We start from the raw sequence: 71,912 nt of genomic DNA, 5'->3' as shown, positions 1-71,912 counted from the left end.
ATCCAGGGCTTGAGTCGATGATCTGCTAAATAAAATCAAAGCAAATCGTGTTAAATAAGGAATCGGAGGGCATAAGAAAGCAAATGATGGAGGCAGTGGGGGACAATATGCAGGAAAGGAGCAATGTTGAGGAGAGGAAGTCAAGAAAAGCAAGTAAGTTTAAATAGCCTGCCTGCCTGAAACCCGCTTGCGGGTTTCCCCCTTATGTAAAATGACTAAAAGCTGCGTTTCTGTTCTATTTATATCAAACACATACTCTCAAACCCTCACTTGAAGGGTGAGGATGAGAGGGGAGGTTTGCTGGGCATCCTAGGGCCCTCCGATGGGCATGTGCAACTCAACGCAGCTTGCATGTAAAAAAAATTTTTATTGTACTTTAAAATGAAGTAAATACAATTGAGTTTTCATCTATGTTTGACTCTGTTTTGCTTCTGGATTTGTTATTACTCTGTTTTGCATCTGGATTGCTCATGTAAGTTTCTGTGACAAGTTCAATGTTATGCTGACAATGTTGACTGAAGTGGAAGAATTGCAGAAGTGATGGCCATTAAAAAATTGGGTAAACAACAAAAAAGCCCCCTGTGGTTAGGCAATCATACATAAAAATCCCTTGTGGTTTCATATCATACCAGTCGATACCCCGTGGTTTGAATTAACCTGAAAAGTGGACGGAAATCGTCAAATATTCGGCGTGTGTCTTAAACGAACTGCAAAGGCGCGTGCATATGCGAAAAACAGATTTCCACCACAAACTTTCACCTGATATGCCTATTTTAGCCTTCACTCTTTAATAATAAGAGACCAGCTTCCGTTTCTTCTGAGTCTTCATTCAATCTGTTTCCAAATTATTCATTAACTACTGTAGACACCAAATTTTTAGTGTATTTTTATTTACTGTTATTTTTATTTTTCATGCTAGTTTTTATTTACTTTTAGTCTTTTATTTTTGTTTTAAGTCATTTTAGCATAGAATTTATTTTTTTAAAAAAAAAAAAAAAGAGGGAAACCCGCAAGCGGGTTTCAGGCTATTTAACAAATTACTTAAAAAAAAAAAATTTTTTTTACATGCAAGCTGCGTTGAGTTGCACATGCCCATCGGAGGGCCCTAGGATGCCCAGCAAACCTCCCCTCTCATCCTCACCCTTCAGGTGAGGGTTTGAGAGTATGTGTTTGATATAAATAGAACAGAAACGCAGCTTTTAGTCATTTTACATAAGGGGGAAACCCGCAAGCGGGTTTCAGGCAGGCAGGCTATTTAAACTTACTTGCTTTTCTTGACTTCCTCTCCTCAACATTGCTCCTTTCCTGCATATTGTCCCCCACTGCCTCCATCATTTGCTTTCTTATGCCCTCCGATTCCTTATTTAACACGATTTGCTTTGATTTTATTTAGCAGATCATCGACTCAAGCCCTGGATTTTGTCCAAGACATTTTTTGTTTTCATTTTGGATTTTTGGGTGTGTATTTATCGCAGACTTGTTTCGTTTACTTTTTAATTGGAAAAGGCGCCAGAATGGAATTCCCTAAAATGCCCCTTTTGTATTGCACGATTATGAACCTAATGGAAATTATACGGTGGCGCCGCTGCAAAGATCCTTGATTGGAACCGATATATAGGTTTAGGGATCCAATTGGCTAGAAATAATATATAGGGACTAAATTGACGGAAAAAAAAAGTTTAGGGACTAAATTGGCGATTTTCCCAAAAAAAAAATAAAAAGACTGGAATTTGCTTTGGGTTGATCAATGACAGCAAACCTTTAGTCCAAATTCAAGAAATTCATTCCTTAAGAGGGGCAAACAGTCCCCCCACTATCTCCGCGTTGAAAACTCAAATGTGAACGCTCAAGTAAAATCCCCTGAAAGAAATTCCAAAATTAAATTTAAAAAATTAAAAAGACAACAAAAAGTTAAATAATTCAAATAATATAAAGACAAATTCAGCCGTTGCAGTTTTGCATAATAATCAACTCACAGGAAGAAGAGAGAGAAAAGTAAGACAGAACAGCTATGGAGTCAAGAGCTGAACCTTTCCATTAGCCCTCAGATTCTTCCCAAATTACTGAACTGCCCTTCACTCTCTCTTCCTCCCTGCTGTAAGTTTCCATCTCTGCTCAGCATAAAATAAAGCAAGAATCTTTCTTTCTGGATTGTAATTTATTTGTTTATTTATTTTCAGCTTGTTTAATTGAACTGTGATGATGAAAGAGAAAGAGAATTCAAGTGAGTCAGAGAACAAGAACCAGAATAAGAATATTATTAGTGAGGAAAAGGGAAAAAATAATGAGAACCCAGATGTGAAAAATGGATTTTTAGAAAAGGGTATTGATTTTTTGAGAGAATCATCTGAGAAAATTATGAGAAATTTTGAGGGTTCTGGTTCTGTATCGGGTGTTCCTTGTGAGTCTAGAAAGAGTGGAAATTCTGGTGCTCAAGAGCTTACTCTAAGCTATCTTTGTGAGAATGCTAAAGATGGTGGTGCTTCTGGTAAAAATTTGTTTGACAAGATAGGGTGTAATGGAGCTGGTGGAAGTAGTTATAAAGGGAAAGAGATAGTTGTTTCTGAGGATCAAAATGAGGAAAATAATAGGTGGGTTGAGAGGGATTTTCTTCATTTGAATGAGAATAGGGGGATTTCTTGTAAGAGAGAAGTTGAAGAAAATGGGGAAAACGAGGTAGAGATTAGGGAAAAGAAGCCTAGGATGGAAACATTGAATCTGTCTTTAGCTCTGCCTGATGTTTCGCTGTCTTTAGCTGGGTCGAATAGAGTTCAAAACGGGGATCACACCGTTCAGAATGGCTATTTCCCTTCTCGCTTGAGGTCTAGTAGGAGTGTGCAGTCGCTTGAACCAGCGAATAACATTACAAGGACTGCAACAACTTATTCAAATGATTTTTCAGCAGCCTCGATGTCTTACTCTTACTCCCATCCTTATTCCCACAATCCAAGCTGCTCACTCACGAGGAATTCAACAGAGTATTATGAATACTCCACAGGGAGTCATAGGAGGGACTGTGATCAGATTTGGAATGCTGGAGAGGGGACTAATGGGTCGGTCCATAGCCGGTTTAGGCCTATTGGTGATGGAACTGTGGCATTGTCTAATCCTGGTCCTGGAGGTGTTACACTGGGGAATTGTGTGGTGAATAAGGATACAGGTAATAATAGCATACATAGGGCTACAAGTTCTGATAATATTTCATTTTTTCCATCTGAGCTGCCTGCAAGGCCGAGGTTGGATGCTCAATCAGGTGATTCTAGGGGAAGAGGCTCTGAGAATTTTAGAGGTTTGGAGAGTTTGGATGGAGGAAGAGCTCGTAAGCCCTCTAGGCCTGAGAGGATACTTCGAGAAATTGTCTCGGAGTCTATTTCTGTCATGTCTCAGATAGTTCAGGAGCTCCCTGAGGAAACTATTGAATCTACAAAAGAGTACTTGAAGAATCTCATAGCAAAACCTGAGAGGAAAGATGAATTGATGGGCCTCCAGAGCAGGCTTGATAGGCGGTCTGATCTGACCAGTGAAACTCTTTCCAAGGCTCACAAAATCCAACTTGACATTTTGGTTGCAATCAAAATGGGTCTTGCAGCCTATTTATCAAGCAAGATTTGCCTTCCTACTTCCGAACTGATTGATATATTCTTGCTTGAGCGGTGTCGAAATATAAATTGCAAGAGGCTATTACCTGTTGATGACTGTGACTGCAAGATTTGCTCAACAAAGAAAGGATTCTGCAGTGAATGCATGTGTCCTGTTTGTCTCAAATTTGACTGTGCTGCCAACACCTGCAGTTGGGTTGGCTGTGATGTCTGCTCGCATTGGTGTCACGCTACTTGTGGCATTGAGAAAAATCTGATAAGGCCAGGTCCTAGCTTGAAGGGACCATCTGGGACAACTGAGATGCAGTTTAACTGTCTTGGTTGTGGTCATGCTTCAGAGATGTTTGGGTTTGTTAAGGATGTATATATGAATTGTGCAAGGGAATGGGGCCTAGAGACCCTTATAAAAGAGCTTGACTGTGTTAGGAAAATCTTTCGTGGTAGTGAGGATCGAAAAGGCAAGGAGCTCCATCTTAAGGCTGATGAGATGCTTTCCAAGTTACAGAGCAAGGTGCTGTCGCCTTTAGATGCATGCGGTTTCATCTTTCAGTTCTTCAATTGTAAGCCTCCTGACCATCTCCTTTGTGCTTCTCGCCTTTATTTGCTATGATTTAATTTGTACTTGTACATAGTTTCTGTTCAGTAGTTGTGTGTGTTCCAAAGGTGTGCACTGGTATGTTAAGTCTACATGTTTTTTGTCTATTCTGTTTCTAAATTTTTTTTTTTTTTTGCGCCAATGCGTGGATATTTGTTTAAGTGAGTCATTAACATTGGTCTAACTGCATTTATAGTAATCCAAAACTTGAATAGCTGCTTCATAGGTAAGGCTACTGGACAAGTGTACTGAATCATATGTCCAACAGGTCTAAGCTTGGAAGTTTGGAATGATTTATAAACATATTTCCTTTAAATATGATTGATGTATAGGCGAGATGAGATTAACTGCCATATGTGCATCAGTTGCAGTTTATCAATGTACCAAAGTACATTGCTTGTTCGATAACCATTTTTCAGAGTGAGAATTGGTCTGGAAAAATGTTCCATGAGGTTTTCTCAAAGAGAGACAGCAATTTGGTCCAATTTTTGAGATGGCTTGGCATAACTAGCTCATTGAATATTTCGATTGCTTATTTCGTGGAACTGGATTTTTGAGCTTCAACTTTAGAGTGCTTTACACCAAATGCTTCTGTAGAAGGAAGATCGATATTGTAATTTTAAAAAAAAGGCTAATTCGAATTAGCCACAGGTACATAGAGGATGGAGCTTTCAGAATCTGTGCAGTGTATTGCTGCTTGTTATATTAGGTAGAGGTGTTCCACCTTTTTTCTTTTTGCTTATGTCTTGCCTGGTTAACCAACGTTATCGTAAGCCAGATATTATTTGGATTCTGAGGTTGTAAAGCTTCTTGTCATTTTTCTGAAGGTAGAACAGCAAACTTATTTGGTGAAAGATGAGATTACCTAACTGGTTTAAATGATGCATAACTTCTGTTCAGGAGATCAAATACTTATGCCAAAACAAATCATGTTAAAGGCTTCGAATTTTTAAAATTCATCAACAAACTAAAATCTCCTAGCTACTTGCTAGGAGCTTCAGGGTTTCTATATCTGTTCTCCACTGGTGAGACGTAATAAAAGGGTTCCTTTTCATGCTGAAAAATAGCTGGAAACAAGAATTGAATATTCGAAATTTGGGAGTGAATACTGTGTATGTTTCTTGTATATATTGTGCTTTTGTTTGCAAATACTTCTTGAGAGTCCAAAGATGTTTAACTATTATTCAGGCATGCCATTCATTTCCTGAGCCTCTCGCACGTGTTGTATCTTAATTAATCTGGTGTAGTGTCTCAGGTTTCATGGTTTCTTCTCCTTTTCGGGAACTAAATTGAAATTAATAGTATTTGGGTGAACATCTGTAGTGTAGGTTTATTAACAGTATTTGTGATCTCAAAGGATGTTTTTACAAGCTTCCAGGCTTGTGAAACTTGCTAAGCTCACTTTGTGTGATGCATATATTTTGGCCTGTCCTCTGTGACTTCTTAATCTGTGTGTTCATTTTCCTCAGTGCCCCTAGTGTTTCTCTAATCTTGACTGAGTAAACTTTTAATTGGGAATCAAATTGGTCACATTTCTAATTCAAACAGTTGAACCACCATATTTGATTTTTGAATCAAGTGCACACTGGTTTTCTTCAGTTCATATTTTTCCTGGAACTCTAGTCTAGAGAGATTCTGTGTCAATTTTCAACCAGTTATTAAGGTTTACAGTATCTAATATCATCAAGAATCTCAAATTCTAAACTTCATACAGTTTGCAATAATATTACTTATTTGAGCTAGCTGACAATTGAGCTTTTGTTTTATAATTTTGCACTATCAGACCTGTGCTTACAATGGTTCAAATTACATTGGACAGATCTGGTGATTACTCTACTCCATATAATTCTTCAAATTACTCAGTTAAATCCCTTTCCTTCTTCCTGAAGATTTTTTTTCTTATTCTGTCGAAGCTATGCAAACTATTTTTCATTAAGTCAAATTAGTCTTCTTGTACTTATTTTTTGGCATTTTTGCTGCATTTTGTGAATTGGTAGAGAATATTGTGGTTGCATCTTTTAAGCTATAAATGGGAGTAGCAGCTCAAAAAATACAAGATATTCTTTCATCTTTCTTGGTACGTAGTATAGAAGCGTTTTAAGTCTAATGTATGATTTTGTTTTATCTTTGCTTGTTATTTTTTCAGATGCAGATGCATTCCCAGACCTTACCACTTCGACTATTCCTTCAAAGGATGTGCCTAGTCAGGTTAGCCTTAGGAATGATGTGTCTGCTTTTCCAGCATCAAACATTCTTTTTGGAAAATCTTCCTTCTCTTGTTTGGGCTCTTCAAGCGGAAGAAAAGATATGTTACCTGTTGATCTTCATCAAAATGATGTGAAAACTCCTCTCGTAGTTGAGAATAAGATGATTGAGGATGAATGGTCTGTGAAGCCATTGAAGAAAGATGGTTTTGACAGTTTGGAAAGCATTGTGCTGGTAAAAGAAGCAGAAGCCAGGATGTTCCAGGGCCGAGCAGATGAGGCACGGAGTGAGGCAGAGGGTTTCAGACGAATGATTAGGATGAAATTTGAAAAATTAGAAGAGGAGTATGCTGAGAAGCTTGCTAAACTCTGCTTGCAGGAAACTGAGGACAGGCGGAGGAAAAAGTTTGAGGAGCTCAAAATTTTAGAAGGCTCGCATTGTGATTACTACCAAATGAAGATGAGGATGCATGCCGAGATTGGTGGCTTGTTGAAGAGAATGGAGGCAACGAAACAACAATGGGTCTAATGATTCTCTTTATTTATCATTTGTTTTTCTCTAGTGACATTGGTTGCAATTAGATGACATTAACTTTAGCTTTTCTTCTGTTGCCCACTACTGGGTCTTGTTTGCTTTTTCCAACTGCAGATTAAATGGTTGTATTTCTATTTTAAAATTTTCAATCTTCCTTTTCATTGTCCTCTTGGCAGCATAGTGTTGATATTAATGATCGTCGATATGTAAGATGAGGAATATGTGATGATGTTGAACAATGCAAAAAGCATTGCATTTGTAGTATGCCTGATCAAGAAGTAAAGCTTTTCTGCAGTCTATTGTGCTAATGTGAATTTGCGTATCATACTTCATTTTACAAACTGTTTTCTTTCTGGAAGAATCACGTTTTCAGGTTACAAAAAGGGGTGTCTTGATTTATTGCCTGCTTTACATGGCTGATACATTTGATTGATGACAAGAACCCATTGCCTACTGCCCTGTCCTTTTCTTGTCTGCAGCTGGTTGGAAGTATTCCATGCTAGGCTGCTAGGAGGTGATGAGGACTGAAATCCTGGATGCCTCAGATTTTAAACCTAGTGAGCTAATATATATATAATTGTGGAGTGCTCAAGGAATTGGGAGGCTCCATGATATTAGTGTGGTTTGACTTTTCAATAATTCGTTTGCTTCAATGATGAATCACGTATACTAGAAGCATTTAAAAAGATTCTTCTGGTTTGGAAGTCATTTTCTGGAATTTATTCCAGAGGACTAATGCCTCCAGAACCACTGTCCCATTTAAATATGGTAGAGAATAGAATAAGTTAAAAGGATCAAAACATCAAACAATTGGTGGCTATAAAAATGCTACTTTTTGGGGTGAAAAAACAAATTAACCTTCCGTGCCAAATGGATTTGCATATCAATGATTGCCGCATGAGGGTTTTTTTTAGTGAAAAAAAAAAATGGTTAAAATTCATACATTTCAGATGCTAATTGCCAACTGGCTTCACTGTACATTGACCAAGGAGCATTTGAAGGGGTTCTTGTGTACTAACTTCATAAAATAATGGATTAAAAAGATTCTTTTTGATTACATGCTGATTTTTTTCCTGAATTCTAATAGGATTAGGATTTATGAAGATTCTCTAAAGGCCGACATACAGTTCTATTTATAAAAACTATTTTACGTTTTCGTTATTACTATTTTTTCACTCAACATTTAAAAAAAATGTTATGCGAAACAAACTCAAATTTTGCCGATAAACTCAGCACTTTAACATTTATCATAATCTGATCTTTAACCAAAAAAGTAAACAAGAATCAAAGAATAACTTATATAAATCATTGTTTGTGATACATTTATCATCATGGTTTCGTCCCCAATAAAACTGCAATGGCAAGTTAAAACTTATATGTAACATCGCGTAAACTATTCATTTGTGAGTTATAATGACTCTTCGTACTTTTCCATTAAAAGAACTTTCAATTTCTTCTAATGCATCAATGGTTGGATTAAGAGTTGGTTTAGCATTTAATTTTATGTGAAGTGTAATAGTAATTGGAATGGGGACATACCATTGCATTTGGTATCATGTTGACTTTTGGTATAAAAGAGGAGGAGGAAGAAGAAAACCTCATCAATTTAGTTTTCAGAAATATTGCATTAGAAATTCCCTCTCTAATTTTATTCATATAAGAAATGGTAAGAGATGAAGGTAACGTTATCCCACCAACATTTTTTACTTTGTTTCGTTGTTCACAAAACAGATAAAAATCAAATCTGAATGGCGTAAAATTAAGCTGCCATAATTAGGCAGATTAAACAAATTTAATAGTAGCAGATAACTTCGTTGGACAAGCTTAGGAGTCCTAATTTACACATTTTTGTCAGATTCCTATTGATGCTTGTCGCTTTCTTTAGCAAAGAATACAAATGCATTTTGAGTTTATATTTTTTCCCCCTTGTTTTTTTTTATTCAAGGGAAACCCTTTTTTTTTTTTTTTTTTTGTGGAAGAAATTCAAGGGAATCATTTTGAGTGGAAACGAGAGGGTTAGGATGAGTTGGGCTTTAGTTTAAAACCTGTAGTCCATTAAAAATTAGAGACAGCTTCATAAAAATTAGAGAGTGTTGGGGATTGGTATCAACCCATAAGAGTTTAAGTATTGTATCAATACCCAGCCCACCAAATATTCTTGAATTGGGATCACTTTGAATGACTAGTCAGCCCATCAATGTTTGATAAATATATTAGTTGAAATAAGGGATAATTTCAGAAACCTCCCTTGAGGTTTCTAACAATTTCACTAGCCTCCTCTGAAGTTTGCAATATTACACAAACCTCCCTTGAGGGTAAGGTTTGATAACAAAACTAGTCCGATTAGAAAAAGTAACATTTAAAAAGTACTTTGAGGAGAGAGATGAAACTCTTATTCCATAAATACCCCTTATGTATATATATATATAAGTTGTATTAGTAAAAATTAAAAACAATTAAAAGTTAGAAACAATTAATACTCACATTTCAGTACTCAAAAAGTTCACATTTAATAAATTAGATAACACAAATAAGGAACAAAACTACACTAATAATCACAAGATTCAATAAAACAGAATAGTCATCTCTTTCGAATGTTTGCTATGATTCTTTTAACAGAAAAAAATTTTGAATTTTTTTTTTCTTTTCCCTCCTTCCTCCACTGGATATATCAATTGATGTTATTTCATAAATACAAGTCATCATTCATCATTAAAAGAAATTTTCAACAATTATTTTCATTAATTAGTTATTAATAGTTAATTAGTCCTCTAATTAATTAATCGTTAGATATTAGTGAAGGAGAATGGAGGGAAAAGAAAGGCAAATTTTGAAAATTTTTTCTATTCAAAATCACAAGAATCATAGTAAATATCATATCAAAAGAGATGACTAGTTTGTTTTGTTAAATCTTGTGATCATTAGTATAGTTTTGCTGCTTATTTGTGTTGTTTAATTTATTAAATATAAACTTTTTGAGTGGTGAATATGTGCATTAATTGTTTTTAATTTTTAATTGTTTTTATTTTTTAACTAATACAACTTATATAGAGTAGTTAGTTGAATTTTGTAAGAGTAGTTAGTTGCAGTAGTAAGAAGCAATTAAGCCTCTTTCAGTATAATGGTTACAAAATTGTATGAATGGGGATTGGCAAGAATCAAATTCTATTTTCTTGTTTTCCTCATTTCTGCTCTCTTTCTTCTCTCTCTAACTCTTTCTTTGGTATAATCATTCTCTCTTAACTCAGGATTAGTCATTACTGTAATTTTCATTCTTTTGAAGATTGAATCCTGACATAGAGTAAGCCAAGTCTTGCTATATCAAATAATAAGTGAGGCTGCAGTTGTGGTTCCATGGGAATATCTCCTGAGTGAGCAAGTTGGATTCTCAAGAGACCTAAAAACGGAAGTGCAAAAAGAGGACAAAATAGCACACAAAAAATGTGCTTCTAGAAAAAAAAAATTGGTATTACTATTGCCTCAAGAGGGACAGCTTAGCAATCAAAGAACAAAATCTGTGTACAAGATTACTGCCAAGTCCTTGCACTCACAAAGTGAGAGACAATGGGGAACCCTACCACAACTATGGTGCAGTCGGCCAATATCATATCCATTGTTAATGCGCTGATTCTACTGAGCAATGCTAAATCTCTTTTGGACCTTTGCTTTTAAATATATTGGGATTTTAAACTAAAAAACTTGGTTGCAAATGCAAAGTTGAGACGAGTCTTTTGAGCATTTTTAACCCTACTCCTATGAGCACACCATTTTTTTAATAAAATTATCATATGGGTTAGTTAGTGCCGAATTCATGTCAAATTGTTATGTTTGAACAAAGTCCCTTAGTAGGCTAGATAATGTTTCATCCCTCACACATGTTGAAGGGTGGGACCAATTATTGTTATTTGATACAGCCTACTCTACATGTTTTGAGTGGGAGTATTCATCAATTTTTCCTCGTATTCTGTGACATAGAGGTATTCATTGTCCAAGGTGACTTGTCTATGATCCAAAAAGGATGACTTGTCATGTTTGGCACTAGAGACATACAGTTTTTTCACTCCACTTGTGTTGATGCAATCCATCACACAGCCGGTCCCAAGTTCGGATGAAGGAGGAGGGATGTTTTATGCTTTAGTAGTAAGAGACAAAAAAATGCACAGATAGCACAAAAAGATTTTGGTATAATTTTTTATCTTTTATTTACTAGTAAGTAATTCGGGTGGAAAGAGCCAAAAAAAAAGACAAAAAATAAAAAAGAAAAAAACAACAAAATATGTTGGTTTCTTATTTTCATTTACATTTTTTTGATTAGTAGTAAAGAATTTTGGAAAAAAAATAAAAAAAAAGTGGAAAAAAAGACGTTGGACAATTTTTTTTTTGTTTTCCCAAAATGAAAAGATTCAATTTTTATTTTTACACTATACTTTTGCCAATTTGGTTTCACAAATCGATTTTCAAATCTCCAACCATTCTGAACCTAACTTAGTTTTTCCAAATGTTGTAAACTCAACACTTCTGTTTATCATTTTGCTTTATCTAACACATACACATATTTTATATACAACTATGTATGTGCTTATTAAGCTTCAAAATTTTTTAGTTAATTCATTGAACTAGATTAAACTCGTTCAGTTGATATGAATATTATGCTTTCTTCAAACAAAGTGTTGCTCATTTTAACAAGAAAGAAAAAGAAAAAAGGGTAATCATACATACTCAATAAAATCAATACTTAATTTCTCTTTAATGTCTCATACATAATCTATAAGATCAATACTTAATTTCTCTCCTTAGTTTAAAGCACTCAGATTCTTTTTTGCCTAATTTAGCATGCCTAAAAAAGCTATTTTTCTTAACTCTATCTGTTTTTGAACATTTTAATAGCTACTAATCACTTGAGTTCCCTATTATTATTAGTATGTCTAAATGAGTCCTATTAATATGCCCAAATACCAGGTTAAATAATGGCCGCGTCCACTTTCAGGCATCGAAGTTAGCTATATTTTTGGGAATCTGTCTAAAGCTAGTTTACACACGAGTTAGGATCCTCTCCATTGGTCTCTATATTTATCTATATTTAAATTTAGATAATGTTACAAATTATACTATTGTGAGGATCCTCTCCATTGATCTCTATATATTTAAATTCAGATAATGTCATAAAATTATACTATTATTGTTCCGTTACTTTTCTTTTGATATCCAGATCAACATATTAAAAAATAATAATATATTTTGACATTCAATTTACAAGAAATATTTGAACAGCAAAAAATGAGTCAAAATTGTGACAAAATTTGCAATGATTGATTAGACGATAAAACTTGGTCAATTTCATACAAAATTTTATGACTTGTCTATGATCGAAAAGAGCTGGCTTGTCATGCTTGGCACTAGATACATAAAAATTTTTAACTCCACTTATGTTGATGCAATCCATCAGATAGCCAGTCCCCATTCCAGATAAAGGAGGAGGGATGTTTTATGCTTCAGTAGTAAAAGGCTGGTAAATGCGAGTTTTTTTTTTTCATATTTCCTGGTAGTGCTGAATTTCTGGTCTTCATGTCATAGGTGATCTCGATTTGAGCATCTGTCCCGGCTTATGATCCAATCACATTTCTTTCATTCTTTTACTTTACTTTGTTTTACTAGTGCACTTTCCTTTTTTAGAGTTCGCAAACTTTTTCACATAAAACTGTTATGCGTTATAGCTGCCAATGAACTGTTTTTGCTGTAAGTAATCAACATTCACCTGGTCCGTTTTGCATTGGAAATTGACAGGAACTTTTAAGCTGGTTCTCTTCTCTTCATTGAATCACCTGCAATGTGTTGGAATATGTAATGAACTTTGCTTTATCTTAGGTTTATCTCATGCTGGTCTTTCATACGTGTTTAGGTTATCGGCAAATATGATATGAAAAAGGTCACACTGATAGTTCAGACACAAGTGGTATATTTGGTGTGGCCAAAATTTGACTGTAGAATGGCTTTCATATCTTGAATTGCTTTCCTCAATTCGTGCCCTATAGGTAGCTCTGCAGCACCATTTTAGTTAGAATAGTATGCTTAGAGCAAAGTAATGCTGATTATTTTTAAATTTTGCAATTCTTTGTAGGGATAATTCTGTAGGAGTCTAGTGCAGTTTTGTACTGCAACAGCTTAATTAAATGAAGAAGATCTTATAGAACTCGTGGGCTCATGTATTGATTTGAGGTCCTGTGTAGATTAGAAACTCTGTGAGTGGAAAGTATGTCTTTCAGGCAATGTTATTGATTTTGGAATTTGTGGCACGGTCTCCTGTTGGCGATAGCCTGCAGAAGTGGTTACATCTGCATCTTTGGTGAAAATCTCCATATAGTTCTTTGCTTTTCAATCAACAGTTCAAATTTTCCTCAATTATGATGGTTTTATGTGATTAAAGTTGATAATGCAAACAGGGTATGTGATGCAAGATCAAAACTCTCATTCAACTACTTGCAGAAGATTATATATTTCTAGGCATTGTTTTGGTGCTGGACATGACCCACGGACTACAGTATACTAGGCCGAATTCGAAGAGAAGAATGTGATTTCTTAGAACTCCAACCAGATTCAGGAAAAGAAAATATTGTAAATCAAGTCCTAATGCTCATTGGTCTCAAGTATTGAAAAATGTTCACAGATAAACAGGCGCAAGATTTTGGTTTGGGCCATTCCTTGACCAGTACATAAACTGATCATTGTATACCAGTATTTTTATAGAACTTTAAGAAATTTTCAGAATTAACCCGACAGTTTACTGATTTGACATAGCCAAATTGCAGATTGGAGGGGGCAAGATTTTGTCGTTCAAATCATCAACTTGATCTAGTAGATAGTAGCTTATTTTCAAACCTGCACTTGGTTTTCATCACTCCAAGAAAATACTTCACCAAGCCCAAATCTTACAAGCCACTGGGCCTTTGGCCCGGTGGTCACGCACGGGAGGTCAAGGGTTCGACCCTTACCTCCCACCAAAAAATTGTCACAATATGTGACAGTCTTAATTGGTTATTTTGGATGGATTTTTACTCACATCGAGTCCCCCTCTCTCTCCTCCCTTAGATTAGGCTAGATTATGTTATAGGAATTCTATCGTTGCGACAAAAAAAAAAAAAAAAAGCCCAAATCTTACAAACTAGGTCCCTTTTTAGTAGAGTACACAAATGATGGCCATTTTCCAGCTCCAATAGTCCCAAAAAGTTCACATGCCAATGTCACAGATCTCATGCATAAAATGCAGGTTTCAAAAGAACTATTTGACCAAATAAACTATTCAAATACTCAAGAACACTTGTAACAAACATGGGAATCATTACTCTAGCTAGAGCGATCCAAGTGAACAAATAAAAGATTAAACATGTTTTCGTCTAACTGCAATATTGGGCCAAACTATATATATATAACCAAAGACAAGAACATTTTCCAATGACTACCATCTTTAATAACTTCTTGGAAGAAGAACAGTGCAGCCAACAGATACTCCAAAAAGGAAGATGAGGAGGCCAGTGAAGTTGACAATCAATGCTTCTTGCCCCCTTCTTAAGCTCATGAAGGTGAATTTCTCAATCAAGCCGGTCACAGCACTCAATATTGCCATGGAAAATATAACCATGCCAAGCAGGACATGCCATGGTGCTAAATTTCCTCTAGTTGTGGAGTCTCTGGCTCGGACCCAAAAGGTAAAGAAGCCAAACAGCCACTGACAAAAAAAAGTTCAGAATCTCCCATTAGAAAATTGAACTGGTAAGAAACACCTATTCAACAATCAACACAATACAGCCAATGCCGACTTGGAATATTTGTTCTTCAATTATATATTTTTCATTGGGCTAATCACAATCTATTGGCACATAATACAAGAAAAATGTTGACAAAGTCAAACATTCTTTTGTTTTTTTTTTAATATGATTTTATTACCAGTAGCCCATAATGGTGGAATCAATACATACAACTGATTATTACTCAATAACAACTATAACTAATAATCCACATTTAGTAAGATGAACACTACTTACATGTATCTCGAACGAATTCACTACAGTAGAAATATGCTGGAGTATTAAGCATCCATGAGTTAGCAGTTATTATATACTACTAAAAATTGATTAGAAGTTTTAATTACCTGCAAAAAAAATAAGCTGGCAGTAGAAATGCCAAACCAAGAGTGCAAGGTATACACATGCGGGATTCCAAGGTCATGATGGTACTGAAAAACTGCGTACAATCCCACGATGGCAGCAAGAAGAGCAATGAAATTCAAAGTCATGTGAATCAATTTCTGTCTCTTTCTCGTTGCTGGGAAAGTCTTGTATGTCATGATAGCTGTGACAAAAATACCAATGACAAGTTATTAATAAATTCAAGAACTCGAGTTTGTATATTATAGTAATACTTTACTACTAGTCAAAGATGGGAATTCAATATCAAGGTTGAAATCATTTTGAAAATCAATTTGGAACAGAAACTCGAACAAGCCTTTTTGATGCTCTAGCTAGACCATTAGACAAACTTTGGAACGTCAAACATAAAGAAAGAATATTAGGAGAAAAATTGGAAGAAAAAAAACTGAAGCATGAGTTATGATGTAAAATAAAACACATAATAAAATATAATGCACAGCCTTTCAATATTTTTTTATCGTTTTAATTGTGAACTGTTATATTAGAAACTTGAAATAAAAACGGTATTATATCAGAAACTACTTCTAAACTTTTTTGTTTTAGTATAAAAGATGTCATAGAATGTGTCAACTCCTACTTTTTTTCCTTTTACCCCAGTGACGAAAAACATGAACAAGCAGAAAGAGTGAGAAATCAAAGTTTCATAGTGCCAATACAAAGAAGATTAGAATTGCATTGGACAAGAAAAAAGACAAACAAATGCACCATGTGATGTCTTCAAGTCCACCAAAACGTCAATAGCGTATAATGTCACACGACACCATTGAGTATTGACTAATTGTACTGTGTACTTTGACAAGGGAAAAAAATAAATAAATAACAGACCAGAGTGCGTAGTGCACCCGTCTAATTGCACCAATCTGGTTCGGTGATGGTACAATCACAATCAGTTAACAATGGTGTCGTGTTATTAAACAAAGGTTCGAACCTTGCCTCCCATCAATTGCCACATTATGTGATTTTTCAAAAAATCCAGACAAGTGATCCGATGGTGGTTCTATCTCCACCGGTCCCCCATAGGTCCAGTTGAGCTTCCTTGTAGTTAGATTAGGATAGAATAGGAATTTTAACCACTCAATCAAAACTTTCTCGACTATTTTTAGTGCACGTTATTTGTCTATGAAAACTACAAATTTAGACTAAGCAGTATTATAGATTTCTTCTTTCTCGTTTAATGGGCTTTAAGCGATTGTAGAGAAATTAGTGCTCGTTTGGTCTTTTTGCCCGGACTCAACGGCCAGTGAAGGATAATCAGGGCTGTCGGTGAGAAAATGTCCATGAAAGATGTTATTCGAACAAACAAGGCCGTCCCCCTAGTTTTAAGAATTTGTACTTTTGACCCATAAAAGTTGAAAGTTTATTAAAATGTCCCTTATAAATTAAAACTTTGTCCCTGTGAAAACCTTAAGTAACTTTTACACCCGGCTAACATGGAAAAAGCAACAATTTGGTCAACAAGCAAGAAGATGGGAAATTTTGCTCTTTGTTTCCTACTCAATTCTCATATTTTATTTTAGCTTTCTAAACTTTTGAACAGAGAAAAGGACAACTATTTTGTCAAGGAAACAAAAGTTATCAAACTTTGAACGACTAAATTAAGTCCAACTCTTTGACCTTCTTCCAAAGCTAGAAGAAATCAGTTAATACAAGCTCTTTAATTAGAAAATCTAGAATTTAAGCAATAATAACCGGGAGAATCAGCAAAATCAGAAGCCCTTCTTTGTGTTTGTAAGGTGAGAGTGGACTCAATTAGAAAAATGAAGAAAAGATTAGAAGTAGAATTGAAGCAGAACAAACTGAAAAGGGGCTTGCCCAACTTATATCATCATCCTTAATTTCTTACCTTGTCCTGAGATTAAGACAAAGCCAATGACCATAAACAAGGGGTGCAGCTGCATGGAAAAAGGAAAATCATAAGCCTAAATTGAATAGAACTCGAGCAAAACAGATGAATAGAAAAACATCAATTTTCATGCAGCAAGAAAAGTATATTACATTGAAAAGCTTCGGCTTGTTATCTGATGTGAAGGAAAGCCCTTCCCTGAATTTGAGAAGCCAAACCAGCACAAGAACGAAGATTGCTATGAAGACCAAGTGAGCAAACAATGAAATTGGCGTTGCAGAAGTTTGGTAGGAACTGCTTTTGAGTGCCATTCCACTGTGTCACTATAAGAGGAAAATAACTGCTAATTAAACACACACACACACACACTTAAACTAACTACTTGCTCTGATATATATACACACACACACACAGAGGAAATGAGGATCTTCTGTATTCGTGTTGTTGGATGAAGAAGAATAACAACAGGGATCGTTTCAAATTGTGGGATGCACCCAGGACACCAGTTAGTGTAGAAACGGATACCAGAGGAGAAATATTTAATTGAAAAGATTGAATCGTTTAGTGGCAGGCCAAAGAAGGATTTAGAAAGATAGAAGAGACAGATGTGACTTTATTATATTAGAATCATTAGTGTAAAAAGAGGTTCAAAGAGAATATGGTGGTGAGATATGATACAGTGTACACAGAAGCAATCAAAAAGCTACGGCAAAGGGATATGGAATCTAAGGAGGCTTTTCTTGCTACCACGAAATTGATAGTAAATGACAACCAAGAAGCTGAGGAAAACCATCTTGCCGGCTAACCTATTACTGTATTATATAATCCGGCCATAATAGATTGAAGAAATTAGGTACGCTCTGTCTTGTGTGTACATTTGCATTATAATCAAGAATAATATGTTGGCTTTACGGGTGGACCAAGATTATTCCAATTACTACAATTTTATGCTCATTGCTAATAAACTTCTGCAGATTTGTACAATTACCCTTTTTATTACTTTGTCCCTTCACTGAATTCCACCATAATTTATACGTGTACGTGGACACCTTTCCTTCCACGTCCATGTTTTGACCATTGCTAGGACCAACCAGACCATGTGGTGTGCCAAGTGTACAGCAACAACAATTTTTTTTTTTTTTTTTTTGTTTTCGATGCGATAGAATTCCTATAATCTAAGTTAACCTATTTTAAGGGGGGAGGGGATTCGATGTGAGTAGAAATTTCATCGAAACTGGTCAATGAAGACCAACAACAACAATGTAGTAGAGTTTTTAGAATATATTTTGAAATATTTAAAAGTACCAGAGTTTTTAAAATATTTTTTAAACATTAAAAAAAATTAGACCATTTTTTAGAGTACATTTTAGAATATTTTTTAAAAATTTTTATAATATTTAAAAAATAAATTTTTAAAAAACTGATATGAACATAATCTGCAATATTGTTTTTCCTCGTATTTGAGATATTTTGGTGTTGTTAAACAGTTGATGCCAATAGGCAAACAACACTCACACAAAATATGGCACATACATTACATTACCCTTATTGTGCACCATCTTTTCTGAAGACGTGTTTAGATGTATTTCAAGAGATGTCCAATTTTATTTCATTCATCTGGATCAGAATTTACCAGAAACATGAATACAGATTAGCTGATGGGTGAAAGATTAAAACGTAACCGTTTCCAAATGCTACTATATATTGTCTTCTAGTACCACTCATTAACTTCCTTATCAAACAGGTTCAACCTGGGTGACACGAATGTTTTGCCATAGTCACCACGGCAAATTGAAATTTGACAGGTGAATGAAACTAAGCCAAGTTTTAAAGCTTTTTTACTTGGAAAACAACTCAGTTTGGGCACCACATATTTGTATCATGTCATAATCATATGTCTTGTGGCGCTGTCACTTTGTCATCACAATGATGTCCTGCTGCCGTAAATCTTGTACAAGATGATAACAAATTCTTTGGTACATTTGTTTTAGGGATAATTTCAGAAACCTCCCCTGAAGTTCCTGACAATTTCACTTAACTCCTCCCTTGAGGTTTGAAAAATTACCCATACCTCCTTTGTCATTTAAAATGACAATTAAATATTTTAATGAAATTCCCTTATTTGATATGCTTATACTTAGAATGAGTTTTAAAATTATTTTTTCATTATTTTTTCCTTCTTATTCCTTTTTTTATTAATTTTTTGCTAGTAAAATTGTAAAATTACCACTATTACTTCTAGTTACTATTGTAATCAAAAGTCGAATTAGTGATTTTTTTGACAAGTTAATTTTATATGCAATCTAATGTTTTTGCTGATCTTTGTTTTCTATTTTTTGGTACTAAAATTAACAATAAATCAAAAGGAAATGGTCCAAAATCACTACCAAATTATGATAATCCCACTATCCAAAAAATTCATAAACTCTAAATGAATTATTTTAGCATTTTCTTTTCTATCTTATAAATCTAAATCCACAATAAAATACCATCAAAAGTATCTTATCATAGTGATAAAATTATTATTATATTTGTTTATCAAATAGTAATTATGGACATAAAAATTTTGGCACATTTTCCTTATAATTATACTAGATAATCTTATAATTGTATAGAAAAATAAATTAAAACTCATTACACAAGGGCATTTTGGGTATTCATTTAAAAAATTGACCAAGTCAATATTATTTTAAGATTTTGTTAGTAAAACTATCAAATCAAGGGAGGTAAGTGCAATTTTTCAAACTTCAGGGGAGCTAAGTGAAATTATTAGAAACGTCAGGGGAGGTTTCTGAAATTATCCCTTTGTTTTGTGGGTTACTTGAGAAATCTCTAGGTCAGAGTTAAGTCGTGCAAATGTAATATACTGCTGGTTTTTGTCACAATAATATACAAGTAAATCTGTAAAACTGATCTACCCAAACCCATGTATACAAACAAGGGAAAAAGAAAAAGAAAGGAATTTCTAAAACCGATCTTTACTTGGTATTTTTATGAAATTAAATTTTTTTAGGCCTACTAGTCTAGTGCACTTGAAAATGGTAGCATATGGAAATGGAATGAAATCATGAAGGATTTCTTGATTCAATTATTATTTCGTTCAATCTGGGGTCTTAAACGAAGTAGTCTAATATTGGGTAATAGAGAACATATTTTAAAATATTATCCAAACAGAATCTATAAAATCGGTCCATTTAAGTATTTGGATTAGCAGATTGAAATATTCTCCCAGGTAACAGTACAAAGAGCCGAATAGTGTTTTAAATAAGCTTTAAGTCAGGTAAACTGGGATAAGGTGCAATAAATAATGTGCCAACTGCCAATTAAAGAAGTCCACAATATTTGGGAAATGTTAAATCAGAAGTATTCATGGGAGAACCAATTCAACCATGTTATTAACTACACTAGAAAATCTCCCCACCATGATTGGATTTATGCTTTGAATAGGAGATTTAACTCATTGTAGTTGGCTCCAATCAAATACGAAAACAAGAAAACATAATAATGTAATCTGGGCTTCAAAGCCCCAGTGGCAAAGAAAGAGGCTAGGGAAGGATTTTTAGATTTCTCCTTGCTATTAAATTCAGGATTCAAATTCTGAAACTAAACGGTGGTTGGAGATAGGAATGGTGTGAAAAGGAGTGAAAAGATTAAAAAAAATGGAACTTCTTCAAAGCCCTTTCCCCTTCCCCTGCCCCTCTCCACTCACCCATCCAAAAAGAGAAAAAAAAAAAAAAAAAGAAGAAGAAACAAAAAAAATGGTAGGTGGAGTCATAAATTCAATCTCGTGTAACAGCATCTTATGTGGTGTTACAATTCTACGTTGATAAGACAAGTGAAATAGAAAGCGTTAATTATGATTGAATTATTGATTACTAATGAATCTGTTTAAATATTTTGGATTAGTGATTTAAGTCCAAAAAATTATTGAACCAACCCAAACTCGGCGTACCAAATTTTGGCTCCCAATATTTTCTAATAATTCGAACTAATCATCTTTTTTTCCATTTGATTACCGAGAACATGAGCAAAAGCAGAGTTGGAATCATAATTCTTCCCAAATAAAACTCGTTTTGACTGAGGCTGCAACAGCTAATAAGAGAGTAATGTATGAACTTAAGCTTATGAAAGATATCGTAATCAAGTGATGGTATGCTACAAGTTTGTTATGTAGAGACCGGATGGCCAAACACAGAAGAATTTGAGTAGAAACGGTTGAAAGAATCCAAATCGATTGCCGGCTTGAAGACACTTTGAACAACTGCCAATTTGTAGCCATCCCAAAAACCAGAATCACTCATCTAATGGGGAGCAAGATTTATAACAAGTCATTTCACAAAAGAATAAACGACATTAAAAAAAAAATTATGAACACGTATTGAAGAATAAAGAAATTAAAACCCTACTATCAGAGTATGGAGTACCTGAAACAGTTCTTCTAACTCGACAAATTGAGTGGGGACAAATCTTTTCCAAGAAATATGGAAGCTCTTGAAGTTCAAACTTGTTTTAAGTTCCCAGTGGATGATAAAAAAGTTAGAAGGTTAAGCTTGGATGAAAATTATTTCGAGAGGAAAGAAAAGAGTATTAAACAGAAAGAAATTAATTGTAGTTTTTGTTGTTTTGATTTTAGTAATTTTTTAACTTTTTTTTTACTAATTTTCTAATTATAGATGGACGTTGAAAGAAATTCATTTTTTGTCAAATAAAAAAAGTCTAACAACACATTAATTTATAACGGGAATATGATACATGTAGTAAATATTTATAATTGATGAAAGATTCATAACTTATTTCATTCAATAGCCAATGTTAGAGAATGAAGTCAAGGATCATATGCATTCGGAGTTTTTTTTTTTTTTTTGCCAAAATAGTCTTCTATTCATAAAATATTTCTAAACTAATACAATCAAAAACTTTATTTCTTTTCTAATGTATATATTACAACGTACACGCCCAGAATGGAAAACTAATTCCACGAAGAGTCTATTTGGTTGGAAGGAAAATATTTTTCTTGGGAAAATATTTTCCGTGGAAGTAATTTTTCATGAAAATCATTTCCCTTTCATCATTTTCAGGTGTTTGGTTAGCTTATTGAAAATATTCTCTTACTTCATTTTTCTGGTGTTTGTTTAACTTTTGAAATATTTTCACTTTTATCTCTATCTTTACTTTCTACACATTATAACTACAGACTTCTTCCCATGCAAAATAAGAAAATTTATCTCATTATTTAACTTTAAAAAATCTTGGAGAAATATATATATGAATAAAAAATATCTCCTTAAGCAATAAACAAATTGCTGGCCATTTAGTGTCAAATATCAATCACATGCAATGCTTATTGTGACATATATCTTGCACTCTCACTGCTGAAAGTTTCTCTAGAAAAGAATGTCCCTATTATAGATAATTAATTACTAGCATAGGATAAGCAGGATGAGTTTTTTTTTTTTTAATTTTGAATATACTAGGGGAGGGTTGGGTTGGATTGGGTGGTACGGGAGAGGGAGTGTAAGGAAGAGGTCTTGGGTTCAAGTCCTCCTATTTACACTAAAAAAAAAAAGAACATACTACAAGATGTTTTCAGTAAGTTTGGAACATACTACAGGCGGGATGCATGCATTTCGGAAAACAACTTCAGTAAGTTTGGAAGGGAAGTTGTTTTCCATAAGATGGGTGAAAATATATTACATAGGAAAATGTTTTCAATAACTTTTGTGCAACCAAACACGGGAAATTAGGAAAATATTTTCCTGGAAAACATTTTCACCCGAAACGAACGGACCCAAAATCTTATATTTTCCATTTCTTATAGGATCCATCCCCATTATATTAATCATTCTTTTTATTTTAATGAATGAACAAGAATGACAGTTTGATTTTTCTCAGAATGCAATGCCTGTTCTTCCAAAGATCAATGGTTACAAGTCTTGACTCTTATATTATGTTATTCTTGATATTTTCAAGGTTAAATTCTTATTCTAATAATTGTGGTTTTTGAATGCAAGAGATTTTCTTCACTTTTTTTTGCTTTGGACATGGAATTCTTTTATGTCAAATTCAATTTTGAACACTCTTTTGTCCCGAATTTATGAACACTACAAAATACTAAAATGAATAAAATCATAACTTTATTATAGATATAATTAAAAAAAAAGAAAAGAATTGCAATATAATAGTTACGCAAAATTCTAAGAGATACAATGGTAGTAGAAAATAAGAGTACAATTGTTGGTAGATTGGATATTTCTAACCAAATATTCACACATGGTCATTTTCGTTTAATTTGGGAATCTACGTGGCAATAAATAGATCAACGTGACAACAAAGATTGAAACTTTCCTTTTTTGTTATTCTACATGGCAATGAGGATAATTAGGTGACAATAATAACATCATTACGAAAATAAAATTTGGAAATGAATCACATTGGTAATATTTTTAGAAAGAGAGTTATTTTGGTTAAAAAAAAAAAGCTCATGCATTCACAAAATCAATTAAAAAGGAAATTCAGAAATTTATTGCTGTTGATATCGCCCCTTTTGGTCTGATAAATATCTTTATTTTGAGCAAGAGATGGACTAGTGCAAGAGACTACTTTAAAATTTTGTCAATTTCGTTATTGTGATCTGAAGTTTTAAAAACTGAGGGGAACCAATAGCCGTTCTATTGTTTTCGTTAGAGTATTTATTCCCTTTTATGATAGTATAATTTTTCTTTTGGGGTAAGACAATAGTATAATATTGTTGTTATCTAGTTTTTTATCTCCTCTCTAAATCTTAGAAATATTCACTCCCATTCTTTAACATCTTTTTTTTTTTTCTTAAGGTATAAGTAGAAAGTTTCAAACTCACCCGACCCATCCCCCTCTCCCATTCTTTAACATCCTAAATCATCTAAACTCTCACATAATATAATTTACAATTTGATTTTGTATAGCTGCAATTTGTAATTCTCAATATCATCTGTTTGTAATACCATCGCAACTTATATATAGAGTTGAAATATAAACCAAATTATTCAATATTTGAATCGAGTTCGTCTTAATAAAAGTTTATTTGAGTTTGGTTTACTAATTAGTTAAACCAAACTTGAAAACGTTTTATATTCAATAAACTTTGAAAGTCAGATGGATCTTATTTTGTTTAGTATAAAATTAGATTTTATATGTAAAAATCTTAATCTACTCGAGTTTGACTCAATAAAAATTCATTCAAACATGATTTGTTAAATAAATTAATTAAATTTAAACGAAATTTCAAACTTGTTAAAATAATCAAACAAGAATGAATACTAAAGTGTTCAGTTTAATTAAACTCATTTACGCCTCTACTTGTATATATATTCATTCAATGATAATTGCTTGTACGCTTGAGACATGCTGGCTACAAACAAAGAAATTCAAACATTATAACCCCCTCCCCCCGGCTTTTTTCCTTGTAAACATTTTAATTTATTTCTTTTAAAATAAGTATATACATCAAACCTGTATCATCCAACAGATGATTTTTCCTAGTACATGAATAAATAAATAAACTCAAACTTTCTCGCAAAACTCACTTCCTTGAGTTCTTAACTTCACAATAATTTCCAATGTAGGAAAGAAAAATTCACCTCTCCAATAAACCAACTTTTTTTTTTTTGGAACAAAGTTATCATACTAGTTTGCCAAACTGGATGTGTTGTGAAGAAATTGTCCTTATTGTGTCCTCATGAACAAGCCATAGTTATCGATAACGTGCAAGCGCAACAGAAACATCAACCGTAATTCCAAATAGAAGAATTGCCAGTCCAAGAAAGTTAACCAATAGAGTTTCTCTGCCATGTTGTAGTTCCAAAAATGTTACTTTCTCCATCAATCCAGTCTCTGCTGCACAGATTGCCATGTACAACAGTGCTCTACCACCAGAAATATGCCATGGGACTGCCCTCGCCCTACCGTCGATCGAGGATTGTGGAATCATGAACGTAATGAACCCAAATAACCACTGCAAATCAAATCTAGAATAAGTCTAAAATGTGTAAATGCAATTTACTGATACGAATGTACATACATACATACATATACACACATATGAAAGCTATTATTGACACTCCCATATTTGTTAATGCGTGTATTTTTTAACTATACAACAAGCACTTTATAATGACATTCTTACTCATAATATTCTCCAATTTCATGAAAGTTTTTTGTTTTTTTACTCTAGTGTTACATTTAGTCCACTAACATTGTGGGGCTATTGTATTCTATACAAGTAATATTGTCTCGTCCAGAAAATAAACTTCACGATATAATTTAAGAAGTGATTAAACATAAGAGGTTGGAATTACTCAAGTTTTACATTAATTACCTGTAAAATGTAGAGGGAGAAGGTGCCGATGCCTATCCAGGAATGTAAGCTGTACAAATTCCTTATGTTGGCCCTGTCATGGAATTTGAACACAGCGTGTAATCCAACAATCCCCAAAGTGATCGCTACCAAGTGAAGGAACATATGAGCAACCTTCTGCACGTTTCTTGCTGCTAGTACTGTCTTGTAAGCCATCATTGCTGTTATCAAGAACCACCATACTAATTGTTAGCATTGTAATAAACACCTTGGCAGATTGGGTCTACGAGTCCACTTATATATATACTATATTATGGACGATAAAGTGAAGCATTTTGATGGAAGAACTTTAGTGATAAATAATCCTAAAGTTCTTTTGCTTAGGTTTAATAAACATTATACGTGGTTTATGATAAAAACAGATCAACAATTAGTATTCACCAAGCTATTGAGAAATTGCATACAAAAATCAATATAGAGTCATGTTATACCTTCACCAGCTAGAAATATGAAGCCGAAAAACATCAGAAATGGATGAACCTGCCCAAAAGCAACAAATACAGAAAAGAAGGTAAATCAGAAGTTCAATTGTGAAGACTAAACTGACTAAAAGAGCTGTTCCTTGTTTACATTGAAAATGCGGAATGGATTGTCGGAATCAAGATTCATTCCCTCACGAAAATGCAGCAGCCAAACAAGCAAAAGAACTATGGCTATTATACCAAATAAATGTGCTAGAACTGTCAGACGTGAAGCAGGTCGCCAATACAAGTACCCGTCCATGGTGCCTAAATTTTGGTAGAAATTGGTACTAGTTTGGAGGGAAATGTTCTTTTTGTGGAACAATGAAGTCTAACTTGGTTCTTGAATCTATGTACTTGAGGCTCATATATATATAGGGTGGTGTGGAAGAAGGACAATAATGCTATTGGTTTAGGGGCTTGCTTAAACTGTCAAGCTTGGAATTTATGTGAGGAGACTTGATACTTTGGTAAGGCATATCAAAAAGGAACTTGGGCTCCTAGTACAGACTTGCATTCATAGAGAAATTGGAGACACTTTTTAGATCTGGCCATGTGACTTGTCTTGATGTAATTGGTAGGTAGAAATATACATAATAACCATAGAAGATGTAAATTGCTAAGAAACAAATATAATATGAAATGAAATGTACAATGTGACTAAAGTAAACCATTAAAATATGAAATGCAATCTTAACTGTCACATAAACTAACTCCTAAAAAATTGTCGTAGAAATTACTTGCAGTGCTTAATCACTTTTATTGCCTTTCCAGACTTTAACAGCTGGTCCTTAACCTCGTCATTCTTTTTGTTCTTTTTGGTTTTAGGTATGGTGGGGGAAAGGGTGGGGAATGACACTTTTTTTCTTGCTACATGTAAATACAAAAAAGAAAAAATCCAAAGGTATCTAACCATAGAAAACAACATTTTTTGGGAGTGCCATATTTAATTTTACAAGAATTACAACCGTAGTAGGATATTAGTAATAGGTTTTTGTTTTTAAAGTTTCAATATTTTGGCCATTAGTCTTCCTAATTTATATTTATCTATCCTCAACTCAAACATATTTGAGCACTTGTATTGCTGAAAACCAGAATCAATCTGAGACTGATCGAAGACGTAGGAGAATGAAACCATATAAAACAGTTACTGCATTAAAGGACATCCTACCAAAACCCTACTGGTGCCACTATCTATACAAAATATTAATTATAATCACTTTTAGCAAAAAGTATACTGTGGACCATATTTTTAGATGGTGTTAACCTTTGCATGTCAAGATTATATTGGTTTCAAAAGAACACGTATCAGTGAAGACAGAGAGAGACAGTTTTTAAAAGTTGAGGATTGAGTCAGGTGGGCTCTGCAACTTTTGCAATTCAAAGAGCATATGTTTCTTGGCATCTTTGTTTATTTTAACCTTTGCTTCAAGAGAAGGAGAAGCACTGGAGATAAAGTAGATTGGCAAAGAAAGTTTGGGTGCTGTTATATATAACAAATTTTATTACACGGTTGCAGTATAAATACATCATCATGCACCCTTTCAAAGACCATCGTAGTTATCTTTGAAAAAGACCAAATTTTTACTCTGGGATAATCTGTAGCAAACAAATTAATCTGTTTTTCTTTTCCCTGCACTGTTATCCTTTTTAGCTAAAATTAAGGATAGAATACAAAATCCTATTGTAACTTTACTTGGAAAGTTTTCGAATGAGTGTCTAGAACTCAACGGTGGATACCCTTCAATATTAGGGAAAGAATGTGAATAAATTGAGAGAGGAGAGAGAAGAACCTTTGCTGGAAGAGTTGGACTGTTTTTTTTTTTTTTTTGGGAGCTTGGTGGGAAAGTAGGAGTTACTAGTCTTGCTACCCCAAACTTCAATATGCGATTGAAATTTATTAGTGATTTGTAAATATGTTTATGTCTGCAATGATGCTACACCTTTCTTTGCAGGGATTTTAATGTTTGAATGGTTTTTTTTTTTAACAGCATCTTTCTTGGTAAATGTGTCTATATAAAAAGATAGTTATAAATCGCGTTTTAACTTTTTCAAAAACATGTTCGGGGTCCAAACGAACGGAGTAATGTGAACAATGCATGTCTAAATTAGTTGAATTACTTTATAAAAAAAAAAAAAAAAAGAGTTAGTTGATTTACTAATGGTGATTGCATATATAGAATTGCATTATTTGATTGAATCAAGTAATTGCAGGGTGCAACTTGATACAACAAACAGTTGAATAAGTCACACTGATGTTGTTAGATCACATTTTGAGAAGGATCATGCCAGTCTGGAAAAAATTGTTCTCATAAACTCTATTAAAATCAAAAGGGATTGGCGTGGCTTGTAGCAGATTTGGTTCATTCTTTGTTATCTGTAGCTCACCAAGGAAAACAAAAATTAGACAAATTTCATCTTGAATGTGCTGAGATTAAATTCAAATATCTCCTAAGATTATCATGACATTACCTAGGCCTAGACCAATTTTTGCGTAATACACAAAATTAATTCATTAACTTGCATAAAGCTGCCCATCTCACATTGGTAAACAGTGGCAAGTCACTATGACTTTATAAAGCTAGACAGATCATTGCAATTAGGATAAGGATAGAAGAAGCCAGTTTAAAAGATAAAATTGCACACCGTGTAAATGACTCTTACAGCTTGTTACATTTTGCAGCAGACTGAGAACTTATAAAATGAAGTAAATTACATACATTAGATTGATAATTGGTCCATCATGTTCAGGATATAAATTACACATAATTTTTGGTTCAGTTTTTTAACAAAGATGGAGTGGAACTGCAGCCATATTCATGATAAACTGAAACATAGATAGACATTTAACTTGTAAGATAAGATAGCAAGATGAAATGTAAAGACATCTAGTAGGTACCTCAAGAAGATCATCTTCAATGCAAATTAAAAAAGTTCATTGCCTATGGCAAATAATAAAATGTTAGCTCAAAAATGTAACACCATGAGAGACCATTTCAATTATAAAAGAAAGACCTCTATTTTCAGCATGTACCCGAGTGAAACTAAACTAAAACCTAGATTACAACATTTAATGAGCTTTTCCTAGTTTCTTTAGATGATAAACCTATCTGACAGCTATGAGCTAACCAAGACAAGATTCAGAAGCACCTATTACTTCATTCTGTGTACATACACTAGAGACAAGCCTATGATTAACAGTGGTTCAAATGTATAAACTAGCTTATGCCGCTTCTGAATAGCAGGCAACATGAAAAGCTTCTATGGGATTGGCACTTTGATCCTCACTTGAGGAACTCTTGGATGAAACTTTACCAGCAGAAAAATGTCGGTAGGGCCGAAAAACTGGGGGCAATAATAACCCTGATTGTTGGTCCATAGTTAGCAGTCGGCCGCACTTGCTGCACAGAACCCATTCAGGATTTAATATCTAGAGGGAATAGCAGCATAACGACCAAAACAGTAAGAGAAATTTCACCTGCAAACTTTTGTAAGGATAGTCCGATAGCTGCAAACCCAATGCTTCAAGAACATAACAAAATATATCAAAATTTTGACTTATGGTTTCGTCACAGCAAGGCAAAAATAAAATTGTATGTTACCAACTATCAAATCTTTAGAAAAATTATAATTACCAATAGAGTATATAAGGCTGTTTCAGCATTAATACCAACAAAATATTGCAAAGCCAAGGAAGCATGTTCCTGTTACAGGGAAATATTAGTGCATTCCATCAATGATAAATCAATGTCAAATTCCATCAACAACACCAGCAAAACTGTGCCAATAAGAATGTATGGCCACATGCAAATGGTAGCCAAAGCCATACCGTAATATGCCGAAATACATTATAAGCTGAAAACCCCCTAGCATGCATGTAGCTGCCACCCTTTACAAGCAAAAAAATAGTAATCCGTCAAAAGTTATCATTACTCTAAAATTAAAAAACAGTGTTTAAATAAGCAGAAGAAACAAGATACAAAATATTCCACAAGTTTTACAACTAACCAAAAAGAAAGATAAACGGAGAAAAAAAAATGGGGAGGATGTTTTGCAAACTCAAAACTAATGGGGGGAGGGAGGAGAGACAGAGAACCAAGAACACCTTTTATCTATTTTAAAGCAGCATAACAAAGAACATGATTTTAGAACAAAGATTTTGCAGATCTACTAGGCTTCTTCTTAACAAAATCTATTATACCACATTTTGTAATACTGTTTCAGATAGGAGTTAGCTGGAACCTATCTTGCTAAGTAATCCATCAAATTATGGAGTCGAGACAACACAAGGGAGTAAGTTTAGTCAAGCTCATAATGACTATTTTTGAGCTTGATTAGTACACTAAATCAAATCAGTTTAACGTTTAAAAGTGCCAATGCCAAGTGAGCCAGTTGAGTCCAGCACAGTGCTAACATGCAGACCTATAGTTAGAAAGAATGGTCGAAACTCAAATATTGCAAAATTGTGTTCCTTGTACACAATTCTGTTAATTATTAAAACAGCATTTCTTTCAAATTTTATCCATTCCCATTTTCACCAAAAGATTCTGTTTTTCTACGCAAAGTCTTCTTTTCTTCAAATGAACAATATGTCATACCGCGACAATCAATTCCAAAAAATCTAGATCGTATTAACTTTTGATTGGTTGAAAAGTAATTCATAAGCTTTGCATGTATTAAACCATATACAGCATTCATTGCGAAAACATCTCCAGATCGAGTAGGCTGCAGTCACAAATGCTAAAACCCTGGACAGTTTATGAACGTTAAAATGTATATACTGGGAAAAACACAATAGACAAAATTACACCATGTTGCAAATGCCATACACCTAATCAATTGCATATTCTTTTAGCCAATATTAATGAAGATTTTAGAAACGAGTTCATGAAAAGAACAAATGGATGCCATAACCAAAACAGGAAGTGTGAGTGTGTGTGTGTGTGTGTATCCTTTAGAAACATCACATTTGCATATCACCCCATTTGCCAATGGTAGGATAAAAAGTCCTTTCCTAGTTCACAACATTTGCCATCTCATCTACCATGTGCGTACCAAATAAATTCCGTGTTGGATACAAAAGATGCTAATAAAACTTTAAGTTGTTTGAAATGAACTTTACCAGTTCTTTTTCTACAAAAGGAACACATTAACTCATAAGCAAAAGAAATTGTAAGCCCGAACACAATGTAACTTATCATCATGCATCCTACCAACTTGTCATTCAGACTGCATTGCTAGATTTTTTTTTTTTTTTTGTTCTCTTTTTTTTTTATAGTGTGTGTGCTGCTTTTGTTCTAATTTAAACAATCACACTTAACTTCACAGATATCAAATGTTAATCTCAATAGCAGAATATACCTAAGAATTCATTAACATAGGTTCTCTACAGGTAGATATTCAATTTGCTCATGAAACATCCATAGCATTCAACCACTTCATGGCAACAATGACTTATGCATGGAACATTAAACACATGAATCAAACTAGAATACCACAGCAATGACGAATTCAAGACATTTGTGCATCTGAAAACTAAGATCACCTCATCTGGTGAGAAGAAAGCCACAGCATCAGGAACAGTGGAACCGGATGGGTGCAATGATATTATAGCTCTAAAAATAGACGGAAACAGCAATTCAATTACAGAAACCTTATCAGCAGTGACATTGCTTACTGATCCCTGTCTAAATTTACTATGAAATCCATGATCCTTTGAAGACTCGATTGAACTTTCACAAGAAGGAAGCAAGGAAGCTCTTTTCAACCATTCCAAACGCTGGTATGTAGAAGTTTTGACATTTGGGACCTCTTTTTCTACAAGGGTAAGAATATCTGATAGTGTTCTCAGTTCACTTAGCTCTTCTAACACTACAGGAGCACAATGTTTCTTTTTAGCAGATTCCACACTAGCAGCATCATCAAGGTGAGGAAAAAATCTTCTTTTCTGATCAGTGAAAGCCTTGAGAGCCAACCTGCAGACATTCCAAACCTATAATTCAGAAGAGAGAGAATAGCATTCGACAGCTAACAAAGAAGGCAAAAGATACACCATTGAAGAGAAAATCAAAGACTAAATTGAGCTAAGGTTGGTTATATGCTAACAGAGCCACTACGTAGGATACATATTTACATGCCAGCACACCATTTAATGCTATTAACTGTTATATCACCAAGTACTTATCAACCTTAGGAATAAACCCGCAACCCATGACTTGAATGCCATACAGCTGCTACAGGCCAGCAGCCAGTGAATTGTAATGTGCTCAATTTCAGTCCTCTTATTTCCTCGACTTACACTAAGAATTTCTCAGAAAAACTGGGGATTGGAGAATTCAGAAGTAGCAATCTATGTTACATGGACTCAGGTGCGGGGGTCGGATATGGGTGCCTGTCGAAGTGTCAAATTCGCATATTTGAAAATTGTAGGATCCGGAGATATGTGTCCAATTTTGGGTACAAGTGCGGGGGTGCGCTCCTTAAACTCATAGATGGATAAGATTTTTAGAAATAAATCATTCTAAAATTTATGCACAGTGACGTATAAAGAGTATTTTAATAAAAAATTTCAATTAAATGTGCAATTAGGTTGAAAAGAACCATAAGCTTGGTTAGAAAGGTAATATTTTCAAGTATGAGGGGCTGAAATTATATTAAAAAGTGCAAAATTGTAAAGAGCTTAAGTTACTTGTTGAAAATGATAATTAAAGTCAAAATACAGGGATTTAGTTGCAAAATAAATATCATTTTCAAACCCTATATTCCTCATCCCTCATTCAGCAGTGCCGTCACCTCATTTACAGAGCATTTAAAACGAATCAAACACAGCACCTCTTCTCCAAAAACAAAGCCACTCTTACTCTTAGATGCAATCGTTGCTACAATCCCATATCCACCAATGAAAGAGAATCAACAGCTCGTATGTATCAAGCGAAAATACAGCAGGTGTCGTGAGTATTTTTCTATTCAAATCTCTAGCAGCTTTCTCCTTCTTTGTTTCTCCTCCGCAAAGCCACCCTTCTTCCTCTTCCACTCTCTTACCATCTCATGTGACTTCTTGTCCATCTCTTCTCTGCCATCAACATCACATCTCGTACATCTCACAATAGTCAACGTATCCAAAAAAATTTTACCACATCAGGTACAGATTCCATACCCATACCCGTGTCATATCCGACACGGGTGCGCCTGGGGTGAATGGTGAGTCCGTGTAACATAGGTAGCAATAAGAACCCAGAACCAATTACTTACGTGTCAGATCATCAAAGAAACTCGTATAATTTGACTTAACAACACAAACACCTGCTAATACAAAAGAACAATACGGTATAACCAGCAAATTATGGCTCTAAAGCACATAAAGAGAAGCCCCAAACTGGCATGGGCTATGTAATGAAGCTCCGTTCTTAAACCCAGCAAACACATCATTATACATGTGCAGCAAAGGATTACAGAGGTTAACTACACATAACCTACAAAGCTACATTTAAGTCATTTTTTATATCTGTTTGTCCTTTTCCTGAGGAGATAACAGTATGCAACTCAAAAGCTGAATATTTAGAATTCTCAGACTTGTAACCTCTCTATTCACTGTTCAGGAGTTCCATTTAGCAGAAACTATGCAAATTCGTCCTTTTATGAAGGTCGGCACAGTGCAATATTTTACAATCTGACAAAGAGGTTGACTTTCGAAAAAAAGCAAAGACAGGACATGATGAGATCAAATCTAGCTAGAGGCTCCTAACCTCTAGCAATATATTGCATCCACAAAGAATACCAATAAGACATTAATAAACAAAATACGAATTGATTGGGCCATGTTAATGAAATAATATTTACCGAGTTCTGTCTACAGCAGATGCACCAGCCTGACCAGCAAGTTGACGTTTCCATGCATATGCAACAACAGCACCATCTGGACAAACCAGAGGCATATGAAGACCCCACGAATTACTTCTGGAGCGAAGAGATTCATTGAGAACCCCAGAATCCTCTAACTGCTTACCTGAAAAAAGGAAAATGTTTATTAGCACCTGACAGCAAGAGCTAAGAATGAAAAAAGGGTGACATAGATAACACTAACATCAACTAGCAACCTCATTTATGAATCTGTTCCATTTACATTATTTAATTCCTCTTCCACATACATAATTCAGGGGCTTTCCCATCATCTTCCTATCCTCTTTCATTTTTAAGGAACCTAATCAGTCCTTTTTCACTTTTCCTTCCACACATAAATGGACCGCACTCTCCTTTCTATTCTCGTTGGTGGTATTTTTATCCATCTCTAGCCAAATGACGCTTCGTCAATCTCCTCTATAATCAACATGACAAACATCGACATACATACCGTGAATAATCAAGACCGTTATCTTTCTTTTATCTCACCAAATATGACCCGGCTGCTTCTCTTAATAAACTGTTTCCTGGGCAATAAAAGTTCAAAAGCATGTAAATAGCTTGCCCCTGTCTCCGCCCTCCCCTTGCATTCACTACGTAACAATGTACCATATTTCGAACATAAACAAACCAAGCACCTCAATAAATCTAAAATAGACAAGCACAAGCACACAATCTTCAAACTTTTTCGGACAAGTACAAACTTCAAACTTTATCTATTATGTGAACTTAAAATACACTTCAATCTTCAAAATCCTATTCTTTATCATAATCATTTCAAAGAAAACGCAAAAACCAACACTAGCATTCAAATCTTCAGAATATCGTAACATTTTCTATAATTCAAAGCGCAAAAATCCATAAAAATTAACAAAAATTATTTTTAAATTATTTTAAAAGAATTTGCACACTAAACTTAACAAGCACACGCAGAGATGTGCAGAATATATATATATACCGATGGTGCGGAGGTCTTGGAGGTATTGGCGCATGGAAGCTTCTTCTTTAACGATTAGCTGCAAGGGTTTGGAGGATTGCTGATGCGGCTCGGAGGCAGCAACGAAAAGGGCTTCGAGGAGGCGATCGGCGCCGATTCTGATGTCAGCAATGAGGCGGCCAGCTTGAGCTAGCCGGTCCATGGCTAGCGCGACCTGTTTCGGTGGCGCCTCAGCAGTCTGTTGGTCACTAGACGGTGCTCCGGCGGAAATCGCCGCCGTCTGTGGTGGTGCCGGAGATGACTGCTGCTGTTGCATTTAGTCTTAATTATGAGTTGTGTTCTGATTTAGGGGTTTTGAAAGGAGCGGAAATTTTTAGTTGGGTTGGGTTCAGACGACAAGGGGAAAGGCGAAAATAAATAAGTACACTATAATTTTAGTGAAAAACAAATTGCTAAGAAATTAATTAGGGTAAAAAATAAAAAAACCCCGTGATAAATCTATACATAAAAAATCTCACGTTTAAATTATAAAAGTGACAGAATTCATTAAACTTAACGGAAATGACTTATTGAAATCTAAAAATAAACTTATACCTAATTTTTAACAAATATACATATTCTGCCCCTTAACTCTCAATTCTCCCTCTCTCTCGAGAATAAAATAAATGATTTTATTGAGTTGTCTTTTGTTTAATTATATCAGAGCATTTTTGTCATTTCATTCATTTTCATTAAATTTAACAGATTTCGTCATTTTTACAATTTAGTTCAATAAATGAGGTGTTGTGTTGTATATTTTAAAATCATGAGGATTTTTCTATATATTAGATTTATTACGGGTTTTTTTTATTTTTTACCCAATTAATTATTGGGCCAAAAACCTTAAAACTGTCCCTTCACCTTACATTCTATTCTCCCTCCCCCTCCCCCCTCTCAGCGGCATAAGTTAGGGGTTTTGTCTTTCTCTATTGTCATTGATTCTCGCATTAATGAGTTTAAACAAAGACAACCTAATCAAACAAGTAAAAGTTCTTGAATAATGTCCAACTCACTCATAAGTTAAAGAGTACATTTTATATATACTAACATTGTATATACTGTCATGATTCGATGCATGACGCATATATAAAATTTGATTTTTAAATTCAAATTCAAATTATGTGTTATGTGTCTAATAGTGAAAGTGTATACAATGTCAGTGTATAGAAGATTAATTCATAAATTAAGAGTAAATCTTATATACACTGACAGTATATAGACTATTATGATGAAATACATGACGTATATGCAAAATTTGATATGTCATATATCCAATGCTGAAAGTATATACATTATCATATATATAGAAGATTAATTTATAAGGGTTTCTCTATACTCTTATTACGGAGTCGATTGAAGAAAAACAATTTAATCAGCTACACAAAAATAACCAGCGATTTAATTTTCCTCACTATGAGATACCCTGTTGATTAAACGGCTTAACATATTTAACCGGTGACTTACTCCGCTCCCAAATAACTTCAAGAAAGACCACACAGCTAGGCCTTGAGGACAGAGAGACTCGAGAGGTCATCCCTTCTCAGGTTTCCGACTCCGTAAAATCACTCTACGCGGTGAAGAAACAGGCCTACTGGAGCTGGATAAATTTGTAGGATTTAAAGAAACGAGAATAAGGAGAGAAGAAGAAGAGAATTAGAAACGAAAGAAGAGAGAGAAAGCAACCAAAGAGGGATGGTCATTATTTGACCAAAAATTATTTATTCGCATCATAAATACAATTTTCAATACATTTTTTTTATTTTATATACATTATATTACAAAAATACTATAATAATTATTGTAAATAACATTTCAAATAATCTTCCATCCAAACACACTCGCTATATTTACATCTATGGAATTAGAACCCTGGATGGAGTAGTATAGTCTTGCTCAACCCACCAAATAATGCATTTTTTAACAAAATCATGCATTTTGACAATTTGGGCCTAATAACCAATTCTACATTACTAAACGATGTAGGTGCACTTATTAGAACATGAACCCCATCAAAGAATTTGGGTGCAATTTTCCTATTTTACTATTGTTGCATGCTTGCAACTTGCAAAGTCGCAATATTGGAGCTTCTCGGAAGATGGTTTAGTTACATTTTGTTTTATCTTTGTGTCAAATGGAAATATTTTTTCTCACGTTTTATCCGTAATCGAAAGGTCATGAGTTTGAATCATCAGCAGAGTAAATGGAGAATCAGTATTGATTTTCTTTTTAAAAAAAAGGACAAAAAAGAAATATTTTCCGTTGCACACTCGCGTCCTTTCTAAAGTTAGATTTTTTCCCCCAATCCCCTGTATTCTAGTTCTAGAATAGAAAATTCTGTACTCAGCTCCTAAAAAACAAAAAACCAAAAAAAAATAGTTCTAACAAACCACAAAAAAAAAAAAAAATACAATACGCAGTAGCAATTGGGTTCAGTGTTTGCTCTCCTTTCCTCTCCTCCAGCTTGAAAAAATATATAAATTGTATGCGATGAGGCATATTGCATATAATTCATGTTAATCAGCATTAAACTCTTTTAGTTCCTTGCAAATTACATCCACTGATTAGCAAGCCCCAAAAGCTCGATAATTTTAGTGATGATGGGTGAGGATACTCACATCGGCGGTCCCTTTATAGCCGAGATGATCTCATTTCATCCCTCACACGAGCGCAGTCATGTCTTGAACATGACCCCTGAGCTCGGCCCGATCTCTGATCACCTGCCTGGGTGGCCTCTTGGCCCCCACCTCGCCTGCACGCTGATGATGTTAACCCGCCTGACATCCTCCAGAACCAGTGCTTTATCTGAAAAGCACTGATGCTCTTAATGGCTACTACGCAAGGTTCCCCGTCACCCTGCCCAGGCGGCTACAGTGTCAGAGTCAGACCTCCTGGCAGGGAACAGAGCCGTAATAGCAGGACATGGGTCTCACTAGCATGAGCCCTCCGTCCTGTCATCCACTCTTGCTCTATAAATACCCCTCATGTACTCCCAACAAGTAAGCATACTGTTCATTCACATATACTATTGCTTTTTTCTCGTTCTCATACTAACTTGATCGTCGGAGTAATCCCAGGGAAGAAGCCCCGCCATCCACTTCGGATAAGCAGACACACCTCACTTCACCTGAGAAGGGACTGATTTAGGTCGGTTCAACTACCCACCAAAAATCACCTCTTCAATTGGCGCCGTCTGTGGGAACGAGATTACTGCTAAAATGAGATCCACGCGCTCCAAAAGCGGGAGAGTTCCCTCAACCGGGGCTGGGCAAATCTCGGGAGCCCAGCAAGATCGCATTTCTGAAGAACAAGGGTCCCCAAGGACCCAGCCCAACAACGAAGACGCCATCGCCAAGATGGCCAAGTTCGTAGCTGACAATCCTAACATTTTCGAAGAACTAGGGAGGTATTTCAAGAGGCAGGGGAAGGAAAAAGCCGAATCCTCCAAGAGGAGATCGACGAAATCTCCTGAAATACCTTCCGGTGAGGACTCCGATGAGGGGCACCTCTCTCGGAGCACTTCCAGGCCCGCCTCTTCCAAGGCGACCTCTAAAATTGCCTCTATTTCCCGGGCGTTTTCCCGGGGTCTACTGGGAAAACGAGCTGAGGACCCACCTCGGCGCTCCGGAGGCTTAGCAGCCGACTACATGAGGGTTCCGCCCTTTACTGATGACATCAATGGGGAAATGGTTCCCCCAAATTTTGAACTCCCAGTTTTGCATTCCTATGATGGCCGAGGTGACCCCGAGGATCACCTCCGAGCCTTCATCTCTGCATTCCGACTCTACTGCGTCCCCGACGTCGTGATTTGTCGAGTTTTTCCCATTTTTCTACAAGGGACAGCCCGAAAATGGTTCTGGGGATTAGAACCGAGGAGCATTTCCTCACTGGACGAGCTGATAGATCGGTTCATCCACCGCCTCGTATCGTCTCAACTAATTACGAAAACTTCAACTTACCTCTTGAATCTACAGCAGGCTCCCGGCGAATCACTGCGCTCGTATGTGCAGAGGTTCAATGAGGAGAATGTGCAGATACCTTATCAGAATGAGCAGGTAACCATAGCTGCCTTCACCAACGAATTGATTGCGGGAATCTTCAATACCGAGATACATCGGGATTACCCCCGCACACTTCGGGAACTCTGGGAACGAGTAGACCAAGGAATCCGAAATGAGAACCTAAATTGCATGAAGCGAGAAGCTCAAACCGCTCATACTGGGCAAGAGTCCCGGAGGAAAAAAGACACCGGCCAAGTCGAACAGGGCCCCAGTGGCTCATCGAATCAATTCCGAGATCGCCGGAGTGTCTTCGATCACCTCGGACGTCGAGCTGACACCACTCAATTCCAGCCGGTCTCATGTCTTGGCTGTAATGAGGCAGAATCACCTCGGCCGAGCCCCTCCTGAAATTCTGGGGAGGAGGGATAAGAGGAATTCCAGCCTCTATTGTGCCTATCACCGAGATGTTGGGCACGAGACCGAGGACTGCAACGATCTGAAGCGAGAGATCGAGAACCTGATCCAACAAGGATACCTGAAACAATTCGTTCGCAAGGATGGAGGCTTCAACCGAAGCGTCTCCCATCGGGATAACCGGGGCCCCCGCCGAGAAGACAGGCTGGACACAAAGAATTATTGCCGAAATCCTGAGGACCCAAGGGAGGACCAGCGGCCTCCGCGCGACGGATCACCAGGCTACGGCCCTAACATCGCCGGGGTGATCAACACGATTGCAGGTGGCCCGACCGGAGGAGACAGCCAGAACTCCCGAAAATGGACCTATCGCTAAGCCGGTATGGAGGTGGCCGAGCCGAGCTCCCGGTTGTCCGAAGTGATTACCTATGGTCCCAGCGACCCTGTCCCTGCCGCCTCCAGCAATCACGAAACTCTGGTGATCGAAGTACTCACCAATAATTACATAGTAAAAAAGTTCTATGTTGACCCCGGAAGTTCGGTAGACGTCTTGTACTACCGAACTTTTGAAAGTCTGAAACTGACCAAAGATCAACTTACTCCTGTCAGAACTCCCCTCGTTGGCTTCGGGGGGCATATAGTCCACCCGGAGGGTATGGTGTCCCTGATGGTGACTATCGGGCGTCATCCCCGCTGCCGAACTGTACATGTCAGTTTTGCGGTGGTCAAAGCAGATTCTCCTTACAATATGTTGATAGGTCGGCCCACACTCAACGCCCTGAGGGCTGTGTACTCCACCTACCACCTGAGTTTCAAATTTCCGACGCTTGCGGGGGTGGCCGAGGTGAGCAGCGACGTGAACGCCGCCCGAGAATGTTACCTTGCTACCATCCAGGCCGCGGTCGCTCCCCGAGCTGCGTCAAAGGCTGAGGAAAAGAGGCCAGCTGTCCTCTCTATAGACAGCATCGATCCTCAGAAGGCAGGAAAGCTCGGCAAGCTTGAACCCGGGAATGAGGTGGAGCAGGTGGTCTTGGATGACTCGAGACCTGACCAAGTGGTCCAAGTAGGGGCCGGACTCCCCTCGCCTCTAAAGGAAGAGATGATTTGCTTGATAAAGAACCATCGAGACGTCTTCGCGTGGTCCGCAGATGAAGTGGTCGGAGTACCACTTGAGCTCATGATTCACCAGCTTAACGTTAATCCACAGACCCGTCCTATGAGGCAGAAACGTAGGCACTTTGGCCCCGAACGCAGCAAGGCCATATCTGATGAGATCGACAAGCTCTTGCCCGCCAAGATAATTCATGAGATCCAATACCCCACCTGACTGTCCAACCCCGTCATAGTCAAAAAGGACACCGGTGGATGGAGAATGTGTGTTGATTTCACCGACTTTAACAAGGTCTGCCCTAAGGATTGCTATCCTCTACCGAGGATAGACGCCCTCGTTGACTCGGCAATGGGACACGAAATTCTCTACTTTCTAGATGCCTTCAAAAGGTACCATCAAATAGAAATGAGTGAGGAGGACCAAGAGAAGACAGCGTTCTACACTGACCAAGGTGTCTACTGCTATACTACCATGCCGTTTGGGTTAAAAAACGCTGGGGCGACCTATCAAAGGCTGATAAATCGCCTCTTCAAAGATCAGATCGACCGCAATGTGGAGGCCTATGTGGACGATATTCTCGTCAAAAGTTTGACCACTTCGGCCTTCTGTCAGATGTGACGGAGGTCTTCGGCGTCCTGTGTGACTCGAGGATGAAGCTAAACCCCAAGAAGTGTGTCTTCGGCGTCACCTCAGTAAAATTCTTGGGATATCTGGTTTCCTGCAGGGGGATCGAAACTAACCCCGACAAGGTCAAGGTCATCCAGGACATGTCCCCACCTCGGAACCTCCGAGAAGTCCAGAGGCTAAACGGACGCCTGACCGCACTGAACTGCTTCCTATCTCAGTCCGCTGAGAAGGCTTTGCCCTTCTTTAAGGTGCTAAAGAAGGCCGATCAGTTTGTCTGGATTGAAGAGTGTCAGGCCGCCTTCGACAAATTAAAACAATATTTGCACTACCTGCCTACTCTCGCCTCACCTCGGCCCGAAGAAAAGCTGTACCTCTACCTTTCCGCCGCCGACGAAGCTGTCAGTGCTGTGCTCATCCGAGATGAGGGCACCTAAGTGCCAGTGTACTATGTCAGCCGAGCTCTCCGCGGGCCGGAGACTCGGTACACCCAGGTGAAAAAACTCGTGCTAGGATTGGTCCACGCGGCTCGGCGGTTGAAACCCTATTTCCTAACTCATCCTATTTCCGTTATGACAGACCAGCCTATTAGACAGATATTGGTGCGACCCGAGGTTTCCGGGCGCCATACCAAGTGGGCCGTCGAATTAGGGGAGTACGACCTGTCGTATGAGCCGCGCACCGCCATAAAAGCTCAAGCCTTAGCCGACTTTCTTGCCGAGCTCACCTTCACGGAAGGTCGAGAGTCCACCTCCGCCATTGCCGAGATGTCCACCTCACACTCGTGGACACTGTATGTGGACGGATCCTCTAATGGGGATGGCAGCGGAGCAGGACTGCTCCTGAAGGGCCCCCAGGAAAAAGTGTGCTCATATGCCCTCCGCTTTGACTTCCCGGCCATCAATAATGAAGCCGAATATGAGGCATTGATCGAGGGACTCCAGCTATCCCGCAGACTCGGCGCCCAACGGATCCACGTCCGCAGTGACTCCCAACTTGTAGTATGCCAAGTTCTTAGTGAATATGAGGCCAAGGATGAGACCATGCAATGGTATCTCTCCAAAGTCCACCAACTCACCGCGTACTTCAAATCTTTTGAAATCCAAAGAATCCCCCGCTTCCAGAATAGGCGGGCCGACGCCTTATCCCGACTGGCTTCCACATCATTCTCTGACCTCAACAAGACCGTCTTAGTGGAAGTGCTGAACGAGCCGGGATACATGGAAGAGATGGCCTGCCCTGTACACTCGGGAGATACATGGATGAGCCCGTTCATCCTTTTCTTAGGGCAGGGAATCCTCCCCGAGGATCGAGCCGAGGCGAGAAAGATACAACGCAAAGCCGCTTGGTACGCTCTCCGCGATGAAGAACTGTATAAATGCTCCTACCTTGGCCCGTGGCTGAGGTGCGTTACGCCCGAGGAAGGACGCCTGGTCCGCCACGAGATACACGAAGACCTATGTGAGACTCACGTCGGCCACTGGATGTTGGCCAAGAAGACCTTGCTTCTCGGGTATTTCTGGCCTTCCGTTCGACAAGATGCCCAAAATCTTGTTCTCGACTGCCCTTCCTGCCAAATCCACGCCCCCGAGCACCACCAGCCCTCAAACTTCATGGTTCCAATCACCTCACCCTGGCCGTTTGAGCAATGGGGGACAGACATCATCGGTCCCTTCCCTAAAGCGGTCGGGGGTTATACCTTTCTTGTAACCGCTGTGGATTACTTCATTAAATGGGTTGAGGCCGAGCCTCTAAGGACCATCACGGGGCTGGCGGTTCAAAAGTTCTTTTGAAAATGCATTGTTTGTCGTTTCGGCATACCTCAGGTCATCATCTTAGATAATGGGAGACAGTTTGTCGAGAACTCATTTAAAATTTGGTGCGAGAACCTCGGCATCAAACGACACTTCACTTCGGTGGGCCACCCCCAGGCCAAAGGTCAAGCAGAAAATTTCAACCGAACTCTCTTGCATGGCCTCAAGACCCGACTACACCGAGTTGGATCATCTTGGGTGGAAGAACTCCCCAGTGTCCTGTGGTTTTATCGGACCACGCCGAGGTCAGCCACGCAAGAGACCCCCTTCTCCTTGACCTATGGAACTGAGGCTGTCATCCCTGCTGAAATCCTTACACCCAGTCCTCGGCTGGCAGCTTATGCAGCCGAGGTGAACGAAAAAGAGAGACAGTTGGATCTCGACCTCGTCGATGAAAGAATGGACATTGTCTCAGCTCGGGTAGCTTCCTACAAAAACACCCTGGCCCACTATTACAATGCCCACGTCAAACACCGGCGATTCCAGCCAGGAGACTTGGTCCTCAGAAAAAACTCAATTAGCCGAACTGAGCCACAAGGGAAGTTATGCCCAAAATGGGAAGGCCCTTAACGAGTTGTGGAATCTAATCTTAGTGGGTATTGTAAACTGAGCTACCGAGATGGCTCTCTAATGCCGAGAACTTGGCACGCCGAGAACCTTAAATTATATTATGCTTGAGCATTTCATCAAATTATAACTTCAGATATTTTGTTATTTTCAACACACATCCGTCATTAAAAAATAAGGGGGACAAGCAGGGGATGAAGCAAGAAATTAAAAGAGCCGAAATGAGAAGAAATAGATACTTCATTTAATAAAAAGGAGTAATACAAAAAGAATACAAGAACCGAGGTAAGGAGTGCTACTAAGCACCTCCTACCTCGGTATTTCACTTCAAATGCCTACGAGCCTAGACCCCCGTCTTGGCTCCCTCCTGGCTTGTTTGCTCCCCGGTCTCTTCCCCGCCGGGGTGAAGCTCCCCTCCTCCTTCCCCTTCGTGCTCTTCGCCGACCTTCTCGCCGACGTCTCCCTCAGTTTCCTCTCCTTCGTCCTCCTCGAACACCTCGTCGAGCTCGGACAGCCATTTGTTGAATTCCTCCCTGACCTCGGCCAGGTTTCGTCCAGTTTGGATGCCCTCGGCCATCCGATAGCATAACTCATTGGAGTCCTCGTTGTAATTGGCATTGTTTCTCAAGGACTCCAAGGCCTCAGAGAGAAGGTGAGCAGCGGCCTCGTCGACAGCGGATGTGTATCCGAATATAAAACTCGGTCTCGTCAGTTGACCGAGATCCCCGATGAAGTTCTCGGACCTCCGAAAAGCCTCCACTGCCGAGACCCCAGCGCCCTCGAGAGCTTGTTCATGGGACTTCTTCACCTCGTTCCCCCTCTTCTGCTCTTCCTCGAGAGCCGACTTAAGGCTGTTGATGGTAGCCTCGGCCTCCTCTTCTTTCGTCTAGACTTGTTGAAGCCGTCTTTGAAGCTCCGCCTTCTCGGACTCGGACACCACCAGTTTTTTCTCCAACTTGGAGATCTGATTTTGCAACTTGCCGGTGTTCTGCTCCTCGAATAGGGTACAGTATCGATGTGCCATCTCGATCACAAATGCTGTGTTGGAGGCCGTGGTCACCATTATGCTCCGGACCACCTCGGCCGGAATCAGTTTCCTCGTGAACTCCACGTCCCTCGGCAAGTTTGACTGCATCACTAACTCTTGTGCAACCCGAGGATGGGTGCACCTATCATTGACCGAAATCGTCCACCCCGGACACCAATGCTCGCCGGGGTGGGTCTTATCTTTTCCGAAAAACACCGAGGGGCTATGGAAACGGTTCCATAGTGAAGACCCCGTGACCGCATTGACCGGAACCTTCAACTGTTTACCTCAACCGTGAGAAAGCGGAAGTGTCGTGGTAACTCCGATGGGCACCCCTTCTGGCACAGAAGAGGTGGATCCCGTGGCTGCGGCGGTCGAGCTGCTTTGGGCTGCCGTGGTGGGAGTGCTTTTCGCCGCCGAAATCTTGGACACCTGCCCTTGTGCCTTCTTTTTCGGCGGGAGCACCGATGTCTCGCCGGAACTCTTCCTCTTTGACCTCTTGGCCACCTCGGCCCAACCCGATGTGATGATGTCGGATAATCTGGCCACTGCACAAGAAACAAACATTATTATTTGCCACAGTCGAAGTAAAAGGAAAGCCATGAAAGAAAAATTACAGGGTTTCTTAAGTTTAGTGGAAAGGAAGGGAGGCTTGTCAGGGTTGAGTAAGGCTCGGCTAATCCCCCCCGTCGACCAGCACGGCTTCGGGGTAGTTCCAACGGTATATTCGAAATCCTGACCCCATCAACTTCTGGAAGGCCTCCTCCTCGAGATCTCCCGCGGAAGGGTCGGCTTTCGATTTAGTGGGCCTCCACAAAAACCCCAAGGGAAGTCCCCGGTTGGGACGAAGATGAAGTCGCGCTTCCAGTTCTTTATTGAAGAGGAGCACCAATCACGAGTTTCGGGATGGTGTTGTTCCGATTACAGATGTAGAACCATCCTTTATCCGTCCCGTGTGCCTTGACAGTGTAGCATTGGCGGAAGAGGTCCACGGTGGGAGTCACCTCTTGATGTCGGCACAGCATCTCAAATCCAACCAGGATGCGGACCGCATTCGGGGTGAGTTGAGTAATCCTCACGCCGAAGTGAAGGAGTACGTCCCTGAAGAACCTCGACGGTGGCATCCTCAGCCCGGCCTCCAACTGCTGGAGGTAGATAGCCACAGTGCCCATGGAGGGCTTCTCGGCCAAGTCATTCGGCCTAGGCGACGTGATGAGATACCTCGGCCTGAAGGGGTACTTTCTTATCACCTTCTCGACCCTGTCTCTTCCCATGCGACTTCTAAACTTCGGCATCTTATCGAAGTCAATTTTGGCGACATTCTTTGGGGCAACTGGCTCCAGTACGCCCTCGTCATGGGGTATTGCAGTTCTGAGATCGGTATTATATGCGACATCGGAACCACCCTCGCTCATCTCTGATGATTCCGACCCCGAGGCTGTCCCGGCAACTTCCTCCTCGGCTGATTCCCCCGCATCGGTAGGTGTTGACCCCGCAGAGTTGGACGAAGTCTTTTCTTCCAAGGGGTCCGGCCCCTCCTCAGCCTGATAGTTCGGCTTCACGGTTTCCTTATGTGTTTTAGCCGTTTTGGCCATGTGTGAAAGATGAGATGAAAAGAAAGATATTTACTATTGACTACGGAATCAGATGAAAGTAATGACCTCGGCTATGATCTCGGCTGACAGGATGGACCTCGACAGCGCTCACGTATTTTGCAAGTTTCAGACGAAGATGAAAAAGTGTGAGAAGTGCGGTGAAAGGAACCCTCCATTTATAGGGGTTCGAGGGAACCCGAAGAGACGGCAAGAATGCGAAAAGGCAGCCATGTTCAAATTCAAAAAGCCGTGCCTCCCTCTCTCTTCATTAATGACCCGTCCTTTCGACTGACACCCTCTCTGCACGAAACGTCCCACTACCTCACGACGCGACGGTTACCCGTAACCGCTCTGCTCACCACGTCGTGTCAACTGACCTGCATACGTGTCGAACCCCTGCATCTTCCGGAGCAGTTTCGGGTCCCCGACCCTGAACGACCTCGGCACAAGGAAACCCCGGTACCTCCCGGGCCCGGAGCTTCCGAGGCTTGGGGGGCTTATTGAAAATGCTCACATCGGCGGTCCCTTTATGGCCGAGGTGATCTCATTTCGTCCCTCACACGAACGCAGTCATGTCTTGAACATGACCCCTGAGCTCGGCCCGATCTCTGATCACCTGCCTGGGTGGCCTCTTGGCCCCCACCTCGGCTGCACGCTGATGATGTCAACCCGCCTGACATCCTCCAGGACCAGTGCTTTATCTGAAAAGCACTGATGCTCTTAATGGCTATTACGCAAGGTTCCCCGTCACCCTGTCCAGGCGGCTACAGTGTCAGAGTCAGACCTCCTGGCAGGGAACAGAGCCGTAATGGCAGGACATGGGTCTCACTAGCATGAGCCCTCCGTCCTGTCATCAATTCCTGCTCTATAAATACCCCTCATGAACTCCCAACAAGTAAGCATACTGTTCATTCACATATACTATTGCTTTTTTCTCGTTCTCATACTAACTTGATCGTCGGAGTAATTTCAGGGGAGAAGTCCCGCCATCCACTTCGGATAAGCAGTCACACCTCACTTCACCTGAGAAGGGACTGATTTAGGTCGGTTCAACTACCCACCAAAAATCACCTCTTCAATGGGTATTATTATTTAGGATCCAAAATCAATTTTTTGGTTTTACTACATATTGCCCCTTATTATTAGCAATTCACACTTGTATTTACAAAATCAATAATTTGCCTTCCCTGATACTTAACAGCCAAAAGCATATGGATTAAAAAAATGCAATCATTGGAGAAAAAATTTCATTTTTTTTTGTTCATCTGGTCTGTATTATGTTTAAATTTCAAGTTCATCATCTTCCATTCCTATTACTATATAGAAATTTTGATGACAATGCCATAAATAATTTCTTTTGAATAAACATTTTTATTTGTTATACCAAAGATATTAATTATCCTAGGTTACCATAAGAAATTATAAAATGTATACATAATTAATAAAAATAATTTGAGTGCTTTATTTTATATTATCAATTTCTTATTATACATGATTAACAATTAAAGTGTCATGTACTAAATTAACTGCCAATAAAATTTGTTAGTAAATTTAGATTTAATTAGTCCAAACCTCGTCGTTTAATTAGCTGTGATTTTACGTATTAACACATTACTGATCCATTGGAAATTGAGGGCCTAACCCACTACAAAATATCACCAAGCAATGATTCAAAGCTTAGTGTCGAAGATGAGAAGTTATACTACTTCATTTATGAATATCTATGAATATAATGCAGAAGATGAGAAGTAAATAACTTGAGCAGGTAGCATGCAATTCAAGAGTAATTTACACTGATTACTTTTGATGTTTATTGAGCTCTTCTAAGAAATTTGACGTTCAGCTTTGGTTCAAGTCCATTATTTTTGAGAGAAATGTGCAAACACTATTGAAGAAGTGATTTTCGGGATCAACAAGCTGTACAAAATTGCCGGAGTGCTTCTTCTGAGGTGAGTACGGCTCCACGGAAGTCACCTGCTCAAGTTACAAGAGGTGGGGCTGAATCTCCCGATTTTCCTCCGACGATCTAGTTAGTATAGATTGGATGGAGATTGGTGAAGTTTTGAGAGAGTAATTTTTACAGAGTATTTTTCTTGTGTCCCCTTTTCTGAGTGAGATCTCCGTATTTATAAGGGACAATTGGGAGGGAATGACGGTAGGATTCAACTTCTCAGGACTTGACAGACTGAGCATGTTAGTCTATCTTGACAGGTCAGTGTCAGGAACAGGTCTTATCAGACGTCCAATCTCTCTGCGGGTATCAGCTTGTGACCTGACCTCGGCCGCCCATCAAGCACAGTGACTTCATGGTAGTAACCGCAGAGGCCGAGGTGATCAGGGCGGATACTGGAACCTCAGGTGTGTTGGCCTCGGCTCGGCATGACTAGGCCAAGGTGAGCTATATTCAGGGAGGGGGCCGAGCTGAAATGACCACCCTCAACTATCAAGGCAATCCAGAATCCATTTGATGATTTTTCAGAATACGGATGATGGACTTAGGAGCTATCTTAGAAACTTCAAGCTCATTTGATTTGGTTCAAATTAGCTGAATATGCTGCAAGGGCTACTAATTCTCATGCTTACAAAGATGTAACAGTGTAGAATGCACCATATTAGCCTTTTTTAAAGCAATTTTGGTTAAATATTAATACTTGACTAATTTGACAATATTATTTCTAACAACTTATCTAACTAAAAAGTTACAGTTTAAAAATGACAAGCTTAATATTTCCTTATGTTTTCAAAATTTTGCTAAGTTTAGTTATCTATTATCTATACAATATATAAAATCAAAGAGGTGGCAGTTGGTGAAACTTTTTTTTTCATTTTTTGAACTAGCAAGGGTTGATTGATGTTCCTAATGGATAATTTTGTACATCTTTGCTGAGAATTTTACCTAGACAAGTCCCGTTCATTCTTAAGTCATGTTAGGTTAGGTAACGGAATTGGAGGATTAGCTATGACAAATCTTTCATTTGGTACTTTCTCAATGGATGAAAAGACTAAAGATAATAATTTTATTTCAAAAGCAAACTAAACCATTTATAATTGCTCATCACGAGTTTTTATATTTTGATAACGGTTTACAATCTTTTCATTTTGAACTTTACGAAGTATATTTTTCTTAATATAAGTAACTAAACAATTATTCATCCAAGTGTCTTCCATTTTATTTTGTAACTGATTCTTCACTATATTCATTATTGAAAAAATCCTTTCTACGGTAGTTGTAATAACAGGTAAAATCAAAGAAAACTTTAAAAGCATATAAACCAATAGATACACAACTCCAGGGGGTACACTTGAAATTACATCAAGTTTTTGTAGGTATTATAAAAATTTAAGGGAGAGTGGGGGCCTAAACCAATAGATACACAAAACTCTGAAGAACACAGTTGAAATTACATCAAATTTTTATAGGTATCATAAGAATTTAAGGGAGCGGTGAGGGCCCGTGCCCCCAGTGCCCCGGTGTAAATCCGCCACTGGGTTGAATATAAGCTAGGGCAATTGCCCACGAACTTAACCTATTAGAAAAAAAAAGAAAAAAAAAACTAGCAGGCACAAGACCTGCTTATGGCTTCCTAACCTACTTAACAAAAGAAAATGAGAACTGAATTATGCTCTTCATCCTAGTAGAGGTTGGTGTCGGTCGATCCCGGCGAGCCTTCCAGCTCAACTACCTACTTGTAATTGCCGGTTCATGGGGCATAGAAGACACCAAGCTCTACCCGCTTGCAAGTGCTTGGATCATGGGGCATAGCAGACGTGCAAATCGTGATACTCCAGACCATTCCGCCCTGTTTCACCCTGATCCACTCTCATTTTTATTTTTAATTGACTTTGTTTTTATATATGTATCGTACTAACAATGAATTTACTTTTCAATCTTTAGCAATTTTTATTCAAAAATTCAAGGTGAAATAAATAGATACTTTGACCTGCAAATTCATTTCTCTGCATTTGATTTTACACAAAATCGAAACTATTATTGTTATTTTCTTATAAACTACATGCCACATATAAAAAAATGTAAACTAATATAAAATTTTCACTTCACTATAATAAATATAAAAAAGTTTGTATTATTTTATCACAAGAAAATATCATGTTATTCTTTACATATTACATATATATATATGATTATATTGCATTATCTATTAAGATATATGTATATGTGTATGTGTGTAATTACAGGCGAAGATCGGATGTGAGAGTAAAAAAAATATTTTCCTTGTACACACCAAAAAATTACATAAATCATTTCATAATTCATATATATTTTATTTATTCATTTTTAAATTTTAATTTTTTCTATGAAAAATTTTTTGATCACATTTGATTTGATTTTTTATTTTTTTTTAAAGGAAACCAGAAAAATGAAGAAAGGAAAAGAAAGAAAATGAGAAACAGCAATTTTTGAAAAAAAAAAGGGAAAACAGTACCATTGCTGCAAAATTGCAGCCATGAACCGAAACCAGTACATGGAGTTGCAGCTGGCATTTTGGAGCAATTTTGATGCATTTTTGCTTCCCTTTCTTTTCCTCCAAGCATTGCCAGTATAAGGCCACGTAACCACAACAAGAAACATTAAGAAAGATCTAGAAAAAAAGCCATTTGAAGGCTCTAACAAGTCACAAAAAATTCAGCTTTCATCCTCACCTTTGAGGAGAGGGTTTAGGAGTTTGTTCCATATAAAAAGGCTTCAAAAGGCAGCCATTAGGGTAAGAAACAAGAGGGGGAGCGGCGGAAAAGAGAGAAAAGAAAGAAATAAATAAAAAAACGGAAAAAAGGGGAAAATTTTCCGCAGAAATTTTCGAAAACAGGCTAACTTTTCAGCCAAATTTTGACCCATTTATCTCCTCTGTTATGGCTTCTTTTAAGGAACTTTCAATTGCTGCACAATCTATGGAGTGAGGAGAGAAAGTTTCATGTAGAAAGTTTTTGCAAAAAAACGTTTGGGAAACCTTCGAATCTGACTACAAATGTGCTAATCCCGTTTTGCTAGTACACGTCCGAAGCTCCAAACAAATCGACCATAGCTGCTCTGTTTGCGTGTTTTCTTGTTCTAGTTTGATCTGAAAATCTTCATCAGGTATTTCCTTAGCTTCTCCTTGCTTGATTTGACTTTCATGCAAGGGATTTGAAGGTGTTCATGCGAGTTTGTGTTCAAGGGATTTAGATCCCATATTTCCTCATGATTATGTGACTTTTGGATCGTTTTTTATATTTGTTTAAGTGCAATGTGACATGAGCTTCATGTTTATGTAAAAATCCGGGCCTAAAAAGTTGAGAAACGTGATTCCGGTGGGATTTCAGCCTGCCGGAAATTGTAAACCAGCTGGAATGTTCTTCACCTATTTTCTTTCTATTTTCCTCTGATTTTATTTTGCTTGTTTTACTTGATTTGATCCAATCTGGGTCATGATGGGTTAATAAAACATGTTTTGGGTTTAAAGAATTTTGGGACAACATTTTCTTTTCTGCTTGGGTTTGCATCTAGGCTCCAGTGTCAAAAGCCAAACATTTCGGTTAGACATTTAGCAATATTATACTAAATGTTGTTAATCATAAATTCTTAGAATATATTATATTAACAATCAATATTTAGCAAAGACATTTAGTATATAAAAAATTTTACACCTTGAAAAAATTTATTCACGTGCAAAGCACGCCACATATTACTAATATACTATAAAGTCAGCAAAGCATGTAAATAGCAACCAATGTCTAAGAGATAGCCAGTAAATATCATTGAGAAACTTACGGATTTCTATTGAATGCGAAAGAAGCTAATCTTCTAGTCAAAACTTATGATTTTAAGGAGCAAATCTAGTATAACTGATGCAAACAACAATGGCATCCAGGACAAGTCACAAGAAATTGTAGAATTATAAGCAATTAATGATTAGTTTCTTCATACTTGTAAGGTAACAGTATGCTACCCTGTTGTTTTTTTTTTTCCTGACAACACCCTAAAACCTTTAAAAGTTTTGTTTCTTTTTCTCGCTATATTTATTAATGGTTTGCCTATTCTTCTTCTTCTTCTTCTTCTTTTATCTATTTAAAATCCTTAGCCTTCTCAAATAGATTTTCGATGAGTTTAATATAACAATACAAAATTATAGCTAGATGCTCCATCCAAAAACATATATGTATCCTGCATCAAACCAACCAATAGAAAGTAGGGCCAAGATGAAATTTAAAGAAAAACCTCTGCGAAACAACAGTGAAAATTATTTGCTACAAGTGCCATATCGGTTTAGGTTTAGATTAAAAAAATCAAAACAGAGATACAACAAACTAGAATGGTAAGCAAGTAGGAAAGCTTGGCCTATAAACAAAATGTGGCATAATTAAATTGGACCAAAGTATGTCATTAGACTCTGCGATGAAATGAACATATCCACACGAAATCAATAGGATGTATGTATTAATCTAGATTCTACGGCATGGAGAAGCAAGAAAAAGGGTTTTTGAGGAGGGGACAGGGGAACTTGTCGTTAAACTCTATCAGATAATACTCAAGTCAGATAAAAGAGAATTCTATAAACCAAAGAAACATGGATTTATAGTGTTCAAAGAAATTTACTCTTTTTAATTGTCAAAATTCACCAATTGTTGCAAGATCAAATGTGTTGCTATGGTGCTTAATAACAAATGAAACTCGATGAGATTAAGATTTCTCTATAAATTATGGTACTTAATAGCAAATAGAACTCGATGAGATTCAGATTTTTCTATAAATTATTGCAGAGAAATTGCCTAGTCAGTACCAAATTAAAGGACATTCTAGTGTGTTCTAGAACTAGAAGCACATAGAGAATATCCCATGAGACACACTTAAGAAGTTGAAACTGATAGAGGACCAAATTCACCAATTAAAAATGTCGATCTTTACATAAATAGTGACATAATTCAAAGCAAACAATTTAAACTTTGTGTCAAACAGTTATTTTTACCAATATTTTCTTAAGTTTAAGACTCTTCTATGAATAAGCATAAGATTGTCACAGAAAACTTGAACAACCTATACTTGTTCAGCAAGTGTAGTTTTAGTTTAAAAACAAAAAGCGAGAAAATTTTCAATAACTTAACTATATTTACATTAGCAAAGCAAACATATGAAGTTTATAAACCAAGAGTACTTCATCGTTGATGATTCAACAAAAGCTTTACACAATGGGGAGTTTTTCAAATTGCCAAATACCTTTTTTAGCAACTCCTCAAAAATATATTGGAAAGCTAAAAGAATTGGAGTGTTGAAACCCCAATTCCTTATCAACTTGATTCTCCTCCAGAACCCTACATATTACCTTAGATTCTACAACAACAAATTCCAATGTTAGTCAATGCCTAAACTAGAACACTTGCTACTTTAATTCACAAAACTTCATCTAGGAGGAGTTCAAATGCCAGCAACAATTCCTTAATCAGCTCCAACAGTCCATCAACAAAGTCACTATAAAATTCCAACCACAAACTCAAACTAAGTTCATTAACAACTTTAAACCTTTCAGTATATCTGGTGGATATGGCCTTCTATTTAATTGCAGTAGATAATCAGTTTTTGAGGGAGACTATCCCAAATTTGCCATCATCATTGACTTAAGTTCTCCACGTCTTTGTTGATATCTTTCTCGAAAATTCTTATCATAATCCTCGCCGAAAAGCAATATCATCACTATCATCCCAAACCCATGAATATCATACTTCATGTCAATTTACATTGCAATAAAAACCACTCAATTAGATAACCCCAGTCATTTGGTTTAATTCTATAATTCGAGCAAAATGTAGAGTTTCGAGGTGCTATGGTCAAGTTGGATTTACCTGGACCTCTGTCGATATAACTTACTATTCCTATATCTCCACCTTCTAAAATCAACTTTTCAAAATCGACAAACAAAGCTCTGCAATACTATAACAAAGAAATTTTCTATTTTAAACAAATAACAAAAAAATTATCAAAATAAGTTCTACAAATTTAAAATAGAAGTTATACACACTATGAATGTGATAAAATCTCACGTGAATGAAGACATTCTGAGGGGTAAGATTCCCTTGGACATAGGTATGGACTTGAGGTATGAATTATATGAATTTCATAAGCGATATCCATAATTATGGATAAAATAAAATCTATTTTTGAAGTTTCAATATTAGATCTGCTCTCTGGGACAATTAATATAGAATAACATCAATTAATGTGGACATACAGGCATGAACTTGAGCAAAACAGTCTATTTTTAGAGGCCAACATAAATATAGTATTATTATAATTGATTAGTACAACAAACATATTTCAAAAGTAATGTTAATGATAAAAGAAAAATGAAATAGTAGAGTAACATGCCTGGTAGTGATAAAAGGAAATTGAACGGTCATGAAAAATTTTGATAGCATTTATTTGAAATTCTAAAGTTTTTAAAATTTTTATTTGTAATGAATATATGTTAAAAAATTTTAGCATATTACTCATACAAGTCCATTTAAATTTTAAAAAAAGGTTCAATAAAATTGTATAAATAGTCATTGTTTCTTAAAATATTCTATTAATTTTTATATTCTCTCTAAAAAAATTCTATTGAGGCTATGATAGCATTTGATAGCATTTATTTGAAATTCTAAAGTTTTTAAAATTTTTATTTTTAATGAATATATGTTAGAAAATTTTAGCATATTACTCATACAAGTCCATTTAAATTTTAGAAAAAGGTTCAATAAAATTGTATAAATAGTCATTGTTTCCTAAAATATTCTATTAATTTTTATATTCTCTCTAAAAAAATTCAATTGAGACTAAAATAGTATTCATATAAACACAGAGTTGTAAAAGTTCTCCCAAATTACTTTTCTTATTTTTTAATAATTTGAGCAACTAATAAGTTCATCATCTATTAATTTGATTGAAAATTATTTTTAATCATAAAAGAATCAAATATTTAACTACATTTATTTCCTAATATATTTCCATCGCTCATATGTCGACTTGCCATCATTAATTAAAGTAAACATAGTTAAATTATGGGATAAGATTCAAGTGAAACTAATTATTTAGTTGTTATAAGTTAACCATTTTTAATATGTTTAATTTTAATATTTATCTTACAATTAGCATATTACATTTTATAAAATAGCATTTTAAGCTATTTTATAACAATTTTTGTTCAAAAAAGTAAAATTTATAGAACACAAAAAATGCCAATGCAAATGCACGGGAATGGCACTAATTACAAATATGAATGCCAAATTTCTTAAATTCATACATCAAATTTAGTATAAAAATACCATTACCTAACAGTGAAAATTTAAAATTAGTTCACATTGGCCAATTCCTAATTGTTTGCTTTAATGTCAAGGGCCATTTCATTTGATTTAACATTTTAACATCTTGAATGGGATAAAATCAACCAACAAGGCTCTGCCATGCTATAAAAAAAATTCTATTTTGAACAAATAATAAAAAATTATCAAAATCAGTTTTATAAATTTAAAATAGAAGTTATACACACTATGAATGGGATAAAATCTCACGTGAATGAAAACATTCTGAGGGGTGAGATCATTGTGGATATATGGGCATGGACTTGAGGTATGAAGTATATGAATCCCAAGGCGATATCCATAATTATGAAGAAATTGAAGTCTATTTTTGTGGTTTCAATATTAGATCTACTCTTTGAGGCAATTAATGTAGAACAACGTCAATTAAGCACCAATAACAGTCTATTTTTAGAGCCTAACATAAATATAGTATATTACTATCTCGCACAAAGACACGCAAGTCACCTCCGTCAGCCATGGAGAGAGCCAAACAACGCAAACTACCATTTGCACCTCATGCTATCCTCCTAATAAATCTCTTGTGATATAACACTAATGTAAATGATGCCTCAACCTATATAATTACAATTGATTAGTACAACAAATAGATTTCAAAAGCAACGTTGATGATAAAAGAAAAATGAAAGGGTATAGTAACATGCCTGGTAGTGATAAAAAGAAGATGGATGGTCATGAAAATTTTTTGATAGCATGTACTCCAGCAGGCAATTGGAATGAATTGTTGACTTTGATGTTACATTTGATGACACTCCCATACATGCCACTTCCAAGTCAACTTCCAAGGCTACTGTGGAACGTTGTCTCTTCTTTTGAGTCCACTTGAATTAGAGTTAAAAATTCAGTAGTGGTAGTAATACCAATTTGTTCCAATTGATTTGAAAAATTTATGATTGCAAAAAAAAAAAAGAAAATTACATCCGATCAACCGAAATTTTTTCCCAAAAAATGAAAAAAAAAAATTTGTAGAAGAGGTTGATAAGTTAAGTAACATAATAAATCTCGAGTACTTGTACACTTTGAATAGACTTTGTCCACATATGCATTAATGTTCCTATTTTCCATCAGTTTTCCATATCGTGATGAATTGTCTGTGAATGTTTATATCAAATAAGTATCATAAAAAATAAACAAAGTTATATACAAGAATAAATAAAGTCATATACAAGAAAGACTTACTATACATACCAATAATCTACTTGTTATTACTGCAAGACTAAGAAACATAGCATCCACAGTAGTAGAATAGCTCAATTTTCTGAATTAAATTGTCCTAAATTAGATAATAAATTGATAATAATCAATTAAGTCAATAAAAAGATAGGATAAATACTCATCTTTGAAAATATAGGCACAATGTCCCAACATCCTTGACACATCAGAGAGAAATGCATCAAATTGATGTCCATCCTATTTAACCAATTTGTTAGTTATGAATTATGGATTATAGAAAGATAAAAAGAGAGAAGAAAAAGAAAATATGAGAGAACTTACCAAATCACCTCCTTGAGCAATTGCAAATTGCATCATGTTCAATTGTTCATAAAAGTAGCTCTTTTATTGGCAAACGATGCTATATTCTATTGGCACAATTCATCCAAATTAGCATACTCTTCCAACCAAGTCACATTGAATTCTTCATCTGTCTTGTGACAAGCTGATAGGTCATTATTTGTCGCTAAATCTATAATTATTCTTCCCTTGATTTCAGCCAAATATTGCGTTAATTGATGGATTCTACTTATATTTGGTTAATGGTGCTAAATTGTAGGAAAAAGAGCAAAACGTGATTAAAAGTGGCAATTTTCCAATTCATTGGATGGTGGCACGTTTGGGGTCGGTTTCCAAGCCCGAGTCGAATTCAAGGCAATTTTTGAAGGAAGATTTTGAAGATTTTAATCTTCATTATTAGTTTTAATATTGGATTAGAAAACTTGGGATATTTTCTTTTATGGTTTCTTTTCCTATTTAGGAGATTAGTTTTATTTGCTAGTAGATTTCAATTAGGAAACAAAAAATAATAAGGGAAGCTAGATTCCCATTTGATTAGGACTTCAGCCAAAAAAACAGGAAAGAGAGCCGTGACTCTTTGGGGAAGAAAGGAAGGCCGGATCCCGCGTGATTAAGAGTTGAAGGCAGCAACAAATTCGGTTCTTCTTCTCACGGCAGAAATAAAAAGGGCACAATTGCTTTGTTCTTATGACTTTTTCTTTGGCTAGTTGGCCGATTTGGCCAGGAACAATTTTGTAAGGTTCGAATAGCTCTTTCGCATGGTTGTTCTCCATTAATGGAGGACTAACCTCTTAATTCTAGTGAAGGGGACAACTGAAGACTTGGTTCAACAATTACTGTGAGATCTAATTTATTTTAATTGTTTCCTCCATTTATTGGTATTCATATGTTTCCTGCTTTTAACTGTTATAGCTCTTGTGTATGATTGATTAGTGCGCAATAATTAATTATTCATACAGGCTATTTTGCTAAATAGAGGTAATTGAATCCGTAATTGTTCGTTATCTCTATCCCAGTAGCAACTGGCGTAATTGGGTTTATGTCAGGGAAACATACGATCTAATTTAAACAAACCCTCGTAGCGTGTTTGTTAATTAGGATTGGGCCTTTCTAATTATTAATGCAAACCAGAAGTTAAATCCTACGGTCGTACCTAGGGTTGTTTTTGGGTTAGGGAAATAGTTAACGGTCGTACCTTAGCTATCGATAAATTAAGGAAGGGTTGGTTGTTTAGAGCGTGCGAGACAACTATAACCACTCTATTAATAAATGTTGGAATTACCTTTGAATCAATGATCAGTTGCATGAACCATTTCTGAAGCATACCCTTGGCTAGAGTTTCTCTTAGTTATTTCTTTTAATTAATTATTTTCTGCATTTAATTTATTTAGTTGTCGTTTAATCCCAAAACCCCCTATTAATCTTGACTTGAAAAGAAATAAATTTCTCGCCAGTCCCTGAGGAGACGACCCTGCTTACCACTGTCTACTAAGTTAGTAAATTCAGTTAAATAATTAATTCAAGTATATCGGATTAAGCAAACTCTTCGGGAACAGGGTGAATCAAGTAACCTATTGCACACCTAGAGTCCCTGCTCCAGTACTCGAATTGATTATTGACTGCTTTATGTGGTAGTTAGGTTTTATTTATTATTATTGCACAGGTTCGGCACCTGTCAATTTTTGGCGCCGTTGCCGGGGACTGGTGTCAGATTAATTTGTTTCTCTTATTATTTTTTTTATTATATAGTTTATGGCTACTAACACTCCGTATTTTGGTGATATACTGGATTTTGTTTTCGGGGAAGGCAATGAGATTGATTGTTTTTCTAAGTTTGCATACTTAGAGGCAATAAACTCTATTAAAAAAAGAATGGCTGCTGCAACCTGTGAAATTTGTTATGCCAGGGATCATTCAACCGGTATGTGCCCCGAATATCAAGATGATCTGAGTGTCCCATTCAATAATTATGGAGATTTTTCACCCTGGTCTCAAACGTGGTATAACCCTAATCCAAACGGGTATGATCAAGGATGGTGGGATAACTACAGTTATGATTATACAACAGGGCCAATGAATTTTCAGCAGTATGAGTCTCAAGAGTCATCATCTATGTCAGGTATGTCTCTTGAAGAGATAGTTGAATTAACATATCAAATTCAACAGGAGACACAAGTGAGCAGGCGTAACCTAGCAGATCAAATGGAACAATTGACATCCAGGATAGAGCGATTAGCTTCCCACCTTGAAGAATTGCCCTCACAAACTATTATCAACCATGAGGAATATGAGAGTGCAATTATCCTGACGAATGACATGGTACTGCAAGAGTCTCAAGAAGAAGAATCTAAAGATGCAGTTGAAAAGAAAGTTGAAGCACAAGAATTGAGACCCCAACATCAAATGGTTCAAGTGAATGAATCCAGTGAACAATCTCCAAATGCGGTGACATCTCCTCCATTCCTTGATCAATATTTTCCTGACTCTTATTCTTTAATTCCTGTTAGTGAGATTGATTTTATTATACCAGACGATTTTGAATTTCATGCCAGGAATAAGTTAAGAGTCAAGATGACAAAATATTTCGAACCAATAAGCGCTCGTGATGGAGGAGTGGGTGAAAATTTAAGATCATCACTTGTTTGTTTGGTGCCATCTACTAATCCATGGAAGACCGTAGCTCGGGTGGTCAAGAATTACTCCATTTACGAGGGCTATCAGGATTACATAGAAGATGAAGCACTGAAGCGAGCTACGCGATTTTATCCTCCATGAATAAAAAGGACAATGTCTAGCCAAAGACATTAAAGAAAGGCACTGCTTGGGAGGCAACCCAAGACTATTCGTTTTAGTTTTCATGCATTTTTGAATTTTAGTTAAGTGTTAGTGTCAATTAATGGTTTGATATTTGGTGGCAGGGAATTAGCGGTTAGGCGTGCCCACGCCAAGTGGTCACGCCTGAGAAAAAGGGATTTTCGCTCAGGTTCTGCGAACTCCATAGTAGTTAGACGTGCCCACGCCAGATGGTCACGCCTGACGGAGGAAATTTTCGTTCAGGTTCTGCGGACTTCACAGCAGTTAAGCGTGCCCACGCCAGGTGGTCACGCCTGAGGGGAAGAAATTGTTGATCAGGCTCTGCGGACTCTATGGCAGTTAGACGTGCCCACGCCTAGGCCAGAGGTTCCTTATTCTAAAAAAAAAAAAAGAGAAAAAATTTTTACAAAAGCAATTTCAATTTTTGGAGAATTTCGGTAAGACTAGTTAAAAAAAAAAAACCATTTTATTTTCTTTTTCTTCTTTTCTTCTTTCTTTTCTTTCTTCCTTCTTCCCCGTTGCCCCTGCTTTCCCCTTTTCTCTTGTTCCTTCAACCAGAGCCGCCGGCGATGAGCGCCTGCCCGAGCTCCGCGACAGCTCTGCGCACCACCACCGCCACTCCAGCTTTCCTCCGGTTCTGTCCGCTGTCCACCTCCGCCACTGCTGTCGGCTATCTCCACCAGCGGTCAACCTCCTACTTCCTCCCTCGCGCGCAACTTTCGCCCATAACCAGACCACCTCACGGTCCACTTCGCTGAGGAGCCGCGCCGCCGCCTGCTCGAGCTCCACAACCACCGCTACCAGCCATCACTGTCGCACGCTGCCAGCGCCGCAGCCCAACCCGTGGGCCTGTTGCCCTTCATCAGCTCAAGGTCGCCCCCACCTCAGCCACGCTGCTCACGGGCTCAGCCGCCTGCCCACGGCCGTCCACCCACAGCTCGCTGAGCTCCTCCGTTCCAAGCCACAGCCCCCAAATCACTCTCTCCTCAGCTCGAGCGCCACCCATCTCCTCCCTCGCCTGCCATCACCACACGAGCACCACCAGCTTGCCACCCTTTCGACCACCGCCGCACGCCAACATCCCAACATCCCTGGTGCCAGGTTTTTCTTTATTAATTTTCTGGTCCCCGATTCCAATTTCTTGATGTTGATGGGATTTTGATGATTACGATTTCATTGAGTAAATTTGTTTGGATTGCATCTGTGTTACTGGAGCCAGTGGTTTATGTCCTGCAGCTAATTTGCCTAGTCTGATATAACTGTCGGTTGTTTAGGCTCTTGGAGTATTGTCTGGTGCTGTTTGTATTTCTTAGTGGCTTTGTTTGGCCATTTGGTTTAATTTTTCCCTGTGCATTTACCAGTGGTACTGGCGATGGTAGTTGTTTAACATTTGTTTATCCTGTGTTATTAGTTGCCCAATTGATCAAGTTGTGACTACGGGGCATTTGTGATTGAGTCGTCTCTGTCCAACCTATGATTGAGTTGTTTTGGATAACGCAGGAGATGATTTGAGCATTTTCTGGGTTCATTTAGAACTGAATTGAGTTTAATTGCTGCTAGATTGTTGGCCGTTTGATTAATCTTTTGCCCTGTGACTCACCAGTGGTACTGGTTGATTAATTTTAAAGTTTGAGTTCTTGCGGTTGAGTTGCTGCCATTGAATTTAATTCTTTCCTGTCTGGGCACCAGTGGTACGGGTTGGGGTATTATAACTATCTTCATATGTTTGTTGAATTGGAAGGCTACTGTGCCACTTCCATTGCTTATTGCTGTCGGTGGCGTCTAATTGACTTGCTGGGAGTATTTTACCTTTTGATTTCAATTGCTAAATCTTTAGAGCATTTGTTGCGATTTTGGACTACATTGTTCCTGCATTTGACCCAATTGGGGCCACCAGTGAGTATTGATTGAAACTGCTGCATTGTCTGGAAATTTGCTGGTTTGATGTTCTCTGGTGCACTCTAGTTCGCCTGGATCAAGACGCACGTCGGAGCTCTCCTTCCCTCTACAATCTTTCACTGCCGCGCACTACCGTAGCACCATTTTCACTCCACCGTTCCCACCTATTCCATAGCCGCCCGAGCCTTTCCCTCCACAGTCGTAGTTCAGTTCTGCCCTCCTCCGTTTTAAGGGAAGTGTCGTTGCCCCAATATCTCTGTTTTGCTCTTTCTTTGCTTACATTGAGGGCAATGTAAGGTTTAGGTGTGGGGGAGTAGTATACTGGCATTTTATTGAAAAAGTGCAAGTGTAGGCATTTTTGTTGGAATTTTTTTTTGTTTGACTTTCTCGAATTTTGTCCAATTTTTGCCTATCTCTGTGCTTATTTGTGATTATTCCTGATAAACGATGGTTAGTTGTCTCGAATTTTTCTATTGCTAAGATTTTACACTTTAAGGTGTTGAGTATGACATGGTTGATTTTAAGGGTATCTTTCGGGTGAATATTTGAGATTTTGTGACTTTTGCACTTTTTGGTTAACTTTTCTAAGTATTGTAAATATTTGTCTAGCATTTTTTTTGTGCAAATTGGTTCAGCTATTAATCTTAGTTCTCCATGTTTAAGAAATGAAGCGGGTTTGTGTGGTATTTAATTTTATTTTTGGTGCTTATTTATGAATAGTATTAGGCTATACTCCGCTAGTATCGTTGCCTAGTAACCGGGAGTCTTCACAACAAATGTCGACTTTCGCGTCAAAAAGCGACGATAGCTATGAGTATGTGGTTTTTAAGCGATGATGGCTGAGTAACCGGGCTCCTTCATATGGCCAATGTCGGAGTTCGCGTCAAAACGCTTGAATGGCTAAGAACTAAGCGGTCCCCCTAAAAAAAAAAAAAAATCATCATTCATGTGTGGGGATATTCTAGAAAAAAAAATATGTGCTAATAGTGAAAAATATGGAAGTGTTTGAATGAATTGTTAACCCGCTGATCCCTGAATTTTAATGTTGAGATTTTGCTTAATAGTTGAACCATTTGCTTATGGATGCTGGTTGAATATTTTATATTTTTAGATTAGTTAGTCATAAATTGAAAGAGTCCTCGATCTTGAAAGCTAATTGGAGAGATATTTCTTGGAATTTAATCACTAATACTTGACATATGTTTTAATTGTATCTTGGCAATAGAAGATTTGATCAATAGCCATTGTTTGATTGTGATTATTTGATTTGTTGTTCTCATGCTTGAGGACAAGCATGGTTTAGGTGTGGGGGAAATTGATAGGTCATTATTTGTCGCTAAATCTATAATTATTCTTCCCTTGATTTCAGCCAAATATTGCGTTAATTGATGGATTCTACTTATATTTGGTTAATAGTGCTAAATTGTAGGAAAAAGAGCAAAACGTGATTAAAAGTGGCAATTTTCCAATTCATTGGATGGTGGCACGTTTGGGGTCGGTTTCCAAGCCCGAGTCGAATTCAAGGCAATTTTTGAAGGAAGATTTTGAAGATTTTAATCTTCATTATTAGTTTTAATATTGGATTAGAAAACTTGGGATATTTTCTTTTATGGTTTCTTTTCCTATTTAGGAGATTAGTTTTATTTGCTAGTAGATTTCAATTAGGAAACAAAAAATAATAAGGGAAGCTAGATTCCCATTTGATTAGGACTTCAGCCAAAAAAACAGGAAAGAGAGCCGTGACTCTTTGGGGAAGAAAGGAAGGCCGGATCCCGCGTGATTAAGAGTTGAAGGCAGCAACAAATTCGGTTCTTCTTCTCACGGCAGAAATAAAAAGGGCACAATTGCTTTGTTCTTATGACTTTTTCTTTGGCTAGTTGGCCGATTGGGCCAGGAACAATTTTGTAAGGTTCGAATAGCTCTTTCGCATGGTTGTTCTCCATTAATGGAGGACTAACCTCTTAATTCTAGTGAAGGGGACAACTGAAGACTTGGTTCAACAATTACTGTGAGATCTAATTTATTTTAATTGTTTCCTCCATTTATTGGTATTCATATGTTTCCTGCTTTTAACTGTTATAGCTCTTGTGTATGATTGATTAGTGCGCAATAATTAATTATTCATACAGGCTATTTTGCTAAATAGAGGTAATTGAATCCGTAATTGTTCGTTATCTCTATCCCAGTAGCAACTGGCGTAATTGGGTTTATGTCAGGGAAACATACGATCTAATTTAAACAAACCCTCGTAGCGTGTTTGTTAATTAGGATTGGGCCTTTCTAATTATTAATGCAAACCAGAAGTTAAATCCTACGGTCGTACCTAGGGTTGTTTTTGGGTTAGGGAAATAGTTAACGGTCGTACCTTAGCTATCGATAAATTAAGGAAGGGTTGGTTGTTTAGCGCGTGCGAGACAACTATAACCACTCTATTAATAAATGTTGGAATTACCTTTGAATCAATGATCAGTTGCATGAACCATTTCTGAAGCATACCCTTGGCTAGAGTTTCTCTTAGTTATTTCTTTTAATTAATTATTTTCTGCATTTAATTTATTTAGTTGTCGTTTAATCCCAAAACCCCCTATTAATCTTGACTTGAAAAGAAATAAATTTCTCGCCAGTCCCTGAGGAGACGACCCTGCTTACCACTGTCTACTAAGTTAGTAAATTCAGTTAAATAATTAATTCAAGTATATCGGATTAAGCAAACTCTTCGGGAACAGGGTGAATCAAGTAACCTATTGCACACCTAGAGTCCCTGCTCCAGTACTCGAATTGATTATTGACTGCTTTATGTGGTAGTTAGGTTTTATTTATTATTATTGCACAGGTTCGGCACCTGTCACAAGCTTTTTTCGGAGTCATCAACAAGGCAACTATAAAAATATAACTAATGTCAAACTTACCAAAATATGTAACTACCAAATTCAGGGAAGGCAACAAGTGCTATACTCACTGTAGGTTTCCTCCTATTTCTTTACAGTAACTTGAGGACTCTCATAATCTGCAACAGTTGATCAAATAAAAAGAACCACATTAGAGAAATAAAAAGTGGTTTTGCAACACTAAGAGTTTTCACATTTGAATTATGTCATAGGGATAGCTAATTAACAACATATAACTTCCAAATTCTCAACCGCATAAAGAATGCAATCAACATCTTTGGTTGGAAACTAAACTCAGAGTCGACAAAAAAGGAGAAAGAAAAATGTGGAACAATTGCCCCAATATCCCAAATGAAGTTTTAAGAAATTCAAATTAAATATCTCCTAGAAATAAAATACTTAAAAAGATCAGCAACTGACCACAAAAACAGAGCATGTTTACATGGTACATATCCTTGAAACTAAAGAGAAATTTTTAGATGAAAAACAGAAGAAAACCAATCGCATAGGAAGCTTGAATATGCCTTCCTTTACCATTTTCAACATGCATGCATAACTAGTGTGATCCACAAATAAAAGACTCAAAAATTCAGAAAACCATATTGACTACTATCATAGACGTGCTTAAACTATCATGATCAATCTGTATGAGTCAAATAATAATTCATATATAGGGATGTCAAAAATGTCCATTCAACTCCTTGCATGCCCACGACTACAAACTATACTAAGACCTAACAAAGTTATAGTGAGTGTGTTTGGATAGGAGATTATTTGAAATAATTATTGTAGCACATTTTGTGATATGATGTATGTGAAATAAAAAGGTGATTAGAAAGATAAAAAGATGTGTTGAAAATTATATTTGTGATGCAAGCAAATAATTTTTCTAAATCATGGTTTTCCATTCATTTCATACAGCAATTTTAACGACTGCAAGGATTGGCTTCAAAACATTGGAATAGTTTAAATGTATATTAGATTCATGTCAATTATACAAGCACTCCAAATCCCTTTTTCAAGAACAATATGCTACCTACTAGCCTTGGGTGCTATTCTTTTGGTTGTTAATTATGCCCTTTGATTTCAAAAAAGGCAAAGTTATATTCTTAAAAGTTAAAAGTTAATCAAAATGCCAAACTTTATTCGTACAATCCTTCAACAAAACACTACAATATCCATGATTTTAGTGCTGAAAGTGCAAAGAGTACTTTCAGTAAACTATCACTCTTAGCATTCAATAGAGATAATCCATTTTTCACATTATATCATATGATAAAATATTTTGACCAAACTTAATAATTTAACCTTTTTTTTTTCATTCCAATGCCAAAATATATCTATAAAATCTATTTTGCAAACTATAGATCCACTTTTGTTGAATAATGTAATGCATATGAACCTATATTTAATTCACTTTCAATAATTTGATTCATCATATCTATAGTATAATAAAACAATGTTCAGTTCAGGTTTTAGTTATTAAATTGACTATTCGAACCTTCCACCAAGTGGACTATCTATCTTTCATCACTTAGACATTTTGTATTTTTTAATTATTTTTTGCATCTTTTGGTAACAATTAATTCCCTTCATTTTTTACTTCCATATTTATGGTATGGTTTCTTATTTATAGTCAATTTTAATAAATCTATTAATGACATACCTTATATAAATTTGTATTAATTGTACCTTCTTTATTTTTTTAATCAATTCATATCTTTCATTTTCTAATCATTTTCTATCACGTTTTTTATTCCTAATATTGGTTTATTTATTATACTATTACTAAAATTTAGATAAAGTATGTCACGTTAGATAATTTTTCCCTACACCTTCAACTTTAGAAGATTCATATACATACATATAAACATACACACACACACACACACAAAATGTATATATATTAATTAGTTGTTTACTTTCTGTTCTCGTAAGTTGTTGAGTTAGTTGTATTTTGTTAAATGAAAATTTTATCTTTTTCCCAGGTGAAAAAAAATTGTGTTTGTTTATATTTCTTCGTGGATTTTATTCTTTATCTGTTTTCAATAGCAAAAAATTACAATTCTTTTTTACTCTCTTATTTGTAGTAAATTTTAAAAGTCTATTAATTGCCTATTTTATATACATTTTAAATATTTTTTATGCCTTAATTTATTTTTTGTGAATAATTTCCATTTAATTCTCTATAATCACACTCTCTATCCCTATTATTGGATTAATACCTTTTTCCTATTAAAATTTGGAACAACTTTTCTCCAATTTTTCGATACTTTCTTATTTATAGTAAATTTTTATTTATTAATTTCCTATTATACATGGTTACATATATTATTTATTACCATTACTAAAATATGGACAAAATTTTGTTTAATTTTTTTTTCATTCTATACTTCTTTTCTTTTAGTGAATTTCAATCTATTAATTTCCTACTTTATATACATTTACACTGTTTATATCTTTCTTATTTTTTTATTAATCGATGCACAATATTTTTTCTTAATTTTATTCATTTACAATCACTCTATCTATGTTTTTATACTTGATTATTTATTTGAATTTCTGAAGTTTTTATATTTTTTATTTTTTTAATGAATATATGTTAAACAATTTTAGCATATTACTCATACAAGTCCATTTAAATTTTTTTTAAAAAAAGTTTCAATTAAATTGTATAAATAGTCATTCTTTTCTAAAATATTCTATTAATTTTTATTCTCTCTCCATTCAAATTCAATTTAGGCTAAAATCGTATTCATAAAAACACAGGGTTGTAAAAGTTCTCTCAAATTATTTTTCTTACTTTTTAATAATTTGAGCAACTAATAAGTTCATCATCTATTAGTTTGATTTAAAATTCTTTTTGATCGTAAACGAATCAAATATTTAACTGCACTTATTTCCTAATATATTTCCTTCACTCATATGTCAACTTCCCATCATTAATTAGGGTAAACATAACTAAATCATGGGATAAGATTCAATTGAAACTAATTATTTAGTTGTTATAAATTAACCATTTTTAATATATTTAATTTTAATGTTTGTCTTACAATTAGCATATTACATTTTATAAAATAGCATTTTAAGCTATTTTATAACAATTTTTGTTCAAAAAAATAAAATTTATAGAACATAAAAAAATGTCAGTACAAATGCACGGGAATGACACTAGTTACAAATATGAATGCTAAATTTCTTAAATTCATACATCAAGTTTCGAATAAAATAGCATTAACCAATAGCGAAAATTTAAAATTGGTTCACATCAACCAATTCCTAATTGTTTGCTTTAACGTCAAGGGCCATTTCATTTGGTTTAACATTTTAACGCCCTGAACGGGATAAAATCACCTAACAAGGCTCCACCTTCTAAAGTCAACTATCCAAAATCAACCAACAAGGCTCTGCATTAAAAGGTATTGGTGATCCCAAAAATGAATGAATGCTATTGTTAATCCCAACAAGGCTCCACTTTTGTACTATGGAAACGCTATTGGTGATCCCAAAAAATGGATGAACAAAAAATGCATTAAAAGATAAACTTCTTTTGATTTGTATAGATAACTGATGTAGACCTTAATAGGCCCTTTTAGCATTCTTGGATCTGGGTCTTAGGTTGGAGTTCAGCCTTTTCAAACATTGGCCTGATAAGTTAACTATTTGTATGCCAAACAATAGATATAAATCAAAGGTTTAATCTTTTATATACTGATAGTGTATACACCATTACCATCACCATTGGATGCTTAACAATTCATCTTAATTTAGATTTGAATTTTGAATTTTATTCATGTGTCATCATCCAACCATGAAAATGTATACATTGTTAGTGCATATAAGTTTTACTCTAAATCAAATGACAAAAAATACTTGACTTTCTAACATTATATAACTATCATAATTTAGTAATGAGTAAATCTTGTATACACTGACAGTGTATACACTATCATGATTAGATAAATGTAACATAAGTGATGTAGACACCAAAGTTTTCTCAATTTCAAGTTTACTATTTTTATTTTTATTTTTCATTTATGAATTGCTTAAGTAATCTTTTTAATTTTATTTTGTAGGCTTGAGCAAAAAGAAAAAGAAAGAGAATAAAAGGAAGAGAAAATGGGATTTCAAAATTTTAAAAAAAATAGTAGAGGTTTCTTTGTTTCAAACCTGATAAAAATTCCAACCAAAAATCCAATCTTTAATCTACCCAAAACCCAACCAAAAATCCCCCCAAAATCCAAACAAAACTCAAACGAAAGCCCATGTAAAAGAAGCAAAAGCCTGGAAAGTACGCTTGAAGAAACAAGGCCCATCAGCCCATTTCTCTTTTCTTGAAGAAAAAAAGGGGCTCCTCACACGTGCACGAAGCCAAAGCAAAATGCAGCCAATTGGAATTTGGACAATTTGGATTCGCTTTTGCTTGCTCTTTTCTTTCTCCCCAAGCTTGGTGAGTATTAGGACAGCTCAGTGCCCAAAATTTTGTCCAAAAAACAACTCAACAAATAGATCAAAGGGATCAAAACAAGCCACATAAACCCACTTTCAATCCAAACCTTTATTCTTAAGTTTTAGGAATTTTATTCCATTTAAATAGGTAGTAATGCAGCTTTTAGGGAAGGGGGGGGAGAGGAAAACGAGTTAGGGAGCAGCCGCATAGGATCTAGGGGTGTGAGAGAGAGAAAAAGCAAGAGAGAAAGAAAAACTTTTCTGCAAAAAATCTAGAAAAACAGCTGGTGAACTGGCTCTGTTCTAGGGAATTTTTCTCCCTTGTCATTGGTCCATTTGAAGTAATTCTTTTTTATTCACCTTCTAGGGATATAGATGAACAATTTTTGTGTTGAAACTTTTCACTGATAACCATTAAAACCCCTCAAATCGAAACCCGAAACCTTTGCCAGGAAATTTTTTCTGCACAATAGCGAACAGGGTTGGCGAACTAGCCCTATTCTTCATCATTTTTCGATCTCGTCTGAACTTGTTTTGAGGAGATTTCTTTTGCTGCTCCATCTATGATCATAGAGGTGCAAATCTTCAGTTGAGAGTTTTCAGAAAAAACATCTCCAAATCCTTCGAATCAAGGCTTGAAGTTGCAGCTTCATCAACACTTGAATCTCCACGATAGGAGATTGTTTGCTTCGTTTCAGGAATTTGAGTGTGTTTTCTTGAGACAACCTGCATTTATTTGAGTTTGCAAGTATTAGTAGGTAACTATAGCCTCTTCTCTTGGTTGATCTAATGCTTTACATAAAGCTTTTAAACCATCATATGAGTTTTTGTGGGCATAAATCCTAGATCTAATTTTTCTCATGATTTATGGTGTTTAAATGAATCCATAAAGCTGTAGGGAACATGTTTATGTTAAGATCTAGCCTTTGATACTGGTGAAAACATCCTCCGGCGAAGTTCCGGCCACTTTGGCCAGAATTTTTCTAGTTTCTAACGAGTCGTGTTCTTGACCCACCGGAAACTTTATCAGTTATTTTTCTTTTATTTTGTTTCCTTTTTTCTTGATTTTGTTTGTCATGTTTTGATCTTTTAGGCCACTTGGGTTGTTATTAATTTGTTGTGGTGGGTTGAGAATTGGGTCAGAAAATTGTTTTATGTTGGATTTGTAGTTGAAACTATTGGGTTTACCTTTGTTATTTACACATGGGTTTGTGTTTGATTTTGTTTGGGGTCTATGTGTCTTTATATTGGATTTTTGTTAGTTTTGTTTGAATCAAGACACAAAGGCCCAAGTCTATAGTCTGATTAAATGGAGTGATTTTGTGAATTGGGTTAAAAATTTTGTATTTTCTTTTTCTTATTTTTATCTTTATTGGTTAAATTTTAAACATTTTATGCGTTTAATGGTGCTGGAAATCAGCTGAGCTCATGGGATGTTATTTGCTGAATTGAGTCTATGAAAAATATATTTGTAATTTGGCCCCTAAATTTTTGCATAATTACACTAAGGCCCAAAATTGTGAAAAATGGATATACTTCTTCCCTTTAAAAGTCTTGATTTCTTTTCATATGTTTTATGCATGTTTTGAGTAAATTAATTCTGATCTTTAGAGTATAACTGGGGCTTGAAATAAAATTTGTTGAATTTAGATTACCTAATTATATAATTTTAGAAATTTATATAAGAAACGGGTTGATGTGTTTTTTGTTTTTTGGGTTTGTGACATGGGTTTTGAAACTCAAGCCCAGTTTCTTTGTTAGTTTGAGATAGTAGAATGACATGGGTAGGTTTTCTTTTTAATAGGGCACTTCAGCTTTTTTTCATTGGGCCAAAGTGGTTCGGCCTAAAACTAAAAAAAAAAAAAGAAGAAGAAGAAGAAAAGGCCAAAATTTTTTTGTTATGTAATCTTTTGAAATTAGAAACAAATTTTGCAATTTGATCCCTAATCTTTTGAGTAATTTTATTGTGGTCCTAGAATTTTGAATTTCTTTCACTTATGTCCTTAATTTAATTGCATTTTTGTTCCTGGACTTTATTTTTACTTAATTTTGACCCTTAATCTTTTTAAAAATTATAATTTGATCCCAAAATTTTCTAATTTTTTTTCAATTTAGTCCTTGTTAGTTTTTTATTTCTCAATTACAATCGTTTCTCTTCTTTAATTACTAATTATGCTTCATTTAAATGTATTTAATTTGTAACTTTTGGTTGCTTTATGTTTATTTACATTTTTTCACAATAATAAGGGGAGTTTAGCATATGTTTATATTTTCTTATTAAAATTATCAATTAAATTGGTGCATTGACCCGTTTGTTGATTTTAGAAAAGCAAACAACTCTCTTTTCCCCTTACTTAGTCGGTACTTCAAAAGGGAGCTACCCCTATTATCTTTTAAATTCCTTTTATGTTCTCCTATGTGCCCCTACATGTTTATATGTTTTATGTGTTTTTATTTTATTTGTTTATTTTAACATTTCATTCATTCTATGTTTGTTTAATTTAAATTTTATGATTATTTGGAGGTATTTAAATGCTCACATTGTAATAGATAGGTTACACCCTTTTGTGCAAAAATTGTAATTAGATAGGCAATGTAATAGATAGATTTTATTTTGCAAAAAATATAATTAGTTAGATGAATATAACAGATAGGTTAGATAGGGTTATTATCTTATATTTCTCCTTTTAAATTGTTATTATGGCTCCCAATGTAATAATTAGGTCTTATGTGTTTGTGTGTTTAAGTGTTTGTGTGTTTTATTCGCTTTCTTTAAGATTTTGCATTTAGATATTATACCTATGTGCTATGTGCTATGTGCTGTACATGCTCTATGTGCTTTATATGTTTGTTTATTTTAATTAAACTCTATATGCTTATTTATTTATAATTAGTGCATGATATCACTATATTAGTCCAATGCTAATTGTGGCTTTTCTTCTCGATTTCTCACTAGTCCAATGTTAGTGAGAACTTGTAGAAATTGACCAGTCCAATGCTAGACTCTTAGACCAAATACTCGCTAGATTCATACTTTGTATGACATTTATTGCATTTCATATATTTTTTTCCATTTCAGGTTATTTCTATTTGCATGATGTATTTTTTATTCCCTTATTCCTATGTGTGCAAATTATATCATTTAGA

The 71,912-nt window shown here is 36.3% G+C and overlaps 6 protein-coding genes across 6 annotated transcripts in view; 3 read left to right on the top strand and 3 right to left on the bottom strand.

Annotated features, from left to right (window-relative positions):
• The first annotated feature begins 1,824 nt into the window (after positions 1 to 1,824).
• On the top strand, positions 1,825 to 7,241 carry LOC113719411 (protein OBERON 3). The gene is made up of 3 exons (XM_027244620.2): positions 1,825 to 2,097; positions 2,181 to 4,159; positions 6,341 to 7,241. Exons 2-3 carry the CDS (start codon positions 2,200 to 2,202, stop codon positions 6,925 to 6,927), a joined length of 2,547 nt encoding a protein of 848 aa, XP_027100421.1. The 5' UTR covers positions 1,825 to 2,097; positions 2,181 to 2,199; the 3' UTR covers positions 6,928 to 7,241.
• Positions 7,242 to 14,248: 7,007 nt separating this feature from the next.
• Positions 14,249 to 17,804, bottom strand: LOC113718023 (probable ascorbate-specific transmembrane electron transporter 2). The gene is made up of 4 exons (XM_027242925.2): positions 17,133 to 17,804; positions 16,981 to 17,029; positions 15,080 to 15,279; positions 14,249 to 14,656 (listed from the first exon to the last, which is right to left on the bottom strand). Exons 1-4 carry the CDS (start codon positions 17,289 to 17,291, stop codon positions 14,396 to 14,398), a joined length of 669 nt encoding a protein of 222 aa, XP_027098726.1. The 5' UTR covers positions 17,292 to 17,804; the 3' UTR covers positions 14,249 to 14,395.
• Positions 17,805 to 24,546: 6,742 nt separating this feature from the next.
• On the bottom strand, positions 24,547 to 26,163 carry LOC113718817 (probable transmembrane ascorbate ferrireductase 3). Its single transcript, XM_027243732.2, has 4 exons — positions 25,943 to 26,163; positions 25,804 to 25,852; positions 25,334 to 25,533; positions 24,547 to 24,970 (listed from the first exon to the last, which is right to left on the bottom strand). Exons 1-4 carry the CDS (start codon positions 26,093 to 26,095, stop codon positions 24,710 to 24,712), a joined length of 663 nt encoding a protein of 220 aa, XP_027099533.1. The 5' UTR covers positions 26,096 to 26,163; the 3' UTR covers positions 24,547 to 24,709.
• A 2,566-nt stretch (positions 26,164 to 28,729) lies between these two features.
• LOC113717835 (mediator of RNA polymerase II transcription subunit 27-like) lies at positions 28,730 to 35,058 on the bottom strand. Its single transcript, XM_027242651.2, has 7 exons — positions 34,691 to 35,058; positions 33,673 to 33,838; positions 31,379 to 31,808; positions 29,663 to 29,722; positions 29,469 to 29,537; positions 29,312 to 29,355; positions 28,730 to 29,234 (listed from the first exon to the last, which is right to left on the bottom strand). Exons 1-7 carry the CDS (start codon positions 34,983 to 34,985, stop codon positions 29,057 to 29,059), a joined length of 1,242 nt encoding a protein of 413 aa, XP_027098452.1. The 5' UTR covers positions 34,986 to 35,058; the 3' UTR covers positions 28,730 to 29,056.
• A 4,444-nt stretch (positions 35,059 to 39,502) lies between these two features.
• LOC140021362 (uncharacterized) lies at positions 39,503 to 40,447 on the top strand. Its single transcript, XM_072072119.1, has one exon. It carries the CDS (start codon positions 39,503 to 39,505, stop codon positions 40,445 to 40,447), a length of 945 nt encoding a protein of 314 aa, XP_071928220.1.
• A 28,247-nt stretch (positions 40,448 to 68,694) lies between these two features.
• LOC113717717 (probable serine/threonine-protein kinase PBL17) overlaps positions 68,695 to 71,912 on the top strand; it is an 8,882-nt gene continuing 5,664 nt past the window's right edge. The window contains exon 1 of the mRNA XM_027242513.2: positions 68,695 to 69,523. The gene's annotated coding sequence lies outside the window, so the exon portion shown is untranslated. The remainder of the gene's footprint in view (positions 69,524 to 71,912) is intronic.

This window comes from Coffea arabica, chromosome 11e (assembly GCF_036785885.1).
Source record: "Coffea arabica cultivar ET-39 chromosome 11e, Coffea Arabica ET-39 HiFi, whole genome shotgun sequence".
In the NCBI taxonomy this organism is placed as follows: domain Eukaryota; kingdom Viridiplantae; phylum Streptophyta; class Magnoliopsida; order Gentianales; family Rubiaceae; genus Coffea; species Coffea arabica.
Note: the sequence above shows the minus strand (reverse complement) of the source record. Positions and strands in the feature narration are given on the sequence as shown.

Excerpts from the sequence above, each read along its gene's own strand:
- LOC113719411 (XM_027244620.2), top strand. The coding sequence starts at position 2,200 with ATGATGAAAGAGAAAGAGAATTCAAGTGAGTCAGAGAACAAGAACCAG. Across the intron at positions 4,160-6,340 it reads CATCTTTCAGTTCTTCAATT|ATGCAGATGCATTCCCAGAC; the intron begins GTAAGCCTCCTG and ends TTATTTTTTCAG.
- LOC113718023 (XM_027242925.2), bottom strand. The coding sequence starts at position 17,291 with ATGGCACTCAAAAGCAGTTCCTACCAAACTTCTGCAACGCCAATTTCA. Across the intron at positions 17,030-17,132 it reads ACAAGCCGAAGCTTTTCAAT|CTGCACCCCTTGTTTATGGT; the intron begins GTAATATACTTT and ends TTTTCCATGCAG. Across the intron at positions 14,657-15,079 it reads CCAGCTTATTTTTTTTGCAG|TGGCTGTTTGGCTTCTTTAC; the intron begins GTAATTAAAACT and ends TTTTTTTGTCAG.
- LOC113717835 (XM_027242651.2), bottom strand. The coding sequence starts at position 34,985 with ATGCAACAGCAGCAGTCATCTCCGGCACCACCACAGACGGCGGCGATT. Across the intron at positions 31,809-33,672 it reads TCTGCTGTAGACAGAACTCG|GTTGGCTCTCAAGGCTTTCA; the intron begins GTAAATATTATT and ends GAATGTCTGCAG. Across the intron at positions 29,538-29,662 it reads ATGTATTTCGGCATATTACG|GAACATGCTTCCTTGGCTTT; the intron begins GTATGGCTTTGG and ends TCCCTGTAACAG.
- LOC113718817 (XM_027243732.2), bottom strand. The coding sequence starts at position 26,095 with ATGGACGGGTACTTGTATTGGCGACCTGCTTCACGTCTGACAGTTCTA. Across the intron at positions 25,853-25,942 it reads ATCCATTCCGCATTTTCAAT|GTTCATCCATTTCTGATGTT; the intron begins GTAAACAAGGAA and ends GCTTTTGGGCAG. Across the intron at positions 25,534-25,803 it reads CATATTTCTAGCTGGTGAAG|CAATGATGGCTTACAAGACA; the intron begins GTATAACATGAC and ends TCTTGATAACAG.
- LOC140021362 (XM_072072119.1), top strand. The coding sequence starts at position 39,503 with ATGGAGGTGGCCGAGCCGAGCTCCCGGTTGTCCGAAGTGATTACCTAT.